This window comes from Nothoprocta perdicaria, unplaced genomic scaffold (assembly GCF_003342845.1).
Source record: "Nothoprocta perdicaria isolate Ctin4 unplaced genomic scaffold, notPer1 scaffold_253, whole genome shotgun sequence".
In the NCBI taxonomy this organism is placed as follows: Eukaryota; Metazoa; Chordata; class Aves; order Tinamiformes; family Tinamidae; genus Nothoprocta; species Nothoprocta perdicaria.
In genome coordinates, this window is record NW_020455481.1 from 882593 (window position 1) to 950024 (window position 67432).

At 41.4% G+C, this 67432-nt stretch overlaps 1 protein-coding gene across 1 annotated transcript; it reads right to left on the minus strand.

Moving 5' to 3' along the window:
- Positions 1-28804: 28804 nt before the first annotated feature.
- On the minus strand, positions 28805-59925 carry PKP2 (plakophilin 2). The gene is made up of 12 exons (XM_026040346.1): positions 59818-59925; positions 58333-59027; positions 53213-53351; positions 50118-50325; positions 45519-45696; positions 37199-37316; positions 35742-35903; positions 34417-34590; positions 33634-33787; positions 31968-32157; positions 30973-31060; positions 28805-29347 (listed from the first exon to the last, which is right to left on the minus strand). The coding sequence occupies exons 1-12, from the start codon at positions 59884-59886 to the stop codon at positions 29279-29281; spliced, it is 2244 nt and encodes a 747-aa protein (XP_025896131.1). The 5' UTR covers positions 59887-59925; the 3' UTR covers positions 28805-29278.
- Between the last annotated feature and the right edge of the window lie 7507 nt (positions 59926-67432).

A 67432-nucleotide genomic window follows, 5' to 3' on the forward strand; every position in this document is an offset into this window, starting at 1 on the left:
GTGATTTTTTTATCAGAAGCATTGGAGAAAAATGGTATGTGAAGCAGGTGCACTAGTGCTCTGATGTGCTGGGGACAGAGCTGCTGTGACTGTTGTGTGCTTCAACTACTGCTACAAGCCCATTTTCCTCCTGCCTTATTTCAAGTAGTCCTGTGTGTGAGACATGGATGCAGAAATTCCCTTGTCCTCACAAAATTCTGGTTTTGTAGCTCCTGAAGTGTGAAGGAAAGAGTTGTCTCTTCTCTCCTCTGCATAAGACTGACCACTGAGTCCAACAGGTAACTTCATTCTGCACCCGGGGACTGCTGTTTGACCGGGACACAAGCTTTTGAAAGGCAGCTGGGCTGTGATGCATCTCTAGCCTATCTGTAAACTTCGTGTCGCCTGCTTAGACCATTGCTAAACTTTGCCTTCAAAGCTGATAACAGCAGCTTTCTTTGGGGAAAATATATGTGATCCCTCAAGGCACTTTGTTTCTGGAGGTTGTGTGGAGATATCAACTTTCTTGTTTATGTCTTGCAGAGCCTGCAGCCACACAAAGCTCCAGCTGTGCTCCTGGCGGGTTACATGAAACAGGCTTCAAAGGACTGGCTGGTGTTTGGGAAATTAAAGGGAGCTTTGGGATAAGAAGTTCCAGGAACTGGGTGGCAGATGTGGTGTCAAGCCCTTACAGCGTTCTCCTACATTTGTCAGCTCTAGGGTGAGATGTTAGGTATAAACCTGTCACAAGCCATTGCTCAGAGATCACGTATGCTTGATTTTATGGGCGGAAGGGTGACTAAACTCAGTGTCATGGTCAAAAGATTCTTCAGAGAGTATTTCTGCCTACCTATAGTTTTCTGTAGTGTCTGATGAAGAATTTCTCCCTTTTATTAGGCCACATTTCTGGACTGTGGCAATGATGGCAATGCAGACTACCAAGCAGCCTTCTCCCTGGGAAGGAAGAATGGGGGAAAAAAAGAGGGAAAAACTGACACTCAAAAAGGGTAGTGCTAAAGAGAGAGGCTATGTGATGTATTCTAGAAAAAGAAATGCCCTTCTAGGAAATGCCCAGTATTATGGTAAATCCTCTGCTCTGGGTGCCTAGTTTCAGTGCGTTTCCTCTTGCAGCAATCACTTCTCTCTCTCCCTGAATTTTGGTGCGATTTAGGGTGGAATTGGCTAACAGATATGAGGAAAGCAGAGAGGAGAAAAGGATGCATCTGTGAAAAGTTGATTCCTTGTTACTATTGAAGTATTTTTGCTAATCTTAATCAGGAGGCCAAACAGCCCAGAATATCTCCCTGGAATCACTTTAAAATCTGCCCGGACTGTATCAGGATTTTCACTAGAGCATGGGATGGCTTGTGGCAGTGGTGACAAAGTACTTTCTATTCTCTGTTCAGAGCCAGAGCTGCAATTTTAATTTTAATTTGTTCTTCCAGTCTTCTAGTTTGCATTTGTTAGGCCAAGAATCAGCTGTCCTGAAGTCAGTGGATGTTTTAATTGAAATTAAATAACAACATCCAAATGGGTCCAGCTAACTTTTGAGTTGTGTTTCTCTGCTATCAGAAGTCAGGGTGCCTTGACTTGGCAGTTTATAAAAAAATCTTTGTGTCAAAAGCAGGAGCGTGGAAAGCACCTTTTCTTTCTGTTACCAGAGCTGCTTTTTTACAGAGTCCTGTTAACAAACATGGAATATAGACATAATTCGTGCCCAAATGCATTTATCATTTAAACACAAAATGAATCAGGAGTTGCTACGAACAGATTGTGTGAAGAAATGATGAGGAATGAGGGACAGCCATACGCTAAATTGCAGCGTGACAGAAAATGCGTTTAGACATTGGTCTAAATACATGTATAAGTGCCATTTTTGGGGGGAGAGAAGTATCAGTGTTTTTGCTACAATAATCTAAGAAATAGGTGAGGGTTCTGCAGAATGCAGCAGTTTTGCCAGGTACAGATACAATGTCTAACTCTTCTTATCAACTGAGGCTTAAGAAGCGATTTAAATTCTTGCAACACATCTCTGTGTTTATGTCAGGGAAGCTGTACTTAAAACAGAAAGCTCAAACATGAGAAAACTGATGTTAATTAGATTTATTTACCATCTTCCCATGAAACAAAATCCTGTGTAATGAATAGGCTCACTATACTGCATAAGTCTGTTAGAAAACATGGCCAAAAAAAAAAAAAAAAAGAAAAAAGAAAAAAAAGAGTCTTGTCCTACAGATTCCTCTAAAGAGAAACTCTTGCACTGTTGCAAGATGGGGCAGTCGGGATCCTGCTGCCCAGCTCTGTCCTTACCTTCAGCCCCCGCAGGGGCAAAGCTCCAGGCAGCCTGAACGCAGCATGACTGTGTGTGAGGGGCAGGGACATGTCCTTTAATGAGAAACAGGAGGTCTAGAGATGCTGGAGGCCATGAAAGGGTGCATTTGATTTTCCTGAGAAGTGCCTGTCTTTACAGCTCTTGTCATCAGACCATTCCTAAATCTAGCTCCTAGACTACAAGTTAAAACAATTATCCTCCTGCCTGTACCACAGCTGTAACTGCTGCTATTAATGCTGTAAGGACATGTCATCACTTTTAAGTGATAATTGTAAAAATCGATAGTCTAGAGTTGTGAGGCATTCAAAATGCAGTGAGTTTTGCTGGCTGTGAGTTGCAGTGAGTCAACGTCGAACATTGTTGGCCTAGAACACCATTTGTAGCTGTTATTTTATCGTGCTGGCCAGACCACTTCAGCAGAGACTGAAGAGCAGCCAGAAATGCCGCTGCTTGGCAGTGGTTCAGGCCAAGCACTAAACCACTGCAGTCGAGGCCAGAAGTCACCTGCTGCGGGCCCTGGGTCGACCTAAAACTCATGCTTCTTGTCAGCCAAACTATAGCCATGGTCCCAGGGCTGTAGCGTGGTGCTTTTTGACCTCTTACTCTTTTTGACTCCCTTTAGCAGTCCCATACGATACAGCAACTGGAAACTGGGAGATGTCCATGGAAATTGACGTTGTTTAGTTTTTCATTCACAGTAACAATCTCATTAATAGTGATAGGTAAGGGAGCCTCTTGCACAACTTGGTGCTGTGGTCAGGCACAATCAGTGGGTCATCTTTGCCAGTTATTATATACCAGTTATAACCTTTTAGGTTATATCTGTGTGCACATACATGAAAGCTTTTGAAAAAATTGTATATGTGTGTGTGTGTGTGTATATAGATACATATGTTTCACCTTATTGCTCTTTTAGGAAACACAGAAGTTTCTGCAGCTCACACGATAAATAAACGAAAAGGGAAATACAGAGGCATTTCCCCCACTGTGGGAGAATCGCAGCTGACTGAAGCCAGTGCAGCCAGCCATCTGCTGCTGTCCTCTGGAGAAATTGGATTGTGGCCGGCAGACATCTGTTAGGCTGGAAACATTAAGCAAAGGAAAAACCACAGGTAACAGCAGAAAGTAACTTTGAGAAAACAACCCAAAACTGTGGGGCCCATATTTGACACAACCAGCTTTGGTTAGCTGGTAGAAGAGTCCCTCAAGCACTGCTGCTAACCTCTGTAATGCAGAATAACAGTTCATTCTAAAATAGGCTGAGGAATTTATCATGGTCGGACAAATGTTTTAAGTCTCCCTTTTCTCTTATTCTCCCTTCTGATCTATCTTATCTAATTTTTTCCTTTGGTTCTTTGTCCTTCCAAGCTGTTGGGTACGAGATCGGTATCATGGTCCCAACAGTCCTGGCAGAGCCCTCTGGACTTTCCTTCCTTTCCCAACTCCAAGAACTAAGAGGTGTTAAGAGTTATGTTCAGTCACTGAAGTATTTTTTTCACCTTAAGCGGAGGGGAACAACTGGGCACCAAAAAGATCAAAAATGGGGAATTCAAAGAGTGCGGATGAGATCACTGAGGAGAGGGGAAACATCAGCTAAGAAAAAAAAAAAAAGGTACTTCAGAGAAACTGACTTTATTGAAGAGGTTTAACAAAATTGCTCTTTGTCTGACTTGGAGCTCTTCAGCGTTTTGTCGTGGTTGTTCATCTTCTTTGTGCTTACTGTCCTACAGTAAAAAACACTGAAAATGAAAGGGAAACTTCTCTGTTTTCTGGTATTCCTTGATTAGCTAAGGTAAGGCTCTCTAGGTAAGCTTAGGTAAGGCTTAGGTAAGCTAGGTTTAGCCTAGCTAAGGTAAGGCTTGTGTCAGACTACATGAGGCTAAAGCAGACCCCAGCTTTGCTCTTGAAACCAATTTTACTGATGGTTTGAGTGATGGAGAGCAAAGCAGAATCAAAGAATGCATTGACGAATGATCAGGATGCACAGGATTCAAATACAGTCACTCAAGGGTAAATGTAAATCTTCTCATTAAATACAATCATAATTGCTAGACTATAAATCAGTTGTGAAAGCTTCCCTGAGACACCAGTTTAAGATATTATGCAGTAGCTACTGGGAGAAAAAAATGTGCTTCGAAATACAGGCAGTCATTAGCCAAGAATTGTGCCCTGTGCTACATGATATAAAAGCATTTGCTCATAGTGACATTTCTGCTTCATTAATTTTATTTGATGTAAGTTACCATATTTTTCAGGCTGTTTTTATGGGGCTGCACTTTAACACAGTTGAAAGCCTTTCATTTGTATTCTAGTTGCTCTTTCCAGACTACAGAGAGATTTCCATGTCAGTACCTTCCCTGCAGATATTTTTTATTTTTGCTTTGTGATTGATACACAACAGCATGATCCTTACGTCTTTAACTGCTTAGCCTGCACTGTGCAAATGTTCTGGGGAAAAAAAGACCTACGAGCAAAGACATGGTTACAAATCAAACACAAAACCAGCTTTAGCCGGTGGCACTTTTTAGCATGACATGAGATCACCTTTGGTTTTGACTCTGCTGTCATTCATCTTCCGTGTGGTGGGATGAAAACAGGCTTAGGGTCAGAGGGTCTCCCCAGAGAAATGAGGACTTTCTGTCCTCTGGCTAGCACAGGTGCTCTCCTGTTGTGGTCTTTCCTGTGCGCCCTGCTGACAGGGAGGCTAAGGTCCTCTCGGTGGCAGTGTGGCCACACGGATAGGTGGTTCCTGCCGCGCAGCACGGGGCCATCGCGGGTGAGGTGAAAGCAGGGACCTCCAGCAGCACCTGCCCTTGTCTTGGTGCCGACCACCTCTTCCCTTGCTCATGGGTGACTTGCAAACTCTGCCCTCCAAAATACGGCCTGTGTTGATGCTACACGGTCCTTCCAGCCTCTGACACGCACAGAGGTAGGAGGCTCTGCTTTTGGTGCCCTTCTGCGGAGCTCCAGCTGCCTGCCAGAGCGTGTCTCACTGCACCCGGCCAAGTCTCCCAAAAAGCAACCATTTCTGTGACCGGTGCTTCCGGGGCACAGGAAACTCTGGCTCAGGATTAATGTTAAAAACCATCAAGTTGCATCCATGAGAAGTGACCTGGAGAGCAACCCACAGCAGTGCAGGGCAAGCCTGTCTCTGGTGCTGGCACTGGCTCCTGCCCTCCGCTTTCTTGGATGTCCCTGCCATAACTTTTCCCTCTCAGTTTTGTTGGGCTGTCCTTAAAAAGACTGCAGAAATAGAGAACAAAACGTGGTTTTGATGGTTCGCCCTCCTAGTAGTGGATTTATATCAGGAATTAATTTAATTTCAGCATATATAAATTCCACTGTGTTTGTAATGGGTCTCCTTTGTACTAAGCAGCATGATTTTGTCTTTTTTTTTTTTTTTTTTTTTTTCTATATTAGTTCATCTGTTGCTCTGTGATAGGTGATTAATCTTTACCAGTCATGTTATTAGGCAGTTCCTACAAAGTATTAATTCATAAGCCTATAATTCCCATTATCCCTAGATAGGAGGCCTGGGCAGATGCTACGTTTCAGTTCTAATTACACACGTTAGGATGAATTACTTGCTATTACTCAAAATAAATTAGTCTTTCATGCGAGCGCCTCCCACAAATGGATGTCTACAATTCTACTAAGCCCAAACAACTGCGCCTCAGCCAAAATAACCCTGTGTTTTGTAGCAGCATCAAATCGACAACTTTCTGCTGTTTTTCCGCTCAGCCTGGCTCTTTGCAAAAAACACGTTGCCCTTTGAAGATCTGAGCTGAAAATCCAAGTGGTTTGTGAAGGCCGTTGGCGGAGGGGAGGGGAAAGGGGTCCCTTTTTCCGTGGCCGTCTCTGGTGTGCTGCAAAGGGGCAGGCAGCGGGTGCGTCGCTGCGCGGTCGCTGCAGCTCCCGGGACGCGGCAGGAGGCTTCACACGAGCCCAGCCCAGCGCCCTGGGCATCCTGTGCTCTCCGGGGGTGCAGGGGAGAGGAGAGTGCTCTGCCGGGGTGCATGTGCTGGCTGCAGGGTTTTAGGAAGCCCTTGGGTGATCCAGAGACTGTGCTGGGGATAAGGAGGGATCCTGGGCCAGCCTGGAATGCAGGGGCAGGGAAGCCTCTGGAATAAATCACGCAGCTTCTCCTGGTGCAGACACAGGAATTCTAGGGTGGACCTAGGAATTTTTGTTAAATGAGGAAACTAAACACGTTCCTGATGTCAGGCCTTAACTTCCAGGGGGTCTGGTTAGTTTGGTTCATCTGTACTTGTACACGTACTGGGCTGGATGGAGTTTGTTATCAGCTGGAGCTGCCTGCAACTCTGAGGCTGCATTTTCACAGAATCACAGAATGGTTGCGGTTGGAAGGGACCTCTAGAGATCATGTAGTCCAACCCCCCTGCTCCAGCAGGGACACCCAAAGCATGGAGCAAAGGGTGGCATCCAGGCAGGTTTTGCATTCGCAGTTTTGCTGTTCAGAAGATTGCCTTTTTTACAAGATTGTGTCTCTGTGTACTCCGTTTTGGTTTTAATTGTCAACGTGAATCTACTTAAGGAGTGAAATATATTTTGTCAGGAGAACTTCAGAAATGCTTTCTCAGGAGAAAAATAGCTAGAAAGGTTAATGCGATCCACTCTAAAAAAGAATTTCAGCTCATTTGCTTTGAGAAGTGAAGCAGATGTTTTGTTCACAAAACTATATTAAATTAGCCTGGGGGGGTCCTATTACTGTGTCTCAAGTACAGCAAAAATGGCAAATTAAATACACATCAATTAAAAAAAAAGATATCGTCTGTTTTTAAATGTGTTTCATGACATAGGTAGATCAGACTCACTTTACTGTGTACTTTGTTTTACATAAACCATAGCAGAGTAAAACTGGAAGGGTGAATTTTCTGTATTAAAGCTACAGAAACTGTACATCTCCTTGGACAGGCTGTGTAGGAATGTGATATTAACCCGGTGACAGGGTCAGTGCTGAAAGCCCTGGTGTGCACGTCAGTTCTCTGCAATCTGAACTGAGAGCACTGCTGGGATCAGTCCCCTGCAGAGACCTGCAGAGGCTAAGGATCGGATTCAGTGGGTTGTACCTGCCTGAGAAGGGCTTGCTCAGCTGGAGAGCGCTTTTTCCACGTAGGTCATATGTGCACAGAGAATTGCAGAAGGGCCTCACGGAGCCTTTTCAGGGCTTCCCCACTACTGTGCCGCTCGGCAGGCACAGGGTGCTGGGCGGGAGGCCAAGAGGGCATCGCTGGGCTGCTCGATACCGCGAGGGCGACGCTCCGGCCTCCGGCGGGTCTGTCCTCGCGTGGCACCAGCACCAGCCGCCCGCTGCCCATTGCACCCGTAGCCCTCACAGCGCCTGCTCTGCTCCCAGGGGCGGCATTTGGGGCACAGTTCCAGCAGGGAGGCTTTCCCTTGGGACACTATAACCCAGATGTTTCCAACAGAACAGGCCGAAGCTCGTCCTCTGCTGAACCCAAGGGACCAGGAAGGCACCTCTCAAGTCAGGATTCCAAAGCTGTGGTTGTGCTGCATACAAGAACAGCCTCTGTCTGCCATTGGTTCTGGAAACTCTCTCCAAGGATATTGGATATCCAAGCAAGGATATTGCTTCCCCCTGTAATCCAGAGACACACACATACACAACGAAAAGAAGAGGAGAGGAGAGGACAAAGGCAGATTGTTCAGGTAGTGGCATTCGCTTGGCTCTGATGGGCTGCAGCCCCCATGCTCAGCGCTGCTGTGGACAGTGAGGCAGGCACAAAAACGGTTCAGGTGGGAAATTTCAAGGGCTGTGATTTTCCCTCCGTTGAGGTTAGGAGTTCCAGCTGTTACTGCACTTACAACAGGTTTGTTATGTCTGCAAATAATTTTTCAGTGATAAAAGTAGAGCCATCTCTCTAAGTTAATAAGGGATAAGGCAGACATTTGCATGGATTGGAGCTAACTTGAAGTAAGAAAAGATGTTTCTTAAAAAAAAAAAAAAAAAAAAAAAAGAAACGAATTAATGCTGCTGAGTGCGTCCCTGGCTCGGTACTTGAGCCAATATCCTACATGTTTTTTTGGGGTGATGGGACACAGTTTAAACTTTCAGTGTTTTTGTTCTGTTGTTCTAAACTCTCAAATTTACCACTTCCCCTCTGGCTAAACCCAAAGATATGTGCAGGAGAAACTACTTGGCATAAATACAGAAATGCAGTTCAGTCTGAGGCACAGTGAGAACAACTGCAGAGACAGATTTCTTCTCCAAGTGTGTAATTTTCACATTATCACTTCACTCCTACCCATATCTCCCCTGGCCATAACTCATCTGTCTGGGTGACCTCAATGAACATGTACTTTAAGCACAACTAATGATTGCTCCTCAAGTGTTTTATAAAAGGTCTTTGCTTCTGTCTCTCACATCTGTGAGTATCTAATGAAACAAATGCCCATTAGCCTTTTCCTGGTGTTCATTATTTCGTGCAAGTATTTTTTTTTGTACAGGGTTCCTGGCATCTGAAACATGATTTGCTCCTCTGCTGAATACCCACCTGAAGAGTGTACAAATCTTGTGCTGAATAGCAATGCCATTCCCAGTATCCCTATGGTTGGCTACTCCTTCCCATGGTTTGAGACCAAGGTAATTTGTCTCCATTTTGGAATGAGGATGGCTTCCCTCTGTATCACTCTCTTCCTCCTCTCACACCCCCTCCTCAGCCTCTTCCCCATGGGAAATGGGGATTTCCCTCTCCAGTCTCAGCACGGATCCTGCCATGGTCTTCCTGACATTGGGGCCTTCTGCCCAGCTCGTGCTGGTGGTTGTTCTTTTTTCCTTTTCATTGACATACAGGGATAAGGGGATTTAACTCTACTCGGAATCAAAATATCCCCTAATTCTGCATAACTGAAATGAAAATGTGGCCTGAGATATTAATTTGTTATCCTTGCTTTCCAAGAAGCCCCAGGGAAGGGAGTTCTTCCCCAAAGAGTTGCTCTCTCTCTCTCTCTCTATTGTCAGAAACCGGTTTCTTGCCTTCCTGTTCACTGGGCACCCGGCTTGTTTCTAGGGGCTGGATCTACATTGCCAGGTGAACTGTCCCCATCTCAGCCTGGTCTTACACAGTTGTCAGCAAGAATAAGTAAAAGATGCAACCAACAGCTGGCTTGAGCCAGGCTATTTAATTTTAAAATAACCATGTTAAGGTGTTAGCATAAGACAAAACCAGCCTAGCAAACAACCAAGACCTCTAGGAAAGAGAGGAAATTGCTAGAGTTCAACCCTCCAGTGTGCTTTTAACAGGGGCGCCTCGGTAGGCTTTGTGGGACCCTGTCCTGCTCTTTGTCTGGGGCGGTGCTGGGATGATCAGAACTGCCAGGCCCTGTTTCCTGGCTATTCAGATGGCTGGATTGCTGAAAACCTGACCTAGAAAACACCCTCAGTCAAAATGCCCGCTGCTTTCACTGAGCTCATCTTTTTTTTTTTTTTTTTTTTTTTTGGCTTTGTATTAGTTTGTATGACCAACATGATCCTTACAAAACTGCTATGAGGCACTAAAACGACTCCTTTAGAAGCTCAGTTGCTGGTGTGAGGGAGGGAAGTTTCAGTTAAATGTTTTTCACTTCCTCAGCAGCAATGATTCAAGTTAAATGGAGTGGCAGGGTCAAAAGCTCCCTCTTCTAGATTAGTTCCTTTTTCTCCCCATTTGTATGTGTTTGCTCCTAGGAATCAGGAAAATGTTCCAACAACAACAGCTTTGGCCCCAGCTAACTTGGTCTCGTTCCCCACCATGTCTCAGACGTACAATACCATCTAAAAGGACCGTCAAACTATCACAGAGTTAAAAGTTTAAAAGGTGCTGTATAACTAAAATAAATGAGTAACTATTCAATTAAAAGTATGCTTACCCAATTAGGCCAAATGTGTTTTTTCCTTTTTGTATTTTGTTAATGCTCATTTTCACCACTGGATCAGAGGCATTTTCTTACGAAAATGCAAACAATATTTAAGTTGTGAATATTAGACCAGTAAACAATGGATTTATTGTCATAGTTACTCATGTTTTACTTGGATACCTTCTTATCAGAATCAGAGGCCCTATGAGATCTCAAAGCAATACTTTAATTTTGTTTGTGTGATAGCCTGCCGTTTTTATTTCCTAAGTCTGTTTCAAGTTAAATCCACACCCTAAATGCCTTTAAAATTAGGCTTGACATAGCAGAGTCAAACTGGAATTGATGTCAAAATGCGCTTGGGCGCTGATGATATTCAGTAAAACGTAGCCTTATGTAGATACATGTCCTGTAATCCAAAATACCTGGAAAAGAGATAAATGCGTTGGCAGTTAGGAAAGCACACACGAGTCCACCCTACTGAAGAAATTGTGACTAGTTCAAGGAAGGGTGGGACTTTGTTAACCACGGGATATCATGAGGCGAAGGCTGTTCCTTTGGGAACCTGGGTAGCGCAGGAATGCAGGTTGCTTGCTCAAGGCAGGCTACAGTTACAGCTCCAGGAAAAAGGCTCCCTGGATGAGGAGCGGGCTTCCTGGTGTCCCGGCCAGGTGGCTCTGGAGACACGCTGTGTTATTGTGGTGTTTAGGCCTAAATATTTACAGTCAGGGAAGGAGAGGTTGGCCGGTGCTATCGTGCTGCAGGGTGGAAAGGCAGGTGTCATCTTGGTGGGTCTGAGGCTCCTCAGGCAGAGGAGAAGCTCCCCTGCCTGCAGTGTGGCACTTTTGGAAGTACTGGTGACTTTGGTGCATTCCAGGCCTTTTTTTTTTTTTTTTTTTTTTTTTTGGGGGGTGGGGGGGTGGGGGAAGAGGCTACTCCACTTCACAAAGGGACAACTACACGTAGGAAAGCACTCTTACCTCCTGAGACCTCCACCTCTCCCATGGCAGCCGCAAGCCCTTAATCAGCGGCTCCAATAAAGGATACTGTTCCTGCCCATAAACGGGGCGAGGAGCGGCCAGGGACACGGAGCGCGGTGAGTGGGGACGCGGAGCGCGGTGAGTCAGTGCGCGCCCTGCCGTGGCGCTTCCGAGGCGGGAGCTCGAGCCCTGGCGCCCGGCATGGGCGGACGTGGCGGGAGGCAGCTCCTGCGGCAGGGACTGCGTTTCCCTTCGGGTGCACAAATGCAGAGGGAGAAGCTGGCTGCTCACTCCTAAGTAGGTAAGGGCAGGCGGAGCCCCTCTGTGGAAACCAAACTGCAAGATCCAAGGAAGCCCTTTTAAACGGGAGCTGTGCCTGGGTGCGGCTTTGCTGTCTAGAGTCCAGCTGGCCGGTCGTAAGTGAAACAGCTCCAACAGTCTTTTATTCGAGTAATCAGATATTGCTCGCTGAGCGCAGATACTGCAGTTTGCAGGGCCGAGCCCCGGCTGCAGACAAAGGACCCGCTGAGGTGAGACTGCATGAGGCACCTCCCGGCACAGTGCTCGTGGGCAAATACAGCTGCGCCCCAAGCCTGCAGCTCCCCCATGCTCAAACTTCATTTTGGGTGCAAAGGTGCTTCATTTAGTCGCTTCCCTAAATCTCACTGGCTCCTGTGGGAAGCCTGGTCTGCCCAGGAGCTATCTGTGCCCTCCTTCCTCGTGGTGGAGGCGCTGCACTTCCTGCAGGTTGTCACCCACCAATAAACCTAGACAGTGGAACAAGGCTCAGAGGACATGGGCAAGGGCAATGTGCCCACAAAGCTCTTGGAATAACATGAGAAGAGACCACAGCTGTTACAGAGGGAGCTGGCTTTGTCCCAACATAAAGGCAGACTGAGTGGAGGGTGGCCTTTGTTTTGGATAAATGACTATGTCTATTGAATGATCAGCTGGTGGTATAAATGGTTCTCCTTTTGTTCATCAACAGTGCACATGTCTTCCTGTGTTGGCCAGTCCAGTATGGGGGGAGTGCCCAAGGAGAGTATCAAGCTCAGCCCAAGGAGAGTATAAAAAAATTGAACAACTAACAATTGAATTTGAAGAATTTCAAGGAAAACAAGAGGCTTGAGTTGGTTTCAACCCATGAATTTCTTCTTGCAATTGGCGATGCCCAGTGTCATAATGGTGAGCATATTATAGAGCCTAGTAATGGGGATCACGTAGATATTGTAATTGAACTGCATATTGCAATCACTATATTTAGTTAAGTGTACCTTACACTTGTATTGTGATTTCAGGATATTGCTGTGTTGCTCCACTGGGAACAAAAAATCCTTGTAGCGTCAAGTGTCTTTACACATCTAAAAAGACCTGGTCAGAGAGGATTGAACTCTGACAAGGCTCTGAAGCTCCAACTCAGCAGTGCAAGTCCTCAACAATTCCAAACAAACAAGAGGCTCTTGCTTTGGCCAGGGCCAAGAACAAACACCCAATTACTGGGTAATATTCCAGTGGTTTAGGCTTATGGACTGCATGCAATACAGGCTATTGCAGCTCTTCCTAGATTACTGTAATCAAGGGCTATGATGTGTATCTTCGTGGCTTAGTGGTTAGTGGTTGTCCTCCTCACTCAGTGGGCAACCTAAGAGGCTCCTTTGTGAAATTAATTATTTTGGGGGCAGTTAATATAATCTGTGATCAAGAGATAGTGCAACGTAGAAGGCTGCTGTTTTTTCTTGCCTCCTGAAGGAGGAACTACAGGTCTTGAACCTGAGTCACGTAGCTTGAAGCAAGAGGAGACGTGAAATTTTATGACCCCTCTCATCCTCTAAAGGAGAAGCAAAGGGAGAAGTACTCCAAACACTAACATATTAGGTTATGACCCACTTTCCTGGCTTGCTATGTGAAAAGATGACCTGTTAGGACAGGCATGTGTAGGAACATTAAGATATTCCCTTCCTGGAGTGCTGGTCTTCTGACCCACCAGCCCTGCACTTGTGGAGATTTGGCTCACCCGTCACACCTTGGGAGTCCAGACCTGCAGATGGGGCCCTGAGAACTGGTCAGTGATAAGACTGGCTGGAGATCTGTGATGGGGCTCACGTGCCTCACTGAAATGAGTTGCAATTCAGTTGCATAACATATCAAGGGGAAACAAATAGCTGGGAGTACTGATTGCTCTCCCTGTGGTCTTGATTTCTGTGAGGAACCTGCAGTAACAGTCTTGCCTCCTCAGTGTCTGAGATCCGAGCCAGGAGGTGCATGTCCAAGCTAGAGCCAAGGCTGGAGACAGGCCAAGCCCAGCTCTGCTGAGGCCTCTCCAGGCAGAGCCTCAGCCTGTCCCTGGCCACGGGTGCCTGCCCTGGCCTGGTGCCACCCTTGTCTCCTGCCGGCCAGGGCAAGATGTTTGGAAAGCCGCAGTGGGGGCAAACAGCCGCAGCAAAGAAGGTGGAAATCAGAGGAGGAGGCATCGGTAATAAACACCAGGATTGAAGAAACGGGACCTCTAGGGAATGCGTAGGGAATGGGGCCCTCTAAGTTGGTTTGAAGTATTGTGAATCTGCACTGTGAGCCAGCAGTGACATCCAGATCACAGCAAGGGCTTTACCCCTTGCGAATGGGCGACGCGGTCACGGCTCCTTGCCTTTACATCGGCGTCCACAGAAAATCCCCTTCCAAACAAGCACGTGGCTTTCAAGAGCTCCATTAAACCGCTGAGTGTTGCTGCGTTAACTGATCCCATGGAGGAAGTGCTGCAAGTACGTGCAGCTGTGGAAAACTGGGCGGCACCTGGATCACACTGAAGAGGGACCCTTTCCAAATGGCTTAAACTGCAGTTAGCTGATGGCTCCTTACATGATACCTTGGGGCAACCTCTTTTCTGAGTTATTTAAGTCTCACCTTGAATCACAAAATATCTTTTTGCTTAATACTAGTCTTCTTTCTTTGAACTTGTGTGAACAATACAGTAATTTTTCTTTTGGAGCCCATTTTCCTATTATTGCACCAGTTTAATTTCAATAGTAGATTTTTTTTCTCAAAATTGGATGAAAGAAGCCATCCTGAGATGGCCTAGTAGATCTTTAGCAAGCACCGTATCAAGAGCCCCTAGCCTCCATCCTTATTTATCATTAAAATGCAACTTTATGTATCTTGCTAGAGACTAAGTGTAGTTCAACTCATCTGTAAATTCCTGCCTGCCTTTTACTCTTTCCAATGATCCTTACAGTGTTTATCTTTCTCTGGTCCTTTTGAACCCCACCTCTTGTGTTGGAAATAATCTTTTTTCTTCAGAGACTGTTTCAGTTGAATCATTCCGACAACTGCCATATATGTACTATACTAAATTAGCAGTTGTTTTTGGATCTAGTTCTACGTTCTAGTCTCCTTGCTATTAATCATAGCAATAGTTTGCATGTAGCTCAAGGCTCCTTGTCTCTTAGAGCGCTACCTGAACAATTCAAAAAGTTGAGAAGGAGCTTAGGCAATTGCCAATTTTAAGAATATACTGAGGCTAACGAGAGTGAAATTTGACTACTGAGACCATTGGTTCAGACATACATGTATATATATCTATATCACACAGATATATATGTCAGTTCAGACACAGTGTTAGATGACTGTGTACCTGGACATCTTACAAGCCTTGCTGCCCCATCAGTTTTTTCATTACCCTCTTTTCAGTTTAGATCTGGAAAAGACAGGCACATAAAGCACAGGTGACATAAAAGTATGAGGCTTGCTTTTATTAGTAGACACCAAGCCTGGCCTTCCAGGTAAGATGAAGTAGAAATCTGAGCTGAAATCTGAACAGAGGTAAGCTTCTTGAATGTATTTTTGCAGAGCTGTAGAAATATAGAGCTGAAATGCAAAATATCTTGTGCTGTCTGAAGAGCCGATCATCTTAATTAAGCTGTTTTCTTTTATTTTCACTGTGCAAGAAATATACAGTTTTTAGTATTGTTATTAAATGTTGTATTGAATGACTTGTTTTTGGTAAAGACCGTAAAGCCTAGTATGTTCTGAGCATAATATGAAGAGTTTTCAGCTGAGATCTCCATATGTTTCTTTAAAGCGTCCGGATGCTGTCTTCCTTGGCGTACAGAGCCTGGATTTGTTCTCCCCTGGGCTGTCAGCTGGACAGTGGTACAGACAGAGTTCTCGCAGTTACAGTGAAATCTGACAATGAAACTTCAGCAATAGCCTGACTTTCTGCCTCAGGATTTCTATATTAAGGCAGCCTATACAGGAAGTATTGCTGTGAGGCAACCCCTCGCTGCCACACACACGTTCATGCATGAACCTTGTGGAGAAACTGCTCTTAGGTGTGTGCAGAGCATGGGGTTGTTGTGACATGCTGGAGCACCTCAACTACAGCCAATGTGAAAGGTTTCTCTCTAGAAATGTCCAAATCGGGCCCGGATAAGCATTACCTTTAACATTGCACACATTACAGAAACTGTTTTCTTGTGTGGTTTTATGTTTCAGATTCTTGCAGAAATATGTTTCAAAGGGCTATATTTGAAGTAATGTTATTATTATCACACCAATAGTCTAAAACAAAGGGTTTGTTTCTAATAAGAGGTTCCTAGCCCAAACTAGGCTAGAAAAACCAGCTGTTCCAGTTTGCCCGAGCTGTTTACTAAAATCTCATTTTTCTTTGCAGGATTCAAACAACATGAGTTTGCACAATTACATGCCTGTATGTGCCTTTTATTTTTTTTTTTATTTTAGGTGCCAGTTCAATTTGCAGAGTTGGTAGTTAGGTAAGTGATTAATTCTCTCATCTGTGTGCACTGGATTTAAAAGTGCTTATAGAAATGTGTCACGTTTGCATTTTTCTATGGGTAACGTCCAGCCTAGGACCTCACTTGGTAGCCATAAAATGTGCTACATACCAGCTTTAATGGCAGCACTGAAAATGTAGCAAAAGCTTCTACCTAAATTTGGCACCTAAATGCCTCCTTCCAGGATTACGGGGAAGGTAGCCAATGTAAGCTCTTTCAAGCATTTATCTATACATCTGGCCCTCTCTTGACATGGGATGGGCCAATGCCGTGTGAGAGGCTGAAGTTACAACTTCAGCATAGTGCTGAGAGGCTGTAAATTACAGCCTCTGGCCAAATGCAGCCTTATGTGGTATGTCACATTCAAAGGAGAGAGTGGTCCGGGCAGGTTCCGAGTGCTGCCTGAATTGCTTAGCCAGCCTTAATTGTCCCGTGTGGTTTTAATATTGCTGAGAAAAATAAAGTGCACTAATTTTTTAAAACTACATCCTTCTACCCACATTAGGCTGGCATGGATGCATTTAAACCGCATGAAAGGTTAGTGAGCAGGAGGGGAAAGTCAAAAATTGCTATTACCAGAGCAGGTTGAGTTGCCCATAAAGTGCTCTGAACATGAGGCTGTCGTTAAGAATATGATGTAATTTTAATATTAAACTGTTCCTCACCTTTTCTATTTAGAAGGTATGATGGAAGCATGAGAAGACAGACTGAAAAATGTTCACATGTACACATGTTCTTCGTAGCTTCCAAACACTTCTTCCTGAGGCCACTCAGGTACTGTATGGGGCCATTCTTTTTATCACTTATGCACATAAACATGTGCATACAGACACATGCATGTTTATGATGAGATAGACATTTTAATTCAATATGCCTGAGTAGATTTCACACCTTTCTAGAAGCAGCCCTGGTGATATAAAAGCTCTCCTAGCAAAAAAGTGCCCTTGAGCTACCAGAGTGAATGAGAAAGCTGCCACAATAAGTGTGCGTGGGAGTTGCTAAATGTATTTCATCTGCAGTTGACTGTCAGATGTAATAACTCTTCAAAAGTAGAGGTAGCTGTCTGACCTTGAAGATGGAATAAAGCCCAGCCAACAAACACAGCTCCAGAACCAGCTAGGCTTGTAAGCAGCCACAACACTAATGAACATGGATAGCGCTGCTCAGGCTATGGACACTTTTAGACATCACATCTGTTTAATAACTGCTGAAAATAACTTGTCAGGAACAAGCAAAAGGAAGAACCTTGTTCGAAGCAGGTGTCTTCAACTTGTGTCACAACATATAAATTCAATGGTTCCAAAAGCTAAGTTAAACTAAATAAAATAAAACAAAATGAAAATGAAATAGAATAAAATAAAAATAAAATAGAATAAAAGAAACTATTCAGTGGCCAAATTCAGGTCAGAGAGCTATAAATTGCCAAATCTACCCAAACTGTAAAAAAGTGATGTCAAGTGGTGGGTTTATCTAAATTCTTGTACCCTACCTGGTCTCTTGAAAGGTTTTCTCCATCTCTTTAGTGTGTCATGGCTTAGGTGGAATTATGTATTCCTAGTCTTACTCTGGCGTTGTGTATGAGCCCGCTGATATTCCAGATGATGCCAGGAAAGACTGGGTGTTTTGGGTAGCACCAACTTCACATCAGATTTTACCAATGCCAAGAGCTTTTCATTGATTTGACAGCTGAGCAACTCTAAATAGATGATCTCTGGGTGTGGGAATCCAGTAGTCTTCACGCACACGTAAAACCTGTTGGTCTTTTTCTTCACTCTATTATCTGGAGCATGAGATTTCAGCACAGTGCTCAGGCTATGATTTCCTCTGTCCTTTTCTGTGGGATGAGGAAATACTAAAGCACTGTCCCCAAATGGTGTTATATATTTTTTTAAAGTGCCTATGTGCTTTAGAAATAAAAAGGCCAATTTTTAAACAAGACTTACAGTGGGACCTACGCTTCTAAAGCCCTTAAATATCTTGAAAGGGAGTCTCCAGGGTAAAATATTTCTAAGATGCTGTCTTTGATGCTTCCCACAACACTTTCACTCACTGGCTTACCTTCCGACTTTGCCTTTGGGCTCTGCAAGGCTGCCTGAATCTCACTTAGTGCTAATTAATTCATATATTTTCATAGAACCAGAACTGAGGCTGGTCATTACAATGTAATTTTTGAGATTTGGGGCTTTTTGCAGATCATCCTTAAATTTTACATAAACTAAGAAAGAAAGCAGGAGTGATCTTGAGAACAAACTACCTGTATGTTCATTGTTGCACTTAGAATAGCAGTTTACTGTGGGATTCTGCCTTGGAAATGTAACATGTAAATTATTTCTATATAAAGTTCTTTCATTTGATTTCTCAAGACATGGCTGAGAAGCACTCCAAAATTGTGGAGCCTACTACAGTACATTATTACCACTCTGCTGTTTCCACCACCGTTTTAACGTCTTTCTTTAGGAAAACAACCCAAGGAAACATGAAAGCTCGGAAACCTAAATGAATTTATACATCCAAGTTCTAACTAATGATAAGCTGTAGTATTTTTGCTCCCTTAGCATGATGATTTGCATCTACTGTAACCCTAGAGAGAAACACAAGGGTCATATTATACTCTTATTTGCTGAGGACTTTCAGATTTGAATCCGTCTGGAAGCTGTCTACTGATTATAGCTGGGGAGGATGGCTAATGAGTGAGGTTGGGTTTCCTCTTTATCTGAGACCTTTGTCACTATTGACTGTGTTGTTCACTCATCAGCTATGCAAGACTCTCACTAATTCATTTCATAGATCTGACTACTTCTTGATGTGGGCCTTATGTGTAAGCCCCTGATTAGGGAGTTGATTAAAAGAACTTCCACAGCTGGTGCAGTCTGACTGGTGGTGGCTGCCACAGCTGTAATGTGAGAGTTACACTGAAAGGAGAAGACAAAAGGATGAAAGTGCAGTAAGGGAAGCTGTCAGCACAGCAAAAATCAAGGCCTGAGGAAAAATACAATAGGTTCTGAAAATAAATATGGGGAAGCTCTTATGGTACACTGATTTAAAAACCTACTTCAGAAAAGTCTGTAAGTTAGCTTTGTTTTCAACATTGTTTTTCCTTTCAACTAAGGGTTGGGTTGTGCAAAATTCCAGAGAGGCAGAAATGCCGGTTTGGTTTGAGCAACAACAGGAAAGGAGAGAAATGCTCAAAAAAATGTGAACAGCAATCTACAGAGCTGTGAAACTAAGCTCTTTGCTAGGCAATAGAAAAGAGATTTTCTTGATGGTACTAAGAGATCAAAGCATGTTGTTCTAGTTACTTTGGCCAAACCAAATTAATTAGCTCTAAAAAAATTACTTTGGTCTGTTTCTATGCCTGAGCAGGAATTTGAATCCCCAAATGAATGAATTCCCCAAAGGAATTTGAATGAGAGGCCTTTAACTGAAAAAATATTTCTAGTTTTAAGGTTCAGTTAGCTCAAAGATGTTCTCTTCCCTTCCACATGAATCTAAACTGGTTTCTCATGCTTTCAGTTTATGCCAAGAAGTTTTAAAATCTTGTAGCAATTACATGTTAATAAAAAAGGGCAAACACAGTAAGCATCACTGTAATGTCAGCTACTATCAACAGCTACTATCCTGGTGATCCTGGAGAAATTCCTTTACCATTTTCACCTCGCACAAAACAGAAACCACTGAGTTAGCTCTCCTGCAAGTCAAGCCAAACTATCATGTTAATTTTACTGTGCCACACTAGAGAGCAGAATCTTAGTCTAAAATACCCTTTGAAGTAGGACTGTTACTTGATAAGGTTAGGTCTGGGGGATTTAGCCATATCTTTAAAACCTCCAAGGATGGAGAATCCCTGACCTCTCTGGGTGACTTGTTCTAGAGCAACACAACCCCTCTGGTAACAAAGTTTTTCCTAATGCCCACCATGAACCTCCCAAATGTTAGCTTGTTGTTCCTTGTTTTGCCACCTCTCACTACTGAGCTGAGTTGGGTCTGCTATCTCTGGAGCTCACTTTCAGGTATTTGCACGTTTCTTTTACATCATCCTTTTGTCTCTTCTTCACCAGGCCAAACAAGCCCAGGTCCTTCAACCTTTTCTCACAGCTTATGTGCCCTTGGTTTCTCACCATTTTAGTGGCTCTCTGCTGGATCCACTCCAGTTGCTTGGCCTTGAACTTGACGGGGGGTTGAAGGTTATTCTTTGCCAAGCAGAGGAGGAATGACAACCTCCCTTGGTCTACTGGCCATGCTCGTAATGTAGATTCCCTTATTCACCATGAAAATGCACAGCTGGTTTAAACTTAACTTGGTGTCTGCTGTAACCCCAATGAGGTGGCTACTCCCCAACTGCACTGGTGACTAGGGGTTATTCCAGCCCTGATGCAGAGTTTTGCATTTGCTGCACGTTAGGAGCTCTCTGTTGACCCAATGCTTGAGTTAGTGTGTAAAGATGAGGGTGTCCCTAACACAGACTCTGACACAACTTGGTCACATTTCTATTCCTGTTCTGAGGAAGACCAAAGTATTCCTAAAAAATTCATTTTTACAAAATTTACAGTCTGTGTCCCTTGAATAATATTCCAAACCAAATGCGAAGCTCTTTTTAAGCTTGTTCAAAGCTGATGGTAATACCTGTGGGTGGCAAATCATGGATTGATTCATATCTTCATCAGCAAACCCTGACCACATCCTCACCTGGAGGAGGCCTGAACAGAACAGCATGGCTGTGGAGGCAGCCGTGCCTGTGATTTGCAGAAATGCATATCCAAAGAAATTACAAGATTGTTTAGGCCAGTGTCAGCCTGCCTTGGTGCCATGTGGCAGAGCTTAGCACCTGCAATGGTGTTTTTGGAAGATGGCAACAGGGAGAGACACTCTATCCAGATAGGTCTGTGGGATACTGATGGCAGAACAGGAGGTCAAAGCTCCTGAATCCTTAAAACTACTTGTATTAAAGACCAGCATTAAACCACAGCTCAAAGAATACAAATGATTTTTAAACAATCTAAATTTTGCTGTTTCATTGATAGAAAAGGGATTTTCAGTTATACAAAACTCCTAATAGAACTTGAAAATCCAGGGTGTGGTTACATTTTTTTGGGGGAAGTATGTAGTTTTACTGCATCTAGTGAAACTTGGCAAGAGTAACAAGCTGAGCTCTCCGAGAACTGCTCCCACGGTTCAAAGCCGTTAAAATGGAAAGCTGTTTATGGAGACAGTGTTGTAAAACATGACAGTGTCTCACACAAGGAGCCTTGAAACAACTCACGAGCCAGGTGCAAGTGCTGTGTAGGGCACAGTGCAGGTGCCAGGAAGCTGCTGTATCTCACTGGCTGGAGAATTGCAGGGATCAGCAGAGGCCTCGCAGGTTCAAAGTCACAGTGGGAAGGGAACAGAATGTGATGAAGGGGTGGGATGATCCGCTAAATTCAACAGTTGGGTGGGAGCTGGTGACCTTTAAAGGAGCTGCATTCAGGAGAGAATAGGAGCGTCCAAGGCTTTTTAATGCCACTCTACCCAGAAGTACTGGAGCTGGGAATGGGGAAATACTGGGATATTCCCACAAATGCCACCTTAGATGTTGCGATACATGTTCTGAGGAACAGGTTGGCTCCTGTGACTAGAACAGTGTTAACAAAGGCACTTCTTGCCAAAGCTCTTCAGGGATTAATAAACAGGCATATGATGTGCTGCTTTTTTGTCCCTTCGGAAATTATGTTGCATGTGAATAACGATGGATTAAGCTTCTCCTGACGTATCTACTTCCTGTGACGAGGCATATTGGAAAGAAACCTTGAGATCCTTTGAAACCTCTGAACAGCTATGCCTGGTTTTAGGGGTATCCCTCACAGAACCTTAAATTCCTCCTCGTCCCATTGGAGGCCTCAGATCTTTGTATGTTGAGGTACAGCAAAACACTGGGGTGCATGGGAGACTATCCACCAGGCAGAGCTGTACTGCAGCCCGCTCCCTGCTCCTGGGAGCAAGCTTTATATTCACATTACTGCCATTGTAATAAATATGGACCCAGAGAGATGTTTATCAGTTTTGGCAAGAAAAATCCCAAGCCACAGCTGCAACCCTCTCTGTTTTGGGCACCTCCCTCCCCTCCACCTTGCATGTGCTCTTTTTTTTATTAATTGTTTTGCCTGGGAACGAGCTTTGAAGTGTATAAAGTTAAACAATATGTAACTTCATTGCAATGTTTTATAGGACGTGGCCCTATCTTTGATGGGGAGCAAAGGCGGGGCTGCCGGATTGTTTCTGGTCTGTACTTGGTCAGCAAGATGGCACCTTCAGAGACTGCCCACTGAGCAGTCCCGAGTGAAAAGGACCAGTGCAGTTTCCAGCTGCAGCTATGCAGTTTCCAGCTGCCAATTGTACTAAGAGGTACAAAGAAGAAAAAATACTCAACTGTTTGGCATAAAAACACAAGAGGCCAGCAACTGTTGACTAGGGCTACCTATTATTTACTTTTATTTTCTCTCCTGGAAGGGAATCAAGTAACTGCTACTTTCTGACTGTAATGGAGAACCATAGCGCAGACGTGCGCTTCTCAAGAGTTTTGCCAATCACAGCCAATATGACCCTCATACCTAGTTTGCTAAGCACATTTTCCGCAAGGGCTTCCTGCTCCTGGCCTGCGAGACACGCAGACGGCGCTGCTTCGTGGCAGACTTGTTCAATCCGAAGCGTCGGCGCCGCGGGCATCGCGGCTGCTTGCTCACCAGCCCCACGTGCCCTCCCACAGGCCTAGCAGCGCCCAGCAAGGCCTGCAGCGCCCAGCGGGGCCTCCGCTGCGGTGCCAAGGCTGCATGGAGGCCCACGCGTTGCCACGGTGGAGGCTGGAAGGCAGCGCACCTGGTGTGTGGCGTCCCACCAGTCCCTTCCTGAGATCCGTTTTGCTTTGGCAGAAGGGGCCTATCCACAACCCTAGCACAGCCAGAGTGGAGCTCGCATGGCCCCGAGGCACCCATGAGGAGACGGGGCTGGCAACGCTTGGTGCTGCTGCTCTCCCATCTGCGAGCAAAGCGCCTCTCTAGCCGCACAGTGCAGCAGGGCTGTAGAAGCCATGCAGGTCCATGTGGCTTTCCCTGGAGACGAGACCTTGCACAAGTCATGTCCTGACAGGAAAGCTCGAGTGCCCTGGTGCCCAGCGGGGTGCATGAACCCCCTGGCTGAACCCTACATGCTTGGGGTGGAAGGGGGCTGTGAGGGTGTCGGTGCCGGCTGCAGCACAGGCCTGGGCCAAGTGGCGACAGGGCAGCTGATACCCACATACCATTTTGTCAAAGTCACACGATGAAACCTCAGTGTTCACCAGCACATGTTCTGCCAAAGGTGCTCCAGTGATGTGCAGTATCTTCTTTGATCAGGACACCTCATGTTCTCATGCATCTTTTTTTTTTCCTTTTTTTCCCACAACTTTTAACAAATTCATGTCCATGGACCCTTTTTTAAGGAACATAAAACAGCCCATAAATCCTAGATCCCCCAGTCTTTCAGATGTGCTAGACCCTTCTTTTATTGAATGAGCATATTACAGAATACAGCATCCATTGTGCTCTTTTGCTATCTAGAGTTATCTTATGGTCCACCATATCTTTAATTACCGACTTTATCAGAAATCACGATGAACCTGTCTGTATTGTAACAACAGGAAATAACTGATAGAACTATTAAAAAAAACCCCTGTCCTCAGGAGGCTGGTGATAGACGCTGCTTTGTCTGAAAGGCACCGTGTTGGTCAGGCTGCAGATGACATTGCACAAAACATGAACGCTGGACTAGACCAGAATGGGTTGCATGAACCCAGTGTGTGGGACCTCCCTCAGAAACGTGCAAACCAAAACTCCTCAGAAAAGGCCCAGCCATTTCCATAAATCCTGACAATACCAAGTCCAGCTTCTCATTTGCTGCTCACACCTGTGTGTGGGGCAGTGAGCTGCTTCTGCTCTGACCAAGGTCTGCAGTTTACACTAAGGGGCCGCAACACTGCCCACATAGTCTTGTTCTCTGAGCTGATCTGCTGCTGAGCTTCTGAAATTGCTTTTCCACATAGATTGTTTATACTTTCTCTATCCCTCTTTTTTTTTTTTTTGTTTTGTTTGTGTGTTTTTGTGTGTGTTTCTTTTCCCACATTTTACTGATACCGTGCTTTTTGCCAGCGCAGCATTTACTGCCTGGACCTATCTGATAACACTCTTCACCAGAAGCTTTGCATTCCTCCCTTGCTCATCAGGCACAAGCCAGCTCCCTTCCGTGCTCCAAACTTTAACTTCCTTCTGCTCTAACTTCCCTGTCCCTTTCCTTGCCGAGCTGCTCTGGCGCTGGCAGCTCTTCCAAATGCCCCTGCTTTTATCCTTTAGTCCAGAAGACAATTACTCTTCTGTCTCTTTGTGTAATTTAGGCTTTTCAAGTTAAGCAACAATAGCTTTTAAAAAGTACAGTTTGCGTGCTAATTGCATACTCTTGCTTTCCTAGCATCATGAAAAGAGCAACTTAAGGTCATTTATTTTCATATTTAAAAAGAAACAGGAAAATCCCAGCCTTGCAGGGTGCTCAGCGTGAAAGGTGACTGTGACTAACATGCCTGGGCCGAGCGTTTGGGCGAGCAGGGAGCCCCCTGCTCTGAACAGGAGCTACGGCCCCCTGCTCTGAACAGGAGCTCCAGCAGGGAGCCGGTCTCCCCTTGTTCCCACTGCAGAATCCCATCCCGTGCGCGTTGCCTTGCACTAAACGCAGCGCGAGCGTGACAGTTTCCTCACTGCAAACAAATACAGTAGGACCAACCCTGCCCAAAATACCTCACTGCATAGGAAAAGATTTAGGATAGAAAAGGCATTTTCCCCCTTTCCCAGTATTTCCTGAATTTTTGCTTACAGTGCTGTTTTCCTATAGGATGTGTTTTAATCTCTGCTACAAAGCATTCAGCCCGCATGCGGCATCCAAGGTTTTCCAGCCTTGAAGAGCTGTGAGGGTTTTACACTCCTGCACAGCTTTTAATTGGGCCATGCCTAGTGTCAGATGTTTGGAGTTAAACCCGAGTACTCCTGTATCCTGAAGCAGTGTGCCTTCCAGCCAGAGTTCAGCACTGATGTTGCAACATTTCTGGTTTATTTGGTTGTTGTTCCAAGCCAAATACAGCTAGTCTGGCTGCAACTGCTCTTTTATGACCTTCAGGAAGTTTTTCAACTTTGTTCTCTTAGAAGCAAAGTTCCCTTAAAGTTCCTTAAAGTTCCCCTCTTATCCTTCATTATTCTCTATGTTCACCCAGTAGCTCAAGCTCCACTAGCTTTGATTCCTAACGAGCATCTGCAGGATGAAGGTACCTCCATGGGGGCCTTTCGGTGTCTTCTGCAGGTTGTGGGCTCTGTTCTGAGCAAGGCAAACTGAGCCCCATGTCTTCAATGTCAAGGTATCAAGCTCTAGAAATGCCTCTTTCGACCATAAGATCTCAAGTAAGATACCTTATTTATGGTTTTAATTCACCTGTAGCCAGCTCTTGGCTCTCTCCAAGCCTGCCACTGTGCCTCTCATCCACACAGTGCCCACAATTTACTTGGCTCTTGTCTGAGGAGCTGCTGGGCCCTCAGTGGTTCCTCCTCTTGCTCATGCTTATGGAAGAGGCGTCAGGCTTTGGGACTCCTGACTTGAGCCTTTAGTCCCACCTGGCAGGATCTTGAAACAAGCAGAGCCAAGGGGCTGCTCTGGGCAGGGCCTTTACCTCCTCCCACCTCATCCTCTCACTGAAGTGACTATTTTTGAAGCCCTCCTGAAGATCCGTGGTGGGCAACACACTCCCTTTGGGGCTGACAGGATTGGGGTGGGAAGTTACTGCAGCCTTTTGGGGCTAGGTACCTCACAGGCAAAGCATGCGTGAGGTAGGCATCCGTTTTCTTGGGGGGAACAAGCAACATCCCTACATTTTATAATAGTAGAAGATCTGAAATTTCTCTTCCTGAGGTGGTAATCCCTCTACTGTGTTTATGAAAATCTGACTGTGAACATGTGAAATAAGATAAACTGGGTTTATTATCATACACAAACCTATTAAAATACACAAAGCGTGACAGAAGGGGAAACCCCACCCTGCATATATCATCTGCTAAAAACCTCTTCCTTCAATCTTTGCTATATTAGAACAAATCTCCCTGGTGGAGTTTCACTGGGCAGATGCCATGCACCATCAAAACCAATAGGGTACACATAGACTCACATGGCCATGTTAATGCCAAGTCCTTCACGCCTTGTCCTTGGTGTGCTGTGATGCTGAGCTAAAATTTACCTTTTCTCCAGTCTCCTTTTTTGCCCTGGTTTCCAGGTCTTTGGCTCCCTTTGAGTGCTGTGTGAAGTTCGCGTTATCTAGCCCCAGAGCTGGCTGTGCAGCATAAATCAGGAAGGTGAGTTGAGGTCTAATGCAGCAGCTACTGAAGTGACAAACTCTGGAGGACAGCTGCTAGAGCTGAAATCAGCAGACATGAGTCTAATGTAGACACTGAATCTAATTGAACACTAATGTTTAATTCACACCGAGACTTATTCCCTTAGCTATCTCAAGTGCTGTCACTTGGCACCTGAGCTGTTCTAGAGAGGGACACGTGTTTATGGGTCAAAAGATGCTCCCTCCCAGCTGAAGCCAGAACATGGCTTTGTGTGGCCAGGCATGGGAGCCCCTCCAGCCTCTCGGCAGCCTCTCTGGCTCGCAGGGGGCAGCGCAGCGGCTGCACTGGTGCCGCTGGAGCCTGGGGACACCCCAAACTCCCACTGCCAGATGGGTGAGGCCGAGCCGGGCACAGGGGGACGTCCCTTGTGCCCAGCGCGGTGTCTCCTGCCCATCTGCCACCTGGGTTGCAGCGTGAGGACAGGGCACGGGCTGTCGCCGTCCTGGGGGGTGCTGTGATGTGGTGCTACGGGGATTCGTGACCCTGAACCCCCAAGACAGAAAATTATGACTAGTGAAGACAGAGAATGCCAGATCCTTTAATACATCAGTAATGCTGGTCAAAGATGTAACAGATCCTCTAAGTGCAAACAAATTATTTGCAGGAGCATTCAGACATGGTCAGTCAGGAACACTGCACAGCTTGTCCTCAGTAGCACTCTCTGTCTGCAGAACAGTCTACGTCTCTACCTAGATTTAATTAAAAAATGACTTTGTCATTTTTATGGAAAGGATGAAGCTTGAAAATGTTTGCTGCATCCCAGCAAGCAGTTTCACTAAAGCAACAAGGATAGATTTTTTCCATTAGAAAGAATGCTTTATTATTTCTCTCATCAACATACTTGCTTTCCTTGGAGCCCTGCGGAAATGTTCCTGAAGGCACAAGTAGGAGATCGGCTGTAATACGGTGTGTCCCTGTCTCTCCTCCATTTATAAACTTACAGTTGCTAGCAGGTCTGACATTTCACTTTGGGATTTTTGAACACTCTTGTGATTTTCAAGGAACACTAACTACAAAAAGTTTCTGATACTGATTTTGCCTACCACTACTTTTTTTGGCAGTAAAAGTAGACTAGTCCAGGTCTCCTGGTGTTCATTCATTTATGTTATATGCAGTGCTATAACACATTACAATAGAAGTTTGCATTTTGTTTTCAGTCACATTTGAAACCAAACAAAACACTCTCCTCTACATGAGGTGCTGTAAGTTTCCTTTATGTTGTTTTTGGACTTGCAGTGTTTTGAAAATGACCTCTTCAAAAAAAAAAAAAAAAAAAAAAAACCCACCAATATTTTTAGAACCTCCTGCTGGAATGCATTTGATATGAGTTATCCAAAGCAAATGACAAGGTCTAGCAAACCTATGAAAATGATCTGTGATTAGAAAACAGGCTTATTTGTTTAACTTTCTAAGGCATGTTCTGTTCTGGATGCACTTGTGACTTCCTGGGAAGTCAATGTGCACCTACAAACAGAATTTAGCTCCCTGATAACCAGAGATGCATTTGGACATGTTGTAATGTCATAATATGCTGTTTTATTTCTGGTAGCAGCTTTAATTTTGTTTGAGTATTAAAATGAACAGGTCTGATGCTCTTGTCCTTGAGGTTCTTGCTCTAAGGATCATGTCACCTCATAATCCTCATAAAAAAAAAAACTCGTAATCATAATATATAATAATTATATATTTATGTCCAGTGGGTTTAATGGACATTTTAGTGTCTTTGTTGAGATAAACTTTGCTTGCAAAAGGTGTCAGGTGTGTGTTTTTGTGTTTCTCTTCCTTTCCTAGGATCCATGAGAACAGTCCCCTGGTGCTTAGGAATTTGCTTCCTCCTGTTGCTTCCTCCTCCTATGCCCACATGAGCAGACACACTCATTCACTGTCACATTGCAGGAAATTGCTGTAGGAATGAACATGATTTGAAGTAAGAGAAGGTGAAGCAGGATCAGATAAATTCCTTAAGCAACCATGATCTAAACCTTGTATCTCTCTTTTCAACAATAAAGACAAGACTTCGCTCCCTTTACTATACATAGATATCAACAGAATTATTTTTAAAAAGCATTTTTTTTTCTTGAAAAAAATCACTGAATCACTAGCAACTACCTCTTCCACCAGTTATCAAAGAATGATGGATCTGAGTTCAGCCCAAAGTTTCTGACAAACACTAGTTCTATTTAAAATTCTTTCTGGACACAGTTATCAATTTCAACTGCTGTGTGAAGGAGGATGGGAGGAGGAAGGCATGATGAGACCTATGTAATTTTTTTTTTTTTTGCTGTTGTTGATGAAATCTCAAAGCAAAGAGGCTAAGAAACAGCGAACCCATGAGTACAAGCAATACAAAAATAATCATTTTAACTTCCTTGGTGCTTTCAAAACGCAGGTAGTGAAACAGCTTCTTGTGTATACTCACAAAGTCTGGAGATGCTTATTTAACATGTGTGAAGAAACCGAAAGGTGAAAAGTCCTGAGCAGCTCACCTGATGCTCACCCACTGTACAATTCCATCTGTATAAAGCAGTGCAACAAATTTGCAGCCAATCAGCATTTCAAACCTTTGGGCATAAATGCTTGTTAGGCTAAAGACAGCCTTGTCTTTCGTGAAGCTCTGATTAGTGGAAAACCTGGACGGAATTTTGCCTCAGACATCCTGAAGAATCCGCCTGTCGTTATTCATAAATTGGCACACACAAGTGACAACAGTGTGATTCAGATTAAAAAGGGAGAAGAGCTCTCCTCCAGTCACTCAGCTCTTCTTAAATAAAACCAGCCTCTATTTTTCTGAGATACTTCCTGATTTGTGGTGGGAACACCAATTGTGTGAAGACAGGTGTATTAATTGATGTATCATCTCACTCCTCTTCAGTGGCCCAATCACCAGATTCAATCTTTTAGAGAGTTATAAGCTTTTGTGGTCCTGCTATTGACGAAATCTGTCTTCTTAAAGTCGGCCTTTGGATAGAAAGAAAGAAAGAAAGAAAAGCTGTCATGATCTCCCAGCATAATCCTGCATGGAAGGGAGGGTTCCCCTGGGTAAGAGCTAGGTGTCCAGCCAAGTTAGGAGGCTGGGCAGACTTCACTTGAAGTCCCTAAGACAGAACTGCCCTCTCCCTAGAGTGGAAGGTGGGTGAGATAGCCAAAGGTAGATAAGATGAATCATTGCAAGTTGAAGATAGGTGAGATGAGTCACTATTTGTAGTTGCTTACGTTTCTCTGCTGACTGTTGGGAGCCAGCTCTTCCAGCTTAGCTCTGCCTCAGGACTGTGTCAATCTTGTTTGATTGACTAATTTCTGTTGCTTGTTAGAAAACTTTTGCAAAAATGGCTAGATACTGAAGGCCTGCTGTTTTCAGTGCCCTACTTGATATCTCTAAGGCATCTGATTTACAGAGGAACAGCGTTTCCTACTATATACACACCCAAAGTAACATTATTTCAGAAAACTCATGCCATCAGGATTACTGAGGAACAGTAGAGTCAATAACACAAATGCACAAAAACAGGGAGTTATTGGTCACAACATTCATTCTTGAACACAGATTTCTGGGTTTGGGGCAGTATACTGCTGAGATACTTACAGAAGTAACTCTCTCTCGGCAAATTTCTCTGACTTCTCTTGGCAAATTTCAACAAACGGAAAAAATAGTTCTTACTCTTTTTTAAATCTAGTAGCCTGCAGATGTGTTTTTCATTTCCTAAGAAACAAACTGGCTAATAAATTTTGAAGACTGGAGCCTGAAAAACTGAATAGTTTTCCTTTATAGGTAGTTTTCATTTATAGGTAATTTTGGAGAATAGAAGTTCTAAGCAGGAAAATATGGAATACAAATGTTTTAAAATGCAGTGTTCTACCCAAAGCATTAAACAGGCTGAAGTTACTGGAGCTGTGCATTCAAAAAGCAGTCAGAGAACCTTGAAAGGAAAGAAACAATCTAGTTTATGGGCCAATTTAACCTGGTCATTATTTGTTTGATTTCGTCTCTGGCGGTTAACATCGCCCAACGCCCTTCCCTGACTCTACCCTTTTGTTTGTATAAAACTAATGCCTGGCCTTAAAGACCAAACAAGGAGAACCAGACTGCTCTGATTTTAAAGCAAGAAGCTGCCTTGCCCTTCCTTTGCTTTTGCTGGCATTTTCTCCCTGCTTGTGCTGTGTTGGTTCAGGCAGTGGAGGATGGACACCTACTGTGCATAACTTCTCATTATCTGGTAGTTCTGGCAGGCAACATCGTTTTGTTTTGTTTTATTTTATTTTATTTTATTTTATTTTATTTTATTTTATTTTATTTTATTTTATTTTATTTTATTTTATTTTATTTTATTTTATTTTATTTTATTCCCACAAGTTGGCCAGTGTGCATAAAAGAGAGAGAAAGTAGGAGAACTGATAAGCAGATTTTAAGCACCTGCCTTACCTATGTAGGAATCTAAGTAACAGAAACACAAGATAGGAGACTGCTTAGACTCCTACCATGGGTTGGCTCCCAACAGTGCAGAAATGCTGTGTCCCAGAGGACAAAGGAAAGGGTTCTTGAACTAAAAGGACCTTAAATGTCTTTGCAACAACTCGTATCTTACCTTTCTGTAAGCGCTATGGAGATCAGTATGTGACCACAAGGAGTAGAGCAGGAGGGAGGCAGCCCTGCTAGCTTTGCTGAACATGTTACTGCAATTTTATAGAAATGAAATGTTTAGAATCCCACTTTAAAATCACAGTGCATGTACACGTTAGGAAACGTAACCTCTTAGCATCCATTCTGTTTAGCTGTCTATTCCCTCCTAGACTCTGTTTTACTGCTTTTCAGGTATTCAAGTACATTCCATACCATCCTGGCTACCAAACCTGATGCAAGAAAAATACCTTCCTCATTTACTTCTTCTCAAAAATTAGACAACAATTAAGTACTCTACAACCTTCATATCAACTTTTCATATTTATCCGAGTAAAATATACCTCAGCTTGCAATCACTTATAAGTATCTTTCCAGCAGGTGAGATCTCTGTTTAGCTAGATAGGATTTATACTATTCAGGGCCTCATCAGGCCTCCTTTACTGAGATGAATTTCCTCTTCAAGAGGGCTCTTCCATTTTGTAAAAGAGAGGAAGGCAAACACAGTAATTACTTACATTCATTCATAAAAACACTCATAACTAACATTCATAAAAAGCATTAAATCTTTCATTAAATAATGTTGCACAGTTCAATCAATTCTATGAGACACATCTCTGCACTTTACTATTAAAGAGTATCACAGCTGCATTGTGAAGAACAGGAAACAGAAACTTTTTTGGGGGAAATAAGATCTGCTGATCAGCCACTGTATGAATTTAGACACAATACAGTGCTGTCATCCTCAGAGGAGCTATTTAAAATGCTGTAATGTGGCCATCATACCTGTGCAGGGATCAGTCACTGTAAGTGATTTTTCTGTATGTGTGATTCTATTTGTGACCTACTCCTCTGAGAAACAGTGCTCTCCCCTCCACGCTAAGTGGCAGATATTGCACTTTCTTTTTTTTTCCCTAGGGAAGGGAAAAGGGGATGGAAAGACTTCTCACACGTCTTTCTTACCTGTCATTCATGCTGATGGTAATAATCTTTGGTAGGCCATCAGTGTTCAGGAGCAGCCGTGCGTTGTGGGAACTGCTCTGGGTCAGATTGTACAAGGTGTAGCAGATGGAAGCTGTGGTCTCATAAGCAATATCAGACTCTGGGACAGAATCAGGAAGTATCGAGACCAAATCAGGCAAAACTTCTCTAGCTGGAGGTTAGAAGAGAAACAAACAACTCCATTAAAAACAGGTGCATTTTTATCTGAGTACCTCTAAGACCTCAGTCCCACTATTATCTCTTTTTCTTACCATTGGTAAGCCAAGCAAGGCAATTTTCAGAAAATCTACATTTGACAGGATCTTGAAAATGCCATTTCAGAACCATATGTTATTTTTTGTTTTACGTAAATCATTTTTTGTGCTTTTTTTCCTCAGTTATTTTATTTGCAGAAATGACTTACATTTGTCTCAATTTGATATCAAAGTTTAATTTGCTTTATGAATAGAGACATTTTTCATCAAGGAAATACTCTACCCTCCCAAATGTGTGGTGAAAATAAATCTTTGGACAAAATTACTTAAGAGAATTTGGCCTGAGTACACATGGTTTTAGTCAAGCAAATCTAACTCATTTTCATGGAGAAAGAGTTTACAAGAAAATAAAATCTTCCAAGTTCATTCTGCCATAGGTAAAACAAGAAGAACATTGTGAAGGTACAAGAAAAAGAATCTGAGAGCTTCAAGCTCTTCTTTCTTTCCCCCATTCTTTTATAGATTGTTATTCCTGGTGAAATGCTTAAATATTAATTTCATGTCAATTCCTAGTTTTTCTGAAGAATTTGACACTTTTAATTTTTAATATCACATAGAATATTCCTTTGAAATCAGGCCAATGACATATTATAACATTTTCATCAATGGAGAATGTTTTCTAAGGATTAAACGGTGCCCAGGAGACTATTCTGTATAATTCTGCAAGTTAATCTATTACATGAAGCAGCAGTTTCCCTGTAATTCCCCTCCTCCTTTCTGCAGAAACGTAGAAATGGTCAACAAACAAAGTGAATTCACTTTGTGCTATCAGTAGAAAAAATATTCAAATATATTTTACATAGAAGTACAAATTCTCAGAACAGAAATGGCTTCTGATAATGAAACTAAGTAAAATGTTTTAGAAATAAGGTCCCCTCAAAAGCCAAGCTCTTTTCTTTACAGCATATTCTAGCTTCCTTTCTTAAAACACTCATGCAGGCCAACTGTGCGAGATGTAAGCTTGCAAAACTTGGTGGCTAAAAGAAGAAGATACAATGTTTGCTAGAAAAAACCTACAGATGTTCTGTAATTTATCCCAGAGGATTACATAGCTATGGCAGTACAGAATTCAGTACTCTTCTCCTTTTACTCTATTTTAAGCAGAAGAAAAAAAGTTCTTCTCCAAATCTGTGTTTGTTTTACTTCCACTGAGTATTTTTTGAAGGTAAGATCAATGGAGGTATCTGACAAAGCATGCACAATCTAAGGAGAACTCATATTTTCACTCTTGCATTAAGGACTACATATCTGACTTAAAAATATCCTAAATCCATACAACACGATCTTTGCTTGTTTGTTTTTTGCAGAAGGAAAGATTAAGGTGAAGAGAGCAGTGAAAGAAAGGCCGAGGGTTGATGCCAGCCCTTGTTTACCTATATCACTTTGCAGAGAGGTGTTGCGTGATAGGTTCCTGAGCAATGAGACTGCTGTTTTCCTTACTGTCGGGCTGCCAACGTGCAACATATTTCGAATGCTTGGAAGGCCATTTGTCTTCCGAATTACAGTCTGGGCCACTGCAAACGGCATCTGTTAGAAAGCACACAACAATAATGTGTCTTTAGCATGAATGTAGAGCCTCAAAAACAACTGCAGTGGGTTTTCTACATCATTTTAAATATTGTTTTGAAATAGTTTAATCCAGAGCTACATAAGTCATGACAGGAAAGTCAGGTGATATAAAGGAAACTTCAAGTCCACTCTCTCCCACACGCTTTTTGGGCAGTTCCTCAGGCAAAACATGACAGAGGCCATCAGTTTCTTCACCATGAAAGTGACCCATGGTGGTGCCCGAGTTTTTCCCTCTCCACTGGACTTATCCAAGAATGATTATGTTCCTCAAACACTTTTTTATTCTTCTACCATTTATATATTCCTCCACTGTGCAGTGAATTAGGAAATGACACACATGGAGATGTAGACATATGGAGTGGGAAGTAGCAGGCCTTTTAGTAGTAGTAGTAGCAGTATTTGCCAAGCAAGAAATAACTGCAGTGCTGGCTATGACTTCCACTACAGCATTCCTAGATTTCTGTGAGCCAGTTACTTCTCAGTGGTTATCTGAACACAGTGCTGCCTGCATGTTGTGCTGCAGCCCCTAACTCCATTCACATAAATTTGGAAAGAAAGGAAAACAAATAGAAAAAAAGGTGACTTACTGGTCCAGTGCCAGCTGTGAGGTTCTGAAGTGCTCCCAGGGATGCCTCCTGGGTATAGTTTCTGGTACTCTTTGCTATTAAGGAAATATATATCCTAATCAGCGTGGAGTGCCAGAGCGATTCTACACCTCTGGGACTGCTCTTTTCCTCCAGCAGTGGGGTGTCCTGTTGCTTCTAAACATGTAAACAGACCAAACAGGTAGAACCAGTGACCTTATACAGCAATGTATCACAATGTAAACTAGCCATTCTCTAACTTCTCTAGATACAGAAGATTTTGCAGAGCTGAAGACCAGTTAAATTCTTCATGTGCGTGACAGTAAGCAAGAAAGTAAGACAGAAATTTATTATCTCATTGTCACTCTTGTTTTAACAATCAAAGGGACTAAAAAAAACCTAAATGAATTGAAAGCTGATGGCCGTATGCTGGAATAAGAATGCATTTATGAGAAGACTACCAGTCTATTGTGTGATAATATTTTATGCTGCTGTTGTCTCCTCCTAATTAACTGAGCAGGACTGTGAGGTTTATTAGGTTCAGGTTTTAAAACAAGGTATCAGAGGTGAGCTGCAGAGAAGGCCTTTCAGCAAGCAGTGAGCAAGAGAAAGTTTTAGACTGTCCAGTCAAAACGACCAAATAATTTTGGGTTTGATGACTCAGCTTTGTCTGATGGAAAGAAATTCCTCTGAGCTGGCTTTAGATCAAAAGGAGCTATGAAGCACAAAGCAGGATACATTTATGCTCTGCATGCTGGGATCCCTTTGAAAAAGTATTCGTCGGACAAATAACCCCCCAAATGGATAAGCCTTTATTTGCCTTCTTAATTTATATCAGAAAATAGAGCACATTGGTATTACAAGATACTAAAAAGGGAATGCAATTTAAATAACTCTATGGGGTTCTTTGCATGAAAGTACCATAACTTTATGGGATATCCATAGGAATACCTCAGTAGAACCAGCAAAGTTTAAGCATTTACTGCATATTGTACAATATTTTAAAATGCAATAATTATATTATTCTGAATTTTCATAGGATAAGAACAGGCCTGATTTTGATTCGCCTTTTAACTAATTGGAATCAACATAATAGTAATTGATGACCACAAGATCAGTGTTGTGTTCACACTCATTCTTTAGTTTTTAAGGTCCTTAGCACATAACATCCAGTTATGTATGCAAATAACAATTATCAAAATTTAAATATTTAATTATACAGAATAGTCCATCTAAAAACATGAGCCTAACTATATCATAGACCTTACTCTTTGAATGTTGTTGCCACTGATTAATAAAACTGAGATATAACTAAACATGTGCTTTACCTCTTTAACTTTTCTGCTCCGCGTTCCAAAGCAGCCTGGTGTTTTATCACTGGTAGAAATATTTCTTCTTTGCATATAGATGCTTTGGGCATATCTCTCGGGGAGTTCTAACTCTAGCTGGTAGGAGAGATTGTGAAGAATGCACACACAATTCTCCGTGGCCTAAAATAACAAAAGAAGACAAATCATTAAAGCTCGTGCATGTGCTGAATGGGCATGTACAGACATGGGAAACCCTTTCATTCTTGTATTTTAAGTAGCTGACTGCAGAGCTTAAAAAGGAGCCAGTCTTCATGCCAGTGATCCACACGGCTGCCTACACTGAGAAGTTAAACAAGCCCTGGGATGTTCCCGAGCGCTGCGGCCAGCTGGCACAAAGGGCCTCATTCAGAGCGGGGTGCAGGCCTGTTGGAAACGCTCCTGGGACACTATAATTCCCAAACTGTGCCTGGGAATTGTTTGGGCGAGTGCTGTTTGGCGCGGACCAGAAGTGTGCCAGGGAATGTTTTAGAGCTTAAGAGGAAAGATGATCACGTACACATCTAGTCACAGTATTAAGAAAGCTTTGTATCTTTCTGAAGTAGGAAATATTTTGCTGTGATCAAAGTGCTCTTTCTGATTTCATCTGCCATTCTGAGGGCAGCCAAGATCAGATCTGCAGTTTCTGAGTGCTGGCAAATGGTTATTTCCAGTTCCTCCTTTTCTGAAAATAAAAGGGAATGAGTGGTTTTAACAGAAAATGCAGCATGCTGCACTTGGCACAAGGGTTGTTTGTTGTGATTCTCCCTGAAGCTAATAGCACTGAATATAGTGAGAAGGAAAAACTCAAGTAACTAATCCTAGAAAAGCACTGCAAACGTACAGTAATTACTGCTGCACTGCACATGTTGCAGCAGGCAGGCTAGAAACGCTTCAGAAGCTACAGTCAACCTCCTCACAAGTGACTGCCGGTCCTCTCACCTAACCTCACCCAGCTAAAAGACAAGTCTCTAGTCTGAGCAAAGTGTCCACAGCTCATCTGCAGCCAGGGAAAAGAGACTGTGAGGAACTGGCTTCTGGCAAGGTCCATTTCTTTACATTATCTGCAGTTCCTAGCTTGGCCAGAACGCAAGACTTCTAAATAAGTGCAGTAAATGAATCCCATTCCAAATGATGTAAGCTGCTTAGTTAAACTGCCACCCAAATTCAGGTTCCTCATTTCCTGAGGGGCATTTAGCACTAATGGCATGGGAAAGTGACCTGATTAAAACTTTAAATCTCCTATCTATCTAGATCACTTAGACAACTAGAAGGTGGTAAGGAATATAAGGTGGTAAGGTGGTAAGGTGGTAAGAAGGTGGAAAGGAATATAACTTTGGCAGTTTTATCATACTTATTTCTCAATATTGGTTTCTAAGCACAATAAATGTTTTCTTAGTGATTCTCTCTAGGAAAAGAACTTTCATCTTGAAAAATACCTTGTCATTAGGTTTGTGATCTGCAGTAGTTCCTTGAATATAATACACAAGAGAATCAATCAATCCATCACATTCCCTCATCCTTTTCCTTCCTTCTGGGCCAGCCGAGCTCATGTTCCTGCACAGGAAGGAATTGGTAAGAAAACCTTTAGTTACATATATTTCTTTGTGCCTCTCCAACAAACCTTTGCAGCTAAATCTTAGATACTGAAGTTAAGGATGAGCAATTCCATTCTTTGGAGTTGATAATGTAAAATAATATGGGCATCTGTTAAATACAATTTCACTTTAATGAACTCCCAGACAATAATAAATACTCCAGAAGAAGAAAAAAAAAAAAGTTATCATATTTGGATGGATAAAATAAGACCCAACTCAAACATTTACTTCAAAGTTGAATGAATCCCTTTTAAACAGCCAAACAGGCTAGACTTTTTTCCATTATTTTATTTTTAGTTACCTTTTTATATTTGGAATGGTCGCTATATCAAAATATCAGAGGCAAAATATCTGTAAACTTTTCCATGCACACAAATCTCCTTTAGCATTAACCTAATCCAAGCCAACTTTTGATCTAATTTCACCTATCCGTAGGCACGTCCTGAAATGTTCAGCAGCATTTGCAGATTAGCTGTAAAACTTTATATCCTAACCTCACTCTTCTGTTTCAAAACTAACCACAGAACAAACCCACCTTTTCTCAGTTGATGATAACTGATCTTAGCTACAGGGCCAAACGAATGCGGTAACGTTTTGGGAAGTTCTCCAAAGCAGCACTGAGGGGGATGAGGGAATGGGAAGGCAGCCCGCTCCGCACGGGACACAGGCAGCCCTGCCCCAGCTCCGGGTGGGAGCCAGAGGGGATGACTTGTCCTGCCAAAGGAGCACGTGAGAACTCCAGAGCTCTGGCTGCAGATGGCTGGGAAGATTCCCTTATCCCCCTGCTCCGCCTCAGTGCTCCAAGGGTGGACCAAAAGGCTTCGTTTGCTCTTTTGTCTTTCCTCCTCGTGGCCTTGTTACCTCATGGGCTACAAATGTTGGCTTCCCCCAAGCCTGCAGAAAAAGGGATGCATGAGGGATGAGGAAGGGGATGTCTTCTGCACTTTGTCTCATCAACACCAGCTGACTGAGCCAAACACTTCTCTACAAGTCTCTAGAGTTTGGGGGTGTTTCTGGCAGTCTATGGCTTCCCTGTTCTGATGAATGCCCTCTCAATGCAAGACCTTCAAGCTGTTGAGGCATTCTCAGAGCTTTTCACAGCCTGGCATGCAGGAAATGCATTGGGAGAAGGAAATAGAAAGAAGATAGCAAGAAGACACTGTGCAGTGTTGATTCCCAGCTTCCCAGGTGGCAGGCATCTAAGTAAGAAAGAGCTGCTCCAAGCCTGGGAGAGGGAAATGCCAGGGCAGGGGCCTTCTGCTGTTCTACCACAGGGGCTCTGCTGCTGCTGCTCTCTGTGCTTCTTCCTCTCTCACAGAACAGGAAGCCACTGATTGTCCTGCTTCCAAAAAACATTTAGGGTATTTTGTGGTAAGTAGAATGCAACATTAAAATGAATTATGAAAATAACCTAAAAGCTCTTGAAAAGCCAAACACACACTTTCTGCTTGAAGTTTGGATGTAAATAAGCTGCTGATTATCAAGGAAGTACAATTTTGAGGTATATTTATTTTAACAATGGAATGAGCTCTGAATTATGGAATGCTGGAATTACACCTCTAGGCCTCATTATTTAGGTCTCCAGCAGTTCTGCTGGCCAGAACACTGCGTGCTGCACCACATTTCGGGTCCTTTGTTTGGAATGATATTAAATACAGTCCAATACAAGAATCTATCACAAAGAATGAGGGAAATGTTCCTTTAGAAATTTTCAGGGTGTTTATTTTATAGGTTTACAGTATGGGTCGGAAACTGCAATTTCAATAGAATTTCATTAATGATAAAGCCAGTAAGACACAGCTTACAACTTTCCTGTGGTTTATAATTGTAAAAATCATGTGGTACTTTATAAACTCTTAATGCAGTTCTTCTGTGCCTCCCTCAGGGAAGTACATATTCAGATTAAATACTAATGCATTACAATTACAGTTTTATTTTAGGTCATGCTGTTACTAATGTCCCTATTTATGAGCTGAGTTTTTCCTCTCATAATATTATGTTTCCTCAGTATGGCTTACGATAGGCATCACTTGGGAATTACATTTTACTTGCACACGACACATTTGAGAGACGTCATCCTTTTACCACTTTATGGTTATGCTGTACATGTTTCAGCCTTTGTAGTACATAGCAAAAATAGCTTCTGAGGGACATAGACTAAAAATACCGCTGAAAGATAAGTGTGGAATTCCCCTTAGCAGAGACACTTCATCTGAGAGAGCATTGCTTTTTGTCACAGAATGTTACTAACCCCTTAAGTCACTAACCCTTTGACAACTAATGGTGCTGAGTGGTTGCGCAAGGAAAGGCCATCGTCTGCCCCTGCTAACTAGTGCAATCGCTGTGGCAGGGAGCTTTGTCACTCAGGGAAGAGCAGGACTAATGGGCACACTTCTGCTCTACAGCGGGAATGAGTTGATGGACTTGGTTGAACAGGACTTGACCCTGTTCTTTATCTAGTCAAACAGGAGTGCGTGTGTGAGACTGCTTATCCTCTTGGAGACAGAGCTGTGTGTGTTGAGGACACATGTGGCCACTCCATTTATTCTCCATCTTTCCCTGTTTCCTCATTACCACAATTGGGCAAGGAAGGAAATGGCTCCCATTCTCCTACTTGCCCAATTACAGCCATAACCACTTCACTCTCAAGACAAGGGTGAGAGCTGGTTTGAAGACGGAGAAGAATTATTCAGGCAAAACCTTCAGGCAAAAACGCTGGCATTTGAACATCAACTTCTAATTAAAGCTGAAGGGAAATTCCAGGAAAAAAGTTATTAATTTGGAAAGGAAGAAATACTCCTGAGATGTTTCACAGAACAGTTTATTTGTTTCTCTCATAAAAAAAATAAAGTTTAAGTTTTTATAAAAAATTGCAAAATTAACTTAATCCTGGCCTCACAAACTTTGAGGTTTCTGACAACTGGAATACCTCCCTCTGAGCTCAGGAGCTGGACTCCCTTCTAGCAGAGTTCCTGAGCCCTTGAAGTGTCCAATGTTTAGGTGCTTGCTATAGTTGGGCTGCCCCTGCTCCTGGAAATGCCATGGTGACACTTCAGGACTCCTAGAAACCTTCAAGACTGATGGGTTTCACTTGCATTTCATCAGAAGGTTACTGACAGAAATATATCAGTGGAAAAGAGAATCAACTGGAGTCAAGATCAGGAGTTTTCTTACAGAAAAACTCTTGCTAGACAGCTCTAACATGCATTGGTACTGAATGTCTGGGAGAATTCAGTGTTAGGGAGATTGTTGCTTGTACGGGTGTTCTCCTTTGAATGACTCAGAACTTCAGTTTTCAAATTCTGTGGCATGGCAAAAATATAGAGCATGCTAATGGCAATGCACTGTACCTATCTACGTGCCTCATTTATCTCAACCAGTACTTATTTCTTCTGTTCTTTCTGGAACACTTGCACACTGTAGCTACATCTGCAATTGATACAGCCCCTTGCCTATCTGCTAGTCAGATTTATCAAGACTCAGCTAAATCCCTATTGGAAAATATTTCATGGTCCAGAGATATAAGGCGGATATAAAGAAAAAGAATTGTAACACAGTAAAATAAATAACAGAATGGTAACATCATTCAATCATCATTCAATTATATTGCAGACTGAACCAAATGAAAGGGATATTTCCTGCACGCCCACATTGAGCCACCCAGTAGATAGGCCATGCTGGGAAGGTTTTTGAACAGCTACAAGGGAGCCACACTAATGAGAAGAGGATTTTTGCTCCTAAGACTCACTCTGCCAAAACGGGTGATTTGAATTTAACTTAAATTATGATACTATTTCCTGAAGCAGTTCAGGAAAATTTATTCCCTTCATGCCTTACACAGTTTAAAACAACAGAGAGAGAGAAAGAAACCCAGGGATCTACTTAGTAACTACAGGCAAGCTGCTTGCTTGAAATAACAAAATTCCTTTCAGGAATTGGGGGAGTAGATAAGCTGAAGAGGAGACAAGAAAAGATAACGAATGGAAATAAACCTAAAGGAATGGCAATAGTATGTACATGGCCTTGGTTCAAAGAGCTGTTATCATCAGTCTCATTTGTTTTACAGTCTCATCTAGAAGCTTCCACCACAAACTTAAGCTGCCATTATACTTTTCAACACACTGAGTTTTGACTTTACGTGTCAAATGGAACTGCTTGTCGAAATCACAGCCTTCCATGGGCTTTATGGGTCAGCACCTAATTTACAAAGCACGTGGAAGGGAGCTGGGACAGACAGAGGGTGAAAAGCAATAAAAAGAAAGGCAATATGATTGCTCTGCTGCTGGCTGGGGAACAATACACAGAGAGGTCAGCTGAAGTTTCTGAAGGCAGTTGCCTAAAATGTTCAACAGAGTTATACACGGGACCACAGGATGCTCCAGTTAGAGAATATTTTTAAGGGAAGACACACTCATGAGTGTTTCATGTTTCACACTCATGAAACACAAGGGTTGTGTTTAGGTCTTCAGTTTTAACACTCCTGAATGGCAAGTTCTTCAGGAGGAAGTGTGACCAGTAAAAGAAGGGCTGAACTTTCCAAAACTTACAAGGCAACACCCAGGATAATTGACCCTCAGCAGAACAATCGCATTCTGTCCATGAGGAACAGGGACACCTTGCATTGCAGAACTTTTGGGAACAGGTATTTCTAGCTGAAAGTGGAATGAGATCATTATCAGCATTGAAGGTATAATACAACCAGGTACTAAGCCTTCCTTTTATTTCAAAGGAAGAGTCATGCCAGGAATGCACTGCATATAAATAACGTTTACATCCATATAGTCTGCACGCTGTTGTCATTTTACCCTTTCAGACTGGGAAGATACTTAGCTGATCCATTTCTATTGGAATTGGAAACAAAACTACTAAGTGTAGAGCTTTCAGACTATAGCTATAAAATCCAACCAGAGTTGTCTTGTCTGCAGAACGTCTGCAATACTCCTCTTCAGTTCATTGTGCCAATTTTACCTATTTGCCTGGTTGTCAGGCAGCCAATGCACTCTTTTGATTTGGCTAGCTTTGCCTGCTCGGGGCACAGTGCTTTTTATAATGTTTCAGCAGTGAACAGGCAGAAAACAGTACCATTATTTATTCTAACTGCAAAATTGGGTGGTGTACACAGCTTCATTTTGATCTGTGATTTTTTTTACTTGCAGGTCCTACAAAATGCAGTGAAAGCAAAACTTGAAGATTACAGATCTAGAGCAACAGAAGAGGATTAGCAAATCCTTCTGAAGCTGGACTTCCTTATCACTCTGACTACACACATATCCACAACATTTATTGCAATATTAGATTAGCAGAACTGTGAGTGTTCTCGTCATTCACTCATCCCACTGTTAGTATTTGCAATACTACCATCTGGATGTGGATATACTTCCCCTCTTGCAACTCTGTCAAGAGCAGAGCTTTAGTTTCCTATCTGGTAATTAATCGTGGGCTCCATAGTCACACCCAGCCAGATGACAGTGTTAGATTTGGGCTGTGGGCGTCCCTGTCAGTCAATGGTTGTATGTAAATTTTTGCAAAGCAGTTCTGGCATTCTTCCACAGCTAAGTACTGTACTATGCATAATGTATTGCACTTCAAAGTACTATTTTTTGCCCTGTAATAGAAGCTGCAGGCTATAGACTTTATTAACATGCACAACAAACATGTTAGTATTACAAAAGGAAAGACTAATTACAGATTTATATTCTGGCGAATATATATTCTCTTTAAACACCTTCTTTGGTAATATAATTCCCTGAACGAAGAGTTTTTCATTTTTATGATATGCTGCCTCTTCTGTTTTCAGCATTTCTTTGTGGAGATTAAAAAAAAAAAAAAAAGCCATGAGGAAGGATACTTTTCCTGACCTACCATGCGAGGTGTGTTTATTTCCAATGAAGAAAAGGAAAATGTTTCATCTGAAAAATCTTGGATAGATGGTCTGTACAAATTCAGTAAATCTCACTAAAACCTATTACTTGCTATTACTTGTATGTGGGCAATCCTGAAGATAAATTTACCCATTAATTTTTGAGTCCTTTTTGTTCTTAATTATAATTTATAGTGTTTAACCTCTTTAAGGGGAGAAGGACTATAATATAGACATTACATTTTAAAAGTATATATAACTTTCAAAGGTAATAAATTTTAAATTAATCTTTGAGTATTTAGCTAGTATTTAGCTATTTAGTATTTAGCTAGTATTTAGCCAGTTTGAGAGACATTTTACTAAGGTTGCAGAGCTACTGCAGCTTACAAGGAGCCACAGTCACTGTTTTTTTAGGAGTAGGTATATTCAGAATTTATTTTTGTTCTAAAAAAACCCAGCTTCTGTTACTCCTCATTTGTCACATATTGAGTTGTGTGTAGTCACTACAACAAGCTTTGAAAGAGTAGCACAATTGCTAAAACTGAATAATTCTCTTGCCCCACATTCTGGCTCATTGAGAAGAGACTTCCAGAGTCCCAATACAAGAGCTGGTAATGAATGGCACCTAAGGCCACCATGAAGAGGTGCAGCTGAGAGTCACACTGTTTTCCATGCAGATGCAGCTCAGGTGAACTGATATGTAAAGACAACCTGCCTCATTTTGCAGACAATACCACTAGTGTTAGCTATGGAAATTTGATCATGGTTCATAGTTAATGCTTCTCTGTATTTATTTTGAGTCATCAGAGTAAATAAGAGGTAATTATTACTTAGAGCTGAAGTTAACTAGGGGTTAGAGGACTGACGGGTGTTTCTGCAGAAAAACTTTCTGCTTTAGTGTTGAGTATTTTGTTTAGCTATCACTACATTTGTGCTCTGAAACCGCTGAGGAGTCAGTCAGATGAAGAGCTATTTACATTGTAAGGACTCATGAAATAGAACTATTTCACTATGGGACATATCAGCAAACAGTTATCTGTTAGGCAAAACATTCAAGATTCTATTTTAAATTCTTGAACTGTAAAAGTCAAGCCATTCCTTTGTGCTCATATAATTGCTCATAGATTATTCCCACCTGTGTCCTTTCATGCATTTTTGAATGCACAAATGCCCTGAACTAGCTATATGCAAACATAGCAAATTTTCTTTACTCTTAACAGAAGGCCAATGTCTAGTCAGGGAATTTGTTTATATATCACTTGTTTGCATAGCATCAAATTTTCTAAATGGATGTATATGATGATAAAAAGAGTTGTTACTGTCCAGAGTTGTTAATGTTTTTCATTTCAGCATAACTAAGAAATTGTTCTTTAAAAAAAATAAGCCTCACTGATTCATTGGTTATAGAGCTCTTCTCTGCACAGACCTCCTTGGTTTTGCTGTTACTTTTCAACAGGCACAACCAAAAACTTGCTCTGCCAATCAGAAGTAGAGACACATACTCAAGACAGGCACAAGACTTTTAAGTATTTTGTGTTTGTAGAGGAAGAAGCAATAAAAATGTAGGCATGTTTTTATGCAATTCCAATGGACAATCACTTATTATGCTCTATATAGTTCAGAAAGGAAAATGAAACAAGAATTGTTTCTAAAAGGACAAGGAGATTGTAAGCAACACCTATATGATTCAAAGAACTCGATCGTCCTATGAAAATGTTACTAATTGCATTTGTACTGGTACATCATACAACTCTAGTTTTGAAGACATACACTTTGAAAATCACCATACTAATTATCTGCCGAAGTCTTAAAATAACTTTTAAAAGACGTTCAGAATTTCAGAGATTCACAGTTTATTTCAAGTTACTGTCAGCTCTTTTCCAATACTCTCTGATAATATTATGCCTATCATTATTCTAAAAAACTTCGTTGGTATTATAATCATCATCAGTCAAGGGCTAATTTTTTACCCCATATCCACGACTATTTATCAATGAAGGATCTGTTTGACTTCAATGTAACCATGAAATAAGCTTTTGACTATCATTGCCAGTAATGCATATATTCAGCTTGTGGAGTACTCAACAATGAAAGCTACAGGAACTTTATAAAAACAAGTGTTGCTTTTATTATATTGATCAGTAATTATTCTGACCTGAAACACAGTACTTGATGCATTTGAGCATAAGATCTGTATGTAAACTCTTCTCTCAGAGATATCAAAGGGCAAAGAAAGTAAGAAAATAACACCTATGGAGGCTTATCAGGATTGTCTGGGGTCCTTATAGACTGAATACTCACCTCAGGCATCCCGTGGCATTGTAGAAGATATCAGGGTCAGGCAAGATACTTGACTTTGAGTACTCTCTATCTGGCCAGCCAGAGTAAGGAATGAGGACAGTTTCTGTCAGTGTCTCTAGGGCTTCTCTAATCAACAGGTGCTTCAGCTGGTCATTGGAGGACAAATTCCACAGCAAACCTGAAATATCCAAAATCAAATCAGAGTGGCAAAAAGATCTCCACACAGTTTGAAAGACCTAATCTCAAACTCTTTGAAGTTAATGAATGAAGGAACTAGTCACCACAGGACATCACACCAAGCATGATTGCACATAAGTTCTGGAGGCTTTTTTTTTCTTGCATTCCCTAATGAGATAAGCATTTTGGCATTCAGTTATATGTGGACTAAATGAACAATATTGTTCTTCCTTTATCCTGAACTACTGCAATTAGCTGTAATAAACTGGTCAAAAGGGTGGTTTGGATTGGGTGACAGTCCAAAGGATCTGAATCGCCCTGTGGAGTTTCCGTGCCTGAAAGTGCGTCCAAGTAGAACTTCTTGTATTGAACATCATAGAAGTTTGAAATAGGTGCCTGTTTATTCATACATCTTCTGGCAAAAGAAAAGGAAAAAGGAGGAGCAATAGCAAAATCAAAACAAAAGTCAGACTTTTGTCTGACAAAAAGAAGCCTATTTATTCTTCGGGAACCAGCTCATAATCTGAATTATGAAAAAGAGAAAAGAATAGTACAACTATCCTGTAGGATAAGTAAGGTTTATATGGAATCAGAAACACTGGTAAGGGAAACACGTTATGATAGAACTGCACGAATGCATGGGCACAAAGAAACTAAGTCCATTTTGAGTTAAAGACAGACACCTAGAACAGAAGTCAGAATTGTCAAGACAGAATTGGAGATGTTGCCATGTTATAAATCTTTCCACATAAATCCTAACTTTACCTGTGAGCAAAGACACACTGAATTCTCTGACATTGTGTGTGTGAATAAATACGTTCACATTAAAAAATGTCTTTAGGAGTGGGGTCTTCCCTTGCAGCTATTCACTGTAGTGTATTTATAATGCCATATTTTTCCCTTAGATGGCTATTTGTGAAAATGGGTGTGGTCTCCTTATAATTTTATTTTTATGACAGTATGTTTGTGCTGTAATCTTCCCTGCAGGAAGAATTTTCTTCCATTGCTTAGAGTTATGTTGCCTGATAACAAGATCAAGAGGTTAGATACTCCCTGGAGGCTCCCCTGGCTTACCTTCAAAGGCTACCTTTTTTTTTTTTCATGCCACAGTCATTTTATTTTCTGTTCCTTAGTATGCTCACTAAACACAAGAAAATGCCATTCCTGTCTTGCCTCCTGCACTTTCTCCAAGTGACATTCTCTCTTATGGTTCAGGACCATCCCCCTTTCTCCCTAAAAAGATTTGAAAGAAGATTGTTTCTATGCCTAACAAAGCACAGAACCTGTGGCTCCTTTCCTTTAGCTGTCTTGATGTTATGAAGCAAGCAAATCCATTTAACGTGATCCTGATGAGGGCTAAGAACAGGTCGTATAAGCTCAGCAATTGCACAGAGAAACCTGACAACTATTTTCTGAATGTGAGGATTAGGTAAATTGGTCCAGGCCACAGCATTAAGCACACAGACCCTTTGGTGGATGTACTGTTCTGGTGCTTTTTGCACGTTCTCCTGGGATGCACGGGCTGTGTGGCAGGAAACAGCACTGCCTCTAATTTACATTTATCTCCATGCCTTTTCATTGCTTTTACTGCTTTCATAGAATGATACAAGGCAGTGCACGGTGGTCCTCAGATTGTATTCCTCAGCCTAAGTGTTGGCCTGCACCTGCATTTGTGGTGTGCATAGAAGAAAGTGTACAAAGGGAAAAGCAGCTGCATGTTCTTATGTGGTGGTGGAATTAATACCAGAGAGTCATTGTTTTTTTTTATTTTGGAGACCTTTCCCTTACTTTCCTGTTATTCATCAGGCTTTTTTAGTTCTTGTCAACATGCTGGAAAAGATAGGAAGGAGAGGAAGAGCCAGCAGAACAGGTCAGAAGAGAATACAGGCTTTCCTTCAAAGTATGTCCTAACATACACCATATGTGATATGGTCTTTATGTATGTCTTGGTATTGTCACATCTGACTAGGTTGTGTACATGAGAAAAACACCTTTGAGCCTCAGAAACTTAAAGATAAGTTTGCTGGTTAATTAGTACCAGCAATGTTAATACAGGAAAACCATTAAATCATTCTTCCAACAGATAGTGAAGTACTATCTGTAGAAGACTTCTGTACTTCAGAGCTTTAATTTCCTTCAACAACATCCTTACCTTCATGTATCTTTCTAAGGTAAAATACTTGGTATTATGCTTCCTAAACAACAGTAGAAATATAAAAAGCTTGCCCCCGATGGGCTTAAGCGTTTTTCCTAAGGAATATCACACACTTTTGACCTTTAGACAGATATCTCTCACTTTCACAGCAATTCAGTGTAGTACTCTCATAAACAATATTATTTTACCGATCCCTATACGGAAAAAGTTCAGCTAATTGTTGTATCACACCTCTGGAAATTTCTAATTTACAGTTATAAAGCAGTCAACCAATAAGTATGATGTAAGACAGATGGACTTCTTGTGCTTAAGAGATGAAATTCCTAAGATTCTGCATTAAACCTTTCCTAGAAGTGTATTGTTACAACACTACAATGCAATTATGTGCATGGCTATAATGACATCCCCTAGTCCTGCAGGAAGCCAAAGGTAATGAAAAAAAAAAAGGAAAAATAACCCCCCCAAACTTGTAGGTCAACCATTAACTATCCAGGGAAGCTGATGCAATAGGTCTGCGATGTGGGAGGGACATAATACACCACTCATCTACAAACAGACTGGAGTCCAGCTCAGTGTGGTCCAGCCGTCCTTGAGGAGAGGCACACAGAGACGTGCACTGTGCTTGGAAGGGCCTTATGCCACCGTGCTGCTCTGGCTGCATCCAGTCAATCTGCGCATGGCAACAATTCCGGGGCTTCCCAGATATCACTGTACATGCCAAGATCACCTGGAATACTCACCTTAGTACACTGCATAGTCACTGTCTACTTCTCCTTTGCAGCATGCACCTTGGCTACCTTTGAAGTGTGTGCTGAGAAAGTGGCTGGGAGCAAGGTTGAAGAGAAATGCATTCAACCTGGCTGTTCCCTACCCTTGGAGCTTGTTAGGTTGCTGGGAGGATTCCTCGGGTGCTGGCAAACATCCCTCCCAGCACCATTTTCACCAAGTGGCTTAGCATACTACCTACTGACTGCACATTTGATCTTGAACAAAGTACAAAGCTTTTCTTCTATTTTTAAAGGTATCCCTTGCATCTGATACTGTAAGAGTATATCAGAATATTTTAATACAAATGGCAATATATAATTCATTATTGTTTATATATTTTGTTAGTGTGTTTTAGGTTTGATGCAAATATTGAAGTTCAATGACACAGTAACTGCAGAAGGAAGGTCTCCCTGCATCTACTTTCAGGCTGGTGAAGGAGAGCACAGTTATAATCACAATACCTGCACCTGTATAGTCACAGCCAAAACTGTCAGAAATGAAGGAACTGCTAGCAAGAGCTTTCTGGCCACCATCACACTTACATGTAAATGCATTTTGAGAGAACGCGTTATACAATAGATTATCAAATGACCCAATTCTTCATGTGCTGAATGTGAAAAACGTTAAGACATTTTAATGTCACAGGGCTGCTGAACTGCGCCAAAAAAGTCAACAATACAAAGCTTTGTTCCCCAGCTCCGGAAGCAGCATATTTCAAATACTTTAAAGAATGCCAAGTTATAGAAGGTTTCAACATGTCTTTGCTTCAAGGAAAGGCTGCTTGAGACCTATATCTTTTAAAGCACTGTTATTTTAACCTGATGTCTTTAAAGACCACTTAAAATAAAGCCCCATTCATTTACTCATGATGTTTTCACCATATTGTGAAATATAAGCTTGCTCTTCCTCTGCCTGCTGACTAAAATAAATGAGAGCCTGGGGTCCTTGATTTCCTAGAGATGCACTATGGCCAAACAGAAGCAGAGGGAGGAAGGGGCTGGCACATCCCTTTGTTGCCTGCTGCAAAGCCAGCAGAATAGACCAAACCAGCAACACAGCTCTGCTGGCTGGCAGCATGGTGCCAAAAAGCGAGGGCTGAGCTGCTCTGGAAGGCAGTGGGCATTACTTACAGCTTGGGGCACCTCTGGGACTGCTCAGATCAGTGGTCATTTCAATAGTTCTGAAGGATTTGCTATTTGGACATTCCCTTTCTTTTCTGGAATATTGAGGACTTTGAGCTCCCTGCAAACACATGCACACGGGTAATTTATGAAGAAGCTTTAAGAAGGAAAGCAGCAATTCCTAGTCTCTTACTGCTCAAAACAAGGGGAAGAGTTTAAAATAGGCGATAAAATAGGTAACAGTGTCCTTTTAGTGTTTAGTAATTAAACACTAGTCTGAACAAGCAAGCACCTCATACAGCAAGCCTGTGCACTACCTGTGCACTTTGTGCTTTCAAGCACAGAAAACGCTACCTGTTCAAGCACAGAAAACATTACCTGTTATTTGTTTTTTAGTCTCTGTATCACTGGTGTGTCGGAGTACACGGAGCAAGAGCGGAATCCCTTTCTGCTCCGACACTTCCAGCTTGTTGTCATTGTCTTCATACACCAAGTTTCTCAGAGCACCGCACGCTGCCCGCTGAAGGTCCTCGTTCTGATCGTCAAGAAGCTGTAAAAGCTTTGGGATGCCACCAAGCAAGAAAATCTGCGAGGAAACAGAACAGAACAAACAACAGTTAGACATTGCAAATGACTAACTTCCAAAACAAGCAAAAGAAACCCCAAACGAACAAATCCCAAAACCTTAGATGAACCTACTTGAAACAAATGAGACACAGATTTTTAATTTGACATGACTGTAACTTCTGCGCTTTCCTGTGAGCCACTGATAAATTCAACAGCTAAAGGAGGCATCATATGTTAATAATTAATGTGAGGGAATGAAACTAGATCTCTCACAGCTCTGTCTCAGATTTGTACTCTCTGATGAGATTTTCAATTGCTCTATATTTTAGTGTCTATCTTGGTAAAATGGACAGCAGTGTAAGGGTGCTTGAGATTTATCTATGGAACATTTAAAAGCTGTTTTGAGATTTGTGGATGTGGAGCATTGCTGAGATGCCAAGCTGGGGTTTTTTTGATGGAAAGGCAGTATTTTTCTTTGTTACCTTCTCTATATGTTTTGAATGTATGTTAAAAAAGAATATATTTTAGTCAGCACTTCTTGTCTGTGGCATACTGAGAAAAGTCACGTAAACGTATACTTCAAAATGTAGACTGTCATATACTATAAAATAGCTAACTGTCGAATCACCCACATCTAATAAAGACAGTATTCTTCAGTTCTTCTATTTTTCTTCTATTCTTTTATTACTTATTCTATTCTTTAAAAAACAAGGTTTTGGTTCCAAATGAATTAAAATTAAAAGAACTTTTTATTTCACAGCAGCTGTGGGGAAACAAATAGTTTCAGAATTCTACATGTTGGGGCAAATGATGAACCCTACATGAGCTCTGATGTGATATAAATAAAACTTAGTTTCTTTAGGAATTATTTTACTACAGAAAATAACTTGCATACATGTACAGCTGAGGATGGTTTCTTCCAGCATATCAAAATGCCATATGGTTTTGTGGACAAACTCATCCGTTTATAGAATGGATAATACGTGAATGACTTGGAAATGTGATATGGTTGTTTTGAGCAGTTCAGAGTTTAATGCTAAAAAGAATTTAATCTGTCTAACAGCTGCTGGGAAATGGAAGAAATGAAATGCAACAAACCCTTTAGCCCTTCATGCCATGTCAAATTACACTGCCAGCCTGCCTCTCCTCTGATTCAGCTGAATAAAAGGTAGAGTTTCTTGTTCCTACACTGCTGACTTGCTTCCTCTTGCTTTCAACAGCCATCTAGATTCTATCAGAAGGAACTACAGAAATGTATGTTGTAAAACAAATGGAACATAAAACTCTCTTTGATGTTCTTTTTATTCTTTTTTTTTTCCTTTAAAAATTTAGGCAAGTTTTCTGTCAGTAATTTTAAGTATAAGTGATCTATAGCTCTTGTAAAATAAAGTGGTGCTATCTGAACTCCATGTGCTGCAAATTTACAAAAGCCATCCGTCTAAGTTCTCATCGGCAGACATCATCTGCCAAAATACTGTAAGACCACATGGACACAAGAAAAAGCCACTAGAACCACAGAGGATCAGGTAACAGGGAATAAAATATTAGGAGACAGAGAAAGGAATGCATGTTGAAAGGCTTCACGGGGAACAAGACAATGCCTACACAAGAAAGTATGATAGGCACTAAATAGAGAAACTTAGCTGGGATGTGTGGGGTGGACAGGAAAATAGAAGGTGGCTCCAGGCTGACTGCTCCAGTTGGAAATCTTTTACTCATCCACCTGTTTTTCAGGGAAGCTGCCTGAGTGATGTCTGAATAACAAACCACCTTCAAACACTCAGTTCAGGAGCTTTGTCCCGGGACTGAAGTGAAGGCTGCTAATTATGCTACTGCTGAGCTCTGTAAAGCAGCATATTTTTCTTTCACCTGCTTTGATCTGCTGTGAAGCAAGTTAAAGCTACCAAAGGACTGAGTAATGCTGGGCTGCCACTTAACTGGACTGCATATGGAGAAAAGGCTGAGATTATATATAACTAATACAGGCTAAGTTATTAAACAAAGTAAATTAAAAAACTTTTAAAATAGTTAAAATAAAATAAACAACCATCTCACGTATCAATATACAGAACTGACTAGGAAGAGTACCATAATTCTGTCCTATGCTGAAATATAAAGAAAAGTATTTCTGATATGCCCTTTTGAGAAAATTATAGTTCTACCATTAAACCATGCTCTGTATTAATGTGCAGTCCTAGCAAGCTCTGAAGCTTAGATAACTTTGCACCATATTCCCAGGTTTCCCTTATTCCTTTATCAGTGGTGTCAGCATGTCGGTTAAAAATGAGAGGAGTAATTGAACCTTTTCTTTTATTAAGACATGCAGACTACACTCAGTCTTATGCATAAAAGCAGAAAGAATTTTATTTATCCTAGAAAAAACAAGTGAATATATACTTAGTAGCCCTGAAATATATGAAAAACATTACAAGGAGGACAGAAACAAGGACTTTTTTTCACTTTATTCATCAAAATAGGATAGAATCTAATTAACTTTAGACTACAAAGACCACAAAAGGGGAATAATTACACTTTACTGGCCAGGGCAGTAAAATCGACTTGACCATGGGATCCTAATCAATGGCTTTTTAAAAAACTTCTCAGAAACATCTGTAATCACAGATAGTCTGGATGAGCCCTGAATTTTCCTTTTATCCTACATTTCCATGCTTCCTATTACCAAATGCTAGAGACAAGCTTTTGCTGGCACAGGTCAGCGTATTTCCACTGATTTAAATGAATCTAAAGAAAAAAGCGACATCACAGTCTAGGAAAATATCCCACATTGGTATCCTACAAGGTTTCTTGAAGTACCTCTTTTTTTTCATGTTGGCATGCAGTGCCATACACTAGAGAAAGTTTTTTTGTTCTACCTGATTGAAGGTGGCATAAAAATAATTACTTACTTTTCTTCTGGCTTCTGCTTTCTGGAAACATTCATGCTGTATGAAAGTCACTGCAGAGAGTACCCTAGCTGGTGACTGTGTGTTTTCACTCTTCAGTATGTTGACTGCATGCTCCAGCGTCATCTCCCCTTCCGGGCTCCTTAAATACAGACACATAAGAAGAATGAGGCAAGACTGAAAAGAAAATCATCATTCAGCTTGTGAAATTTCTTGTAATAGCAGGCTGTTCATGATTTCCAAGAAGCTTTAGTTTTACTTGGAAAATTAATCTCTTCCCAGTAGCAGAAAACACTAGTAATGCTTTGAGAAGTACAAAGTTGCCAGGGGAAAAGAAAATCATAAATGGAGTTTTTTCAACATCAAGAGGTTCACAGTAAAGTCATGCCTGAGACTGTAAAAAGAACATGGAAAACATCAAAAACATCATCAGATGAAGGACTAAGACCAAAGAAAGCCAAAGCAAAATTATTATGTTTTTCACTGATGCTGAGGATATCCTGATATATATACTGATATATATCCTTTATTTATTTATTTATTTATTTATTTATTTATTTATTTTTATTTTTTTTTAGTTAATGTGATGGCAGCTTTGCTGTATTTGTTTTTACGTCTTCCTTCAGTTCCTCTGTTCTGGACTCATTACAGTTGAGCCTTTTGATTTCTGAGTTTATAAGATTTTCCCCAGTTTGAAATAAATGGGCAAAGACGTTTCCTGTTGGTTCAAAATGAAAGTGCTGGACACTAAATCAGACATGTACATTGTCTCCAGTAGGACTAAAGATACATGTAGCCATCTTTCCTGAAGTTGCCAATGCTTTTCCTTGCATGGTAATCCTAGTAGACAGCCATGACAAAAAATGGAAAGCAGAATCACCAGAACAATTTTTGGTGAACATAACGTAATTCGTGGCACAAGTGGGTAGATTATTCAGGATGCAGTAGCTCTGGGATATATGGTCATATTCTCCAAGCTTTCTACTGAACTTCTCCTTCCAATAATACCCCCTTGGAAAAAGAAATGTTCTAGCTTTCAGTTGAAACCAAATAATTTTGTGGACTCAGGTCACAGGCTGGGCAGACAGGGACCCAAAGGTGTGAAGGACAGTGAAACAACAGTCATGGGCAACAGATCCCTGCTTCAGAGCTACCAAAATTAGAACATTTATTTGAAAATCACCTCAGCAAGTACTTCTAAAATTGGAAGTCTCACCACAGTTAACTCCTATAGAAAAACAGGTTCTTAGGTAAAAATTTTTCTAAGATCAAATTCTGAGCATCTTTTTTTTTTTTTTTTTTTGAATTTTAACTAAGATAAAGAAAAATGTTCAGAAAAAAATGAAATATGAAATGTTTCAATGCTGATTTAACAGTATATTGAAGTAAAGTATACGCTTGTGGACTGGACCAGGAGTTACTAGGTTATGCAGCTCTGAAACTATCCCAATAATGGACTGCCAGGAGCTAATGAGCCTAGAAGTTCAGGTTTGCCAAGGCTGTGGTTGAGCACGGTAGACAAACTAGAAGGAAATCAGGCAGATTTCTCAGAGAGACTTGATACAAACACTCTGAATTGAGATTGCTTTCCCTCAAATATTTGTGATAAACTTCCAAGGTCAGAAGGAGAAGATTTTTTAGGATTTTCTTTAACAGCTTTCATTCTAAATCAACATTTGCTATTATCAGAGCTTGTTCTCAAGGCAAAAGATAATTAGTATGGCTACAAGGACAGTAAAAAAAAAAAGCAGTATTTGCAAATTTGCAAATTAAAATATACTCTGGTACCCTGAGGTATTCACATGCCTGTATATTTCTATTTGTTTTAAATCATGTTATTTTCTGTCTGCTCCTCTGAGTCAGTGTTCTGAGCAAATATGCTGGTAGACAGGGGAGTGAGGCAGGCTTGTGCAAGACAAATATGAAAGATGAAATGAAGGGGGCAGAGTGTTGACGATGTCAATGGAGAGGTTAAATCAAACTGAAATTAGATACAGCAATTGTTAGTATCTCTAGTACTCTGGGCCCTGTCTTGGCAATGTTTGCAACTTCCAGATTTTCAGGATTTATTTCAGCCCTGACGTAAAACAAAGCAGTTACTAGGTTACTCCATGTTGTAGTTCTGATATACTGATCAGGAACCTACTTAAAGATCTTAAAGTAATGGGAACAAGCCAGATCGCCTTTCTTGTTCTTATTCTTTTAAGTGGCAAAGGAAAACAAGCTTTTTGAGCTTGTTCTTTTAGCAGATTTGCTAAATGAACAAGTGCTTTTGTGACTCTGGTTTTTATGTGCCCATGTCTGCCCGCCTGTTAGTCACTGCAGTAACTCTGGAAGCCTTGCACGGGGCTCAGTCACCTTTATGGAGAGGCAGAGATCTCAGCTCTGTTAAATAGTAGGTCACTTCAATCATTACTGAAGAGAGAGGCTTTATCCACACATCTTCTAAGGTCAAGTCTGCTGCTTGAGCACTGCTTCGTGATCTCTCATGGGACATTAGAGAAAGCCTGAGGTGGGAACTCAGCCTCAGGGTGACAGGCACGACCTACAGCTGTAAAGGTGCATCAGCAATCACTGGCCTTAGCTTGAGATAAATGGATGTATGGCCAGAGTGCAAATTACTAAGTGCTTGTATGTGTGGGTCTACACTGAGATGGAGAGCAGCCCATGATTCACCAGAATTGTTCCTTCGTGGCTGATACTCTTCCATGTGTGGTAGCCAAAATCTCTCTCTTGTGCACTCTTGTGCTAGGATTGCTATTCATTGGGTAAGAATAACATCTATATTCACTAGAGTGAATAATAGCAATAAATACAATTTAAAATATGCAATATATCCTTTGGCCCTCCATGGCACTCACAAAACTCAGAGCACCCTAACTTTCATTAAAAGAGAATTCTATGCAATGATTCCCTCCTACCCTCAAAAAATGTGAAGGCAAACTAACAGCCACATAGTAAGTCAACAAGTGTAATGACAACAACCAAATGCACTTTCAAACAATGGCTGTCAACCAAACAATAGTTTGATAAATGGTAACTTCATTTTAATTACCAGAGTAGATAGCTTTGGAGATCCATCATGCTGCCTGATCATTTTGTCACAGCTCACAGGTCTGATTGTCTGGGCAGTTGTCTCCCAGCTTGAGGCTAGGAACTCGCTTCCCTAATCCCTTGATATGAGGTTGCTTTTAACCACTTCATTCTACCAGCAGATGCAAAAATAGCATTTCTATAGTCTCTATGCTGTTTTCATAGCAAGAGCTAAGTATTTGATAGGAAGTTTGAAAAAAATAAAAAATGAATATTTGAAAATGCTGAGATAAATGACACCTGCAAACATTTTCCTCCAATTGTTTTCCTCTGTACTTTTCAGCAAAAGCTGAACCAAAAAACTGGCACTTAGGGAACTACGCTGTTCAAAAGGTTTCCACTGGGTCACAAATCTTCCACTTGGAATTCAAAATGCTCTCAAGCAAGCCACATGCACAATGACAGAAGATGGATGTTTATTTATACAGTGCAGGTATGAAAAGTGCTTTGGTTGACACCTCTGCAGTGAGACAGAGTGTCCATTCCTGCAAAACAAGAACCAAAATTGCTCCTACGCAAAATTAAAGCTGGTTGTGACTTAAATGCACTCAAGAATGTACTTCAAGTTAAATAAATGATTGAGTCAAATGTGTTGTATGTCAGTTTGCAAGCTTCTTCTTGAGAAACAAAGTCCTCTAAGGTTTCAATACGAATACTGCCAAATCTGTAACTGTTGTCAGCTCCCAGTTGTCTTTTCTGAACTTCTTTGCTGTGAAGACTGAATGCTTAGGGCTATGTCATTAATATCAGATCTCTGAACTCTTGGATCACTGAGCAGTAAAAGTTCTGATCCAGCTGAGATGTGAGCACAAGGTTATTTATTTGGCGTGAAACTAATTGTAAAACTAATCATAACAAACAATATATGGTTTAAGATAGACAATACCTGATGGGTTATCAACTGATGTCTACCTAATATAGTAGCACACAGAAAAGGAAGGCTATCTTCAGAAAAGTGAACATATGCAACCATGAAAAGGAAAGGACATTTCTTAATAATGTTGTTAGTAATAACACCCTAAGTAATGTACATAACAAACCTTGGGATCCTCTTTGGATTATGAAATAACAACATAAACTGCAGTAAACAGTGTAAACAAAGTTATGTTTACACAATGGTTTGCTCTGCCCCTTGAAACTTAGAATTTAAAGCTCTTAAAACATTCACTTCTTTCCTAAATGAAAGAAGCATTCACTTCTTAGGCGGATTTCACCATCAATGAATAAATTTGCTTTTTTGAAAACGGAACTAGTGGTAGAAATTCTGAAATGTTCTCTGAAAAAGAAAATTCAGGAGAAAAAAAAGTAATTAAAAAAAAACCTGAACGTTTCTAATATTTTAAATAACTTTCCTGTAGCCTGTGGGTAGCTCTGGAAATTCCCTCCAGAGAACTAAGACAGCCTCAGCTTAAGACTGTCCTCAGTGATTGTAGATTCTCATGGTAGTCAGAAGTTTTAAGGTCCTGAAGTTTAGGGCAATGTGTGCTCAGTGTAGGAATGGTGCATTTTAACTGAAGTCTGTCAAAACCAAAAAGTTCCCTTGAAATGATGAAGGACTTTTAAATGGAAACTGTAAATCTGCCAAATCTGCCAAAAGCCATTATGTTGGCAGATTTTTGACATATTCTAGTGAGAATCGGTGTTGAAATCATTTAGTTTCTTCTGAGCACAAATTCTGCCAATACATTAGTGTTTAGGTTGTAATGATTTAAGTTGTATATTGCTCAATATCTATTATATGTTACTTATAAGTTTGATTAAGTTTTGTCAATAGAGCCCTGGAGCTGAAGAAGAGCTGTGGACCCTGCAAGTATGTATGTATACATTTATTTTTTTTACTCTTTTCTCTATTGTATTGGAAGTGATCTTTTAAAAGCAAATCTACTTTTTTTTGTCGTCTGCACTAATATTTTATGCAGTGTGCTGGCTAGTCAACCAGTCTTCCTTTTGTTTTTAAACACAGACTCTGTGTTTCAACACTTCAGTCCCCAGGTAACAGTGAACCAGGACAGATTCTTCATCATGCTTACCCTAGCTGAGATCCATTGATGGTGACTTGCTCACTCGTCAGGAGACCATTCCTCCCGGCTGCTGCCAAGGCAGCTGTCAATGGCAATCTCTTCCCATCTGTTTCTGCAGTAACACTGGTTACTGAAGCTGGGTGAGAAGCTTCCCTCCTGTTCTGCGTGCTTCTGAAAGTGGTTTGGTGCCAGCTGGACCTGAAAGATTGCCTGTTCTGAGAGCCAAAATAGGAAGCAACTGGTGATCTGACTTGTCCTGTTGCGTTGGTTGGGGACCGGTTGTTCTCTTTCTCCAAAAGATTGGTCATACTGCGGCTGTTGCCTCCTTTCTGGTACAGAGGTACAGTGGAGCTCGGGTGGACACCATCAAAGACTGTGCCATTAACAGCTCCCATGTGGGACTGCCTTTTCAAAGAGCGTCCCCTGTTCACTGAATCCTGAAAAGAGTAACCAATAATCTCAGATCGAGCATATCTTGGTGGGACAGTCATGTTGGATCTCCTGCTATCTCCATGCCTCATAGCAAATTCAGATTGAATCCCTCTGTCATAGTGAAAATCATTGGACACATAAGCCAATCTCTCAGGGTCTCGCTGGGGAGAAATCTCTAATCTCTTCAGAGGTTGCCTTTGAGATCTCTCTTCCATTGACTTGTAAGTTGTTCTAGTTCCCCAGCCATTTGTATAAGCAGTTGGTGAAGCCACCTGTTCAAGGATGCATAAAAGAAAAGGAGTCACGGCAAGATCACAGCATTTAAGACTAACAGCAAAGAAACCAAACCAAAAAGTAGAGATAAAAATTGTGTGATCTGCTAACAGAGTAGGGAAATCAAATGTAAATATCACCAGAAATTCTGCTACACATCATGTAATGATAATTATGCCTAAGCATCAACATTAGCAGATGGAGTGCGAGGATTTGGACTTCTACAGTCAACTTGAAACACGTGCATATGGTCAATTACATAAGACCAAATCTATGTGGCAAGACTGGAAACCCTTACTTTAACTATCGAACAGCGACTGATGGTGATAGTGTGCTCACGAAAGGAGTATATGTGATAAGAAATGTAGTTAAGTAAGTGGTTCTACTTCTAGCCATTAAGAGTCTAACTGTCATGAGGAAGCAAATGGAATTTGTATTTCTATGGTTTTGGATGCTTAGTTCCCTAAACATTTTAATCATATTCCCAGCTACAACCAACATGCTGTCATTCTTCACCCCACGGAATCTCTGAGCTCCCTCAAGCAAGTCTTCGGCTGGGTAAGTGACAGTACAGCCTGTGGTCACTTTGAGCTACGTATGCAGCTGAACAGGTTGACCGGCAGCCTATTGGGATGGATACAGATCTGAAAAATGTTGACAGGTATCCCAGTAGTTAAAACCTTTAAACAGCAAACAAGTACGCAAACAATCTGACCTTGTAGCACCATTTAACAAAGTAAACTATACACATTATATTATATTTTATTCATTGCCTTTTTTTTTCCTCACCTGGTTTGATTGATAATAGGAGAAACCATAGGCAGTTCTTGGTACAAAATCATTTTCAGTAATCCCCATGTTATACACATGTTCTGGAACACTGGAAGCCCGGTGTAAACTGCCTGTAATAAAGACCAAGATTAGTAAGATTTTAATAAAACATTATATTACTATAACTGATGGTTTACAGTACTAGGGAAATGACCCAGTCCACGATGTTAGTAATATATACTAGCTGAAAAGCAGAGAGGCAAAGGATGAAAGGATGTTTGTATTCCTTGTATCATGCTCAGAATATGGCTAAGCAAAGCTTTCTGAAGACATCAGGCCTTTTATATTACACAAGATGTGTCTTTTTAACTCTTAGAAGTCTTATGATCTATAATAATTAAAAATAATAATAATTAAAAAAGGGTTTAGACCTATGCTACTGTAAACCCTATGGATGCATTTTTTACAACATAACATGGCAAATAAATAGCAGACACTGAATATAAACTTTTATTCATAGCTGCCTACCTCTGTCACTGGTGTTTCCTTTTCCTTAGACTTTACATTAATGAAATATTGGAGCAAGCAATGCTTCATTAATATTCTCAATATTTCACCCAAAGAACAGAAACAGTCTGTGACCAGACTCTATAGTTAATGGATACAAATGACATATGAAGCTGAAAAAGTTGAAAGGAGCTTAATGACACTTTGAATCTGTATCTGAAAGATTCACTAATCCCACAAACAGAAAAGAATGACTACGGTACATCCAGTATCACCCAGCTTTGAAATAAAACAGCATATGGTTAGTTTTTTTTGTTAAAACTTCCTTTTTCTTTTAATTAAAAGGCATGCATAGCATGCATCTTTAAAGAAAGCACTTACATTAATATAAAATAATTTTTAAAGGCTTGTAACAGATACTGCTGAAGTGATTTTTTTAATGAGATTCCTCTGTTGTGAGAATTTGCCTACAGTAACATAAAAAAACACCAAGATGGTTAAAGAGGTGAAATAGAAATCAAAAGCTAAAGGTAAGGCATACCCCAAATCTGTCAGAAATAAGGCCAGTGAGTGATGCAGAAGTTTAGGTAACAAAGAAGTCAGACAAAATAACTGGCCATGAATTTTCCAAACAGCAGACCCTGCCTGAACTACTACAGAAACAGGGAACCAAATCATTAACATGGAGAAAATTGACAAAGTTTTCACTTCCAGAACTATTAGGGGCCATATGCAAAATGGTGCCAGAACCAAGCAGACAAATGCCTAGCAGGATTTTTGAAAGTCTCTTGTGTATATATATGCCAAATAGCTGAGGCTTTCTGTTTGGGCTGTTAGGCTCCTGACTTTATTAGGTGGGTTTCCTTAGGACCTTAACCAGTCCTGTATCTTTGATCTTTATTTACTGTAGTTGGTAAGGGGCCTGAAAAGAATGAAGCTAAACAAGAGAATAATTTTCACTAGCATATGTCCACTTGGATGAGACTACATCTGTACATCGGCATTTAGCAATGTGAGGTCCAATTCAATGATACTTAATAGTTATTTTATCTTATTTAAACATATTTTCCTGCTCTTTTGCTTGGGCCTTGCAACACAGATTCAAACATGCATTGGGTGATTTGTTAAGACACATTCATTTCAACTTTGCGTCATGAGACTGGAATGATACAGCTTGGTCAAATTAATGATTTGGATTGTAAGAATTCCCGCGTGACATTAAAAGTTTGTGTTTCAGCAAAGCCTAAGGGCTATCCAAGTAGATGACAAAGCAGTAACAGGAGAGTGACTTGTTTCACACTGCAAAAATTTCCTACTTACCTCTGCCAATGTACACTGAAAAAAAAACCTGCACATTTATATAAACTGTGTAATATAATTCTCTTATCAATGTAAGCATCAAGTGGCCAACAAGACTCTTAGTGGAGCCTATGGCTGCTTTTTAAAGATTCACATTATTAATCTCTACCCATGAAAATACTCTCATGTAAGCATCCTTTAAAGATATACAAACACATACACATATCAACAATGTACCTATTTTCATTATAAGTAGCATTTTGTCCAGTTCACTTTAATTAGCGAGAAATAATTCTCTACCACTAATCTACTTAGAACAGAAAGATTCTTTGAGCAAGAAACTCTTGCTCAAATGTTCCAGAAAACTCTTCATTCTTCCTTTATTAAGCAAATAATAAAATGAGAACTATAAAGCTGCCCATGAACTAGTTTAAGATAAACTACATATCTAATATTTGCCCTGTTTGCAAAAGCAAAATGCAGTCAATTAGAAATCACAACTCTCAGGTATCTTTACTAAACAGTAGCTTTAAGTAGTTCTCTTTTTGAACTTGTAGTCTTTCTTGTGAATTATCTGTGAGTAAAACAAAAGATTTTTCTCTCTCAGAGGTAAACACATTAGACATTAGCTCATGGAATTTCACTTTGCATGTACAGTATCTACTGTTTGTGCTTACCATATCAGGAAGATATGGTGTGAACATTTTACCTAAGGCTTATTAGCTACATATAAGCAGTCTGTAAGATGGGCTGTTTACTTGTGCCAAAAGCCAGTGTACTAGAGGCAAAAAAGTTAACTAGAATATTTTGTCTTCATTAGTTACTAGATGCATAAAAGGTGATGAAATCAAGATTTGTTTCTCTTGGAGAAACTACCTTCAATATTTTTTCAGTGCAGCACAAAACACCTTTCAGTGTTAGATACATTCAAAAATCATTAGGCAGCCCTTACATGGACTCAGTGCATTGATTTAAAAGAAAGCAAGCCTTGAAGGATTTTCTTGGGTTCTTTTACTGTTACAAATAATATTTTCTAACTGTGAGATCACTGTGACTGGTCTAAGTCTTACAAAAACTCTCTCTTGGAAAACTATAAACTTGATTCAGTTTATCACCCCCAGGGTCCAAACTTATATGACACACCATAGAGACTGCCCACTTGATTTCCTGTTCAGAGCGGAGCAAAGGACAGTTTTCCTATAGGCTCTGTGCCACGTCTGTCAAGCCACGCAGGTTTTGTGGGAACTGCGGGCATCTCAGATAGCCGCCAACACCCAAGTGCCGGCAACTGAGCTGAGCCTTTCATCTGGGCCTCCTCTCATTCCTGCCAGTATGTAACCAGATAGGCTCAGCAACACTGACTTCTTGGACATGGGAAAGCAGTGGAGGAAAACTAAAACCTCTTCAGTCTTCCTCACAGCCAAAATAAACCCCAAGTCATCCGAAGATTTCACAACAATTATGATAAAATGCTGAGAAAATATTTACACTATAAGGAAGGAGACTAAAGAGATGACTGAGAAGGTCCTCTCTATTTTCACAATGGCTCTTCTTAAAACCTCCTTTGTTACCTTGTTTGTGATATGTCAAATACCTTTAGAGGCCTTGAAAGCTTCCTCACAGTGATTACTGACCATACTGGCTACCATTGCAATCATACAAATCCCCTGTGTGATGGGTCTTCAGAAATCATGATGATGATATGTGCGCCTAAGTTACATGATTTATGAAGAAGACAATTAGTCTCTATTGTGAAGTTAGGTGTAGCAGATTCATTTTAAATTCTGTACACTACTATATCTCATTTTTGAGTCTTTTCCAGCAATTTTACCACCCCGAAAACCCACCTCTTTGTCTTTAAACCTCACACTGCAAGAATCAACAGAATTGTACCCCGTAAATAGAAAGACTATGTCATTTTCATGTATGCCAAGTGCCCACCTGTTGAATATCCATTGCCCACTCATGCTCAGAGGGATAATAACAGAGGGGTAAGCAGAGACTCACTGTGTTCTGTGCTCCTGGTTTGTCATCTTTTAATTCTCTTTCACACATAACCACTCATGGGCTGAGATGGTGGCATTTTAACGGAGTCTGAATCACGGTAACACTCAATCTAGAGGTGAACAAGCCTCCTTTCTGGTCCTGCCCTTTCACTGCTCTGCCCGTGCAACACAAAGGATCTTTTTTCTAACATTTTGTACTCTGAACTTGTTAGTACCTATTTATCCAAGCTTACAATTAAAGAAAAAGACCTCTCCTGGCTCAGGAAGCGGAGGTGAGGAATTTAATGACACCAAGAAGAAGTCACCAAAAAGTATATTTTTCCTTCTTCCTTTTTCTACAAAAATACAACCAGAAAGCCACTATGCAGTAATAAGCCTGGGCAAAACTTCTAAAAAAATGCTTAAGAAAAATACTAATACAAATTGTAAAAATGAAGAAATAAAGCTCTATTTGTAACTGCCTAATACTGTTGATTTGGAAATCTCATAAATTTTGTTGCTTTTCAGAAAAACAAACTTGTGTCAGAGTAAGTATCTTCACACAGGCAGCAGTTTACCAGGCTTTTGGGTTTTGTTACATACATTACTAAATTGTGCCCTCTTTTTCTGCAGCAAAACTGAGAAGATTGTACAGGAAGGAAGACTTTGGTCCAGGCATTGCACTAAAGAAACAAGACTACCACAAAAGAATTTAAAAGCCAACTAAAACTCAGAGAGAACAAGATCAGGGGTAAGTGGAATCAAAAACTCATAGAGTTCTATCAACTCTTCAATTATACATGAAATAACCAATGTTATATATGTAAGCTGAAAAACATTGTTCACTAATTCTGAATGACATTTTTCTGAACTATATACAATTCTAATACTACTTTTAAATAGCATTCAGAAATTCCATACGACTGCTTTAATGGCTCACATTTACTTCCGGGTGCCATAATCTTTAACTTATAAAGACACAGCAACTCATAAAGTGGAGAAGTTGCCGCTCTTGGCAAAGTAGTGCTTTGAATAGGTTGGACAATATTTTAAAATAATCTGAAACAGCACATAATTTTAATCACTTTGCAGCTGGAGGAATCCTCAAATCTGTGGATGACTTGAATTTCCATTAGCAGGAACACACACACACACAAAAAAAAGGGAATACACCTTCAAAGAACAAAAAAGGGAGAAAAATGGCATAAAATAGCAAACAGCACAACTGGGGAAGGCAAAGAAGTGCTATTCCATTAGAAGGTAATGGGTCAAGCTAAGCAGCCACGTTTAAACTTAAACTTTAAGGAGAAACTCTGCTGCCTGACAGGTAGCGTACACCGGTGCCATCTGTGGATGGATAGACACGATGTAAGCTGCCTAAGACCTTTATTACCACTGATTTTTTATACCCGGTGGTTATGTGCTTGCCTAATTTTAGGCATGTATGTGAGTGCTCTAGTTAGGTATGTGCTAAGTACCTTGCTGAACAGGGTCTGAAGTACTTCTACTGATAGGACAGTTGTATTCCAAGGACCTGTTCCTTTTAAAGCTTTATATAGTTTTCCCTGTGACATCCAACAATATGGGTTACCATTGTTGGTGAAAGTATCTGGAAAATCATTATAACTTTGTGAAGTGGTACTTTTTTGCTTGTAAAACAGTGCATTTTTTTAAAAAGTAGCTTATATAAAATTACTCTTTTTTTAAAAAAATTGTCAAATGTTGAGCAAGTTTTCTATGGAAAACACATTTGAATTTGCAAAAAGATAATATATCTGTTTTTCAGGAAAGTCAACATTTTGAACAAATTACAGACATTTGACACACATGAGCTACAGAATATAGAAGAATAGATAATAGACATAGATAGACATATCTATATATTGCATGTATTAAGTATTGCGTGCATATAAATAAACCATTTATTTATATATGGAATACATTCTAGTTCCATTTTTTTTCCTGAGTTTTGCAGTAGAACTAAAAATGCACAATGAATTGGGCACAAGAAAAATAGCAAGTCCTTTTGTACGTGAACACGGCATGGTACAGACATGATTTGCAACTCCTGTTTCTGAAGCACAGAAGTACTGGTGTCTCAGAAATGCGAAGTGCCCAGATGCTTGACCTTTAGAAAAACAAAGTTAACTAAGACAACTATCCCCTAATCCATCAGTTTCATTAATGTGTCCCAGAGAAGTTAAGGGGGGAAAGGAGGACTGGAACTTCTCTTCCTAGATTTTGATGCATGATTTAGAGACAGCATCTTCATGACACCATCTCATTCATCTACTGTTCCTTGAAAAAACATTTTTTTTCCCAAAGAGCCCCTCTCTAGCATCAGAAAAATGAAGTTACTTTAAAAATCTTTAAGAAACTTGTTCAAGTAAGAGTTTCTGGCCTGAGGACTTGCATTCGTACCTGCACACTGCTGAGCTGCACATATTTGCTTATGTGATTCATGTTCCTAATTTTTCTGAGTATGTCCATGTCTGCATTGTATTCATTTTTAGTCATGAGGTGTTTGTCAGATGGAAGCCAGCTAAGGCACAAGGAAACATTCTTCTGCCTGACAAGGCAAATGAGTGAAGCATACTTATAAAAGTGAAAAAAAATGCTTTCTACTCACTTTTTTAAAAGGTTAAGCTTCCATAATGACAACTCAGCAACATGGTGTAATAACCTCTAAATCATTTGTATCATCCTATTTAAAAAGAGGAGTGAAGTTTTATGTATATTTTATATATATATTTTTTTTCTGATTGGACTTACTTTAAAAGCAATCTATCTCTTCCTTATTAATCCTGTGTTTAAGACAGACAAACACCCAGAGCTTGCCTGAGACCCTCGGCAGCTGACAAAGTCACCCTGCCAGGGCCCGATGCCCCGTTGCAGGGCAGGTACCTGCACAGCGAGCCTATAAACCCTGTAAGGACCAGGCCTGCTGCCTGCAAGAGCTTAAAAGCTGTTGGCTTTGATTTTTTTTGCGCACATCAATATACAGGGCAAATAAAGAGTTCTGCAACGCTATCATTCGGTCTCCTGTTTACGCCTGTCCCAGGGTTACTTTGCCAGAGCTCCTTTTAGTTAATTTTCTTCTATCTCTTGGTGAAAACAAGGAAGATCATTCCCGACCTTTCTTTCCATTTGATTTAGCAAACAAGTGTCAGTGTGTAAAACTAGGCTTTGTAAACCAAGCACATTAAAGCGGTTATAGGATTGGGAGAACGGAGCCTCAACTCTTCTCCCAGACAGCCTGGAGTGGCCGGGAGGGAGACACAATTAATTCACTAAGTCAGGAAATGAAAAAGAAGGGGGGAAAAGGCACAAGAGAGCTCAGAGTTTTGTGACAGGCGTTGGGAAGGGAAACCACTTGTAGGAAACCGGTGTCAGGAGGGTGTGTTGGAGCGGGGGGAGCGACCCGACGGCTGCGGCGCGCGGCAGCCCCGGGGCCGTTGGGGGCCGTTGGGCGCCGTTTGGAGCCGTTGGGCGCCGCGGGGCGCGGGCGGCTCAAGCCGTCCGGGGTGCGGAGGGAGCCGCCGTGCCGTGCCGTGCCGTGCCGTGCCGTCCCGGGGCGGGCACTCACCGTTCCCCAGGGAGCCCCTGCTCTTCCTGGCCAGCGTCTGCTGGAGCTGCCGCTGGAGCCGCAGCGTCTTCTCCTCGCCGGCTCGGCCGCCCGTGAGCTTGAGGCGGGCGTCGGAGGGCAGCGCCAGGCTGGAGCTGTCCAGCTCGCGCAGGATCTGCTGGCCCAGCACGGTGCGGATGTAGCCCTGCTCGCCGCGGGCCGCCATGGGCGCCGGGACACCCGCGGCGGCGCCGCCGCCCGCGCCCGCTCCGCGCCC

What these genes read in the sequence shown, in the direction of transcription:
- PKP2 (XM_026040346.1), bottom strand. Translation starts at nt 59,886, where the DNA reads ATGGGGATTACTGAAAATGATTTTGTACCAAGAACTGCCTATGGTTTC. An exon ending in CCTATTATCAATCAAACCAG is followed by an intron (nt 59,028 to 59,817) that starts GTGAGGAAAAAA and finishes ATCCTTGAACAG; the next exon opens with GTGGCTTCACCAACTGCTTA. An exon ending in AATGCCACGGGATGCCTGAG is followed by an intron (nt 37,317 to 45,518) that starts GTGAGTATTCAG and finishes CTTCCTGTGCAG; the next exon opens with GAACATGAGCTCGGCTGGCC.